The sequence below is a fragment of the Sorghum bicolor genome, chromosome 1, assembly GCF_000003195.3.
Source record: "Sorghum bicolor cultivar BTx623 chromosome 1, Sorghum_bicolor_NCBIv3, whole genome shotgun sequence".
Taxonomy (NCBI): Eukaryota; Viridiplantae; Streptophyta; class Magnoliopsida; order Poales; family Poaceae; genus Sorghum; species Sorghum bicolor.
This window is the reverse complement of record NC_012870.2, coordinates 72,791,142-72,845,709: the sequence shown is the minus strand read 5'-3', so window position 1 is coordinate 72,845,709 and position 54,568 is coordinate 72,791,142. Positions and strand designations below refer to the sequence as shown.

Sequence of the window (54,568 nt, the reverse complement as noted above, 5' to 3'; positions counted from 1 at the left end):
CAAGATCAACCAGACCACTAGGAGCCTCGATTTGGCAACCCAGAGTCGAGTCTACATAGCCACGAGCTAGAAGGGCCACCAACAACCCGAGAGTAGCCACCCGCTCATTCGTGTCATGACACTATCAGAAAAACAGGAGATGGTGATGAAGGCCACTATAAGACCACGTCGCGCTGGACAGTTGGTGAACCACTGCCATGCCCACAATGTCGTCACTACTAGCACCGTTGCACCACACCATGCTACGCCATGGCATAAGGAGCAAGATCATGACAACCAGGACGATGGCCATGCCTTGACGTGCGATGACACCAAGACAAGACCAGTTAAAAGGTCCTTGTTTGATTTTGGTAACTGAGTGATAACTTAGATGAACTAATAGTATTTACGTGAGATACATAGGAGATTACTCTACAAATGAATAAGTGGTGATGAAGAAGTTCATTGCATATGAGATATGACATAGAGTCATGTGACCAATATTGTGGAGAAGATCAAGATAGAGTTTGACTCGATGGACTGGTTGCATGTGTGAAGGACAAGTCGAAGGCTTTGAAGTAGAGAATCGTGTGTGATGGTGAAGCTTGAGCAAGACTTGGCGTCGATAGACCAAGGGTTTGTGCTTTTGAGATCAAGACAACGGCGGCAGGCAGGGCCGACGTACGCGCCGGGGCTGGAGCCGTACCCGCTGATCCGGCACCTGCCACAGTTCTTGGCTAACCGGCATCGCGTGCTCGACTGGATAACCGAGTTCCTCGAGCGCCAGACCACGTGCACATTCGAGCTGCGCCGGCCAGGCGGCGTGCGGGCTGTGATCACCGCGAACCCGGGCGAACGTGGAGCACTTCCTGCGCACAGCGCACCAGCTTCGAACGCTACCGCAAGGGGCCCCGGGTCTCGTCGCTGCTGCACGACTTCCTCGGCCGGGGTATCTTCAACGCCGACGGAGAGACCTGGCGCGCGCAGCGGAAGGTCGCCAGCCACGAGTTCAACACGCGCTCGCTCCGCGCCTTCGTGGCGCGCTGCGTGCACGCCGAGCTGCACGGTCGCCTCCTCCCGCTGCTGCGCCGCGCCGCGGCGTCCGGCGCCACCCTTGACCTCCAGGACGTGCTCGAGCGGTTCGCCTTCGACAATATCTGCCGCGTCGCCTTCGACCACGACCCGCTCCAGCTCCCGGACGAAGGCGACGCCGCGGTGGATAGCAGCTTCGCCGATGCGTTCCGTGACGCCGCGAACTTCAGCGCGGGCCGGTTCCGGTACGCGCTCCCCGAGTTCTGGAAGGCCAAGAAAGCGCTGAACGTGGGTTCTGAGAAGCGGCACCGGGAGTCCATCGCGATGGTGCACAACTGCGCCGATCGCATAATCCTGTCGCGCCGAGAGGAGATGCTGAGTGCCGGTTTTGAGAAGCACGACCTCCTGTCGCGGTTCATGGCGATTGGCGAGCCCGGACGAGACCTACTCTGACTCTGAGGTGCCTCTCCGCGACGTGGTGATCAGCTTGCTACTCGCGGGGCGGGGTACCACGTCGTCGGCGGCGCTCACCTAGTTCTTCTAGCTGCTGTCCTCGCGGCCGGACGTGCAGCGCCGCATCCGCGACGAGGTCGCTGCTGTGCGCGCCCGGCGGCGTGCACAGGGCGACGTCGATAGCGTCGCCGGGTTCGACCTGGACGTGCTCCGCGAGATGCACTACGTGCACACGGCCATCACGGAGTCGATGCGGCTGTACCCGCCGGTGCCGATTAACTCGCTGCGGGCGGAGACGGACGATGTCCTGCCCGACGGAACTGCCGTGCAGGCAGGGATGAAGTCGTGGCGTTCCAATTCCTATGCGATGGGGCGGATGAAGTCGGTCTGGGGCGACGACGCGAAGGAGTACCGGCCGGAGCGGTGGCTGAACACCGGCGACGGGACGTTCCGGCCGGACAACCCGTTCCGGTTCGTGGCGTTCCACTTCCACGCGGGGCCGAGGCTGTGCCTGGACAAGGAGATTGCGTACATCCAGATGAAGTCCATCGTGGCGTGCCTGCTGGAGGAGCTCGACGTCGCGGTGGACGGCGCGTACCGGCCCCGGCAGGTTGCGTCGCTAACGCTGCGGATGGCGGACGGGCTCCCCGTGACCGTGAAGCCGAGATGAGACTGACGAGCTCCTATTACAACTTCACAACTCCATCAGCTGATCAGCTGCTACACCACCAGGCAATGTTATGTTGACTGTTCGTTATTGTCCCGTGTTGCATTTTGGAATCTCCATCATGTAGGCCACGCTTCCATGAATCCAAGTAAAAGGTTTTTTTTTTCCTTTTTAAAGTGTTACCAGCTTATATTATTATTGCCTGCACACCTTTCTGTCTTGTTCTCATGTCTAAAGCTCATAACATCATATTTTTGTAGGATAAATTTCAAATCACAAAACATCATTTCTTTTAGACGGCGGGAGTAGTTGAGTCAGGGTATAGAGGTGACCCTTTGTAAGGCCTTGTTTAGTTCCAAAAAATTTTGTAAAATTTTTCAGATTTTCCGTCACATCGAATTTTTAGACGTATGCATGAAGTATTAAATATAGACGAAAATAAAAACTAATTGCACAATTTGGTCGGAATTGACGAGACGAATTTTTTGAGTCTAGTTAATCCATGATTGGACAATATTTGTCAAATACAAACGAAAGTGCTACAGTAGTTCTGATTTCCTAAAAATTTTTGGAACTGAACAAGGCCTAACTTGCTTTGTACACTCTCATGTTTGTGACGTCTTGGAGTCCAGTCTGTTCTTTGATTTGGTGTCTTTCAGTTAGACAGTTACTATGCATAAATACTTTTCTTAAGAGAACGTCCGTAGCCTTATTTTTTATTAGAATTTAATTATGCAATAGCTTTTCTGAACTTAATTAACCGCAACTGCTGATTTGCGATTACTAGCGATTTCAACTTCATGTTCCCAAGTTGGTCACGAGGAAAATGTGACGATGTACAAATGGATTAAGCTAGGTGTTTTTGTATTAGAATTTAAATATATATCATATTATATATTTACTGTGTAGATATGCTCATGTGGAGTCTAACAAAATTAGATTTTATATTTTATGATTTTTCTGTATGTTAATATGATTTTTCTAATATTTAGCCAAAATAAATAAAAAAGAAAAAGACAAAACCTTTATAGCAAAAACTTTGTACTAAAGCATACCATATTATATGTTCATGGTGTAGATCTACTTATGTGGAGTCCAACAAAATTGGATTTTCTATTTTATGTTTTTTTTGTGGTTTATTATAATTTTTCATAGATTTAGCCGAAATAATTTAAAAATAAAAAGACAAAACCGCCGTCACTATAGCAAAACCACTATTCACTGTAGCAAAATCGCCTTCGAAACAGCTCCAGGGAGGTAAAACGTATGGTTTAAAAAGTTAAGGAGGTAGTTTGCCCAATTTTAAAGTTAAAAAAAAAGCAGACTTTCGTAAACGTTGAAGAGGAAAAATAGGCTTTTTCTCTTTTACGGCAGCAGCTAATATAGCTATTAAATGGGCCTGATCCTTCAGAGGCATGCAAACCCATTCGGGACCCATCACGTGTGTTGGGTCGAGCTGGCGAAAGCTAGGACGAAGCCCAATACCAGGAGACCGAGACAAAGCTGCTGAATGGGTATACTGTCTGGTTGCTTCCAAGGAAAATAGCTGCTGTCTGGTTGCTGCTCGGTGCTGCACAATATATTGCTGCACGATCTGCTATTTCTTCGCCAGCGTCGCCCGGGATAAGACCTGGATTTGCTAGTCCCAGATGCGGAACCGGAAGACCCTCCGTTTCCTTTCAACCACTTTCATGTAGTAAAGGTAAAAGGCGCCACATTGGCAGCAGGTGTGCGTCTCATCGACAATTGGTAAGAAGAAGGGGCTGAAGATTAAAGAGCCACACGGCGTCGGCATCATATCATATTCCTTGGGTGACTCGGTGGTCACAACTCACAAGACAGAGACGGGATATCAGATTTAATTTGTTGGCCCCAGGATAAGTGTCGTGCTTCTACTTCAATCCCACAGTGTGACAGTGGTGCTGCGTCTGACAATGGAAAGGGTGGACAGCATGGAATTGGAATGGAACCACCGTACTTGTGATCGCGAACAAAACGACAATGATTCTTTTCATATAAAATCACGTAGTAATAGTATTACATTACATTATACATATCCAATAAACAGGAAAGAACAGCTAAAGGTAGCTAGGTACCCCTATGACGAAAGCAAAATCCATTTGCAGCCATTATTCAGACTTTCCAAGCAGTACACCGGAGACCGAAGTAAAAAATTTTAGGACACCCCACGACGGGGAACCGAAATCGCAAAACCAAACTGACATGACATCAGAGCGGATGCGTGCATTGCAGGCGTAGTAGCGTTGTGCAGAAGAGGAACAACCGTGGCTTTATCAGTTTCCGTTCCACAGGATGGTGGTCTCGGCGATCATGCCGGTGACGACGTAGGGGTCCATGTTGGATGCCGGCCTGCGGTCCTCGAAGTATCCCTTGCCCTCCCTCTCCGTGTCGCGGCCCACGCGGATGGACGCGCCGCGGTTCGCCACGCCCTGATGCAGAGACACCAGCATCAGAAACCATTCACATCGCATCTTAGGCCTTGTTTAGTCGGATTCACATCAATCCACATGTATTGAGGTGGATTGGATTGAAATTTGAACTAAATTCCACTTCAATCCACACCACAACACATACATTGAAGTGAATCCGACAACATCCGCACCAACATACATGGATTGAAGTGAATCCGACAACATCCAAACAAGGCCTTATTCGCATCAGAAACCATATATGTATGTATACCCACCCATTTGAAGGTGTTGATGTCGGCGGTCTCGTGTCGGCCCGTGAGGCGGCGCTCGTTGCCCTCGCCGTACGCGGCGATGTGCTCCGTGTGCCTCTTCCCCAGCTTCTCGATCGCCTTCTTGATCACCTCGTAGCCACCGGCCTCCCTCATCGACTTGGTGCTGTAGTTGGTGTGGGCACCGGCGCCGTTCCAGTCACCCTGCGTGCACACGAACAACAAGCAGCACCAATGCCATTCATTCAGTAATCGCTATGCATGCTCATGTGATGATCATGTCAGAATTAGAAGAAACTTCATCTACCTGGATTGGCTTCGGGTCCAAGGAGAGAACAATTCCGGCAATCTCAGTGATCCTCTGAAACCACTCAGTCAGCAAAAAAATCACTGTTAGCTGCAGCACTCTAGTAGTCTAGTTTGACACTGCACTATCGGAAGATACTGCGAAAAAAGGGACCTCGAGAATGTAGCGGGCAACCCATATTTCGTCACCGGCAGATATCCCAACGGACGGGCCAACTTGGAACTCCCACTGTTTGACACGGAATCCAGTTCAGAATTCAGCAGTTTTAGCACGCGTCGATTACTGTGCATGTGTAACTTGCGGGGTTGTAGTACTACCTGGCCAGGCATGACTTCGCCGTTGATGCCGCTGATGTTGATGCCGGCGTAGAGGCAGGCTTTGTAGTGGGCGTCGACCACATCGCGCCCAAAGGCCTTATCGGCACCGGCAGCGCAGTAGTATGGTCCCTGGAAAAAAGGAAGAAAATGCACCCAACAGTTGAGATACTTGCAAGGCATGCTTCTGCCCTCCTCTTTTGTATGAGATAATTGCTATTATAGGACTCCAAACATATGGCTTCGCTATTATAGGATTCCTAACATCACTTTTGCTAAAATAGGACTCCAAACATGAACAATTTGTTATACATGACATTATGTACTTTTAAAAGGATTTCTCATCTCGTCAAAAGCTCAAGATTGCCTCTTTTGTATACTAGTAAAGTTTCGCTGTGTCAACTGGTTCAAAGTGTTCTTTTTTTTGTAAAAAAAAAGGTAATGTTTTTTCCCCCAAAGCTTACAACACTTTTTTTTTGTTAACTTGCATGCAATAGATAAAAGTTGAAGGGTCATAGAAGTTTTCTTGCCTGGGGACCAGGGTATCCACCAACAGGCCAGCCAAGGGGCCAGTTCACATCCTTCTGAAGGAGAGTGTACTCCTGCTCAATACCGTACCTGTTTGAATTCAGACAGAGGTCCTGATGAGGAACCGGATAAGATACAAAGGTACTAGTAGATAAAAAGATGGAATTTTCCAAATATGGTGGTCCTTCAAAACTTTTATGTTGAACATTTTGTTCACATACTTTCTAAGTTCAATTATGTTGTATTTATATCAACCTTTTTTTTTTCTAAACTGCTGTGCTACAATAACAAACCATTTACTTCATTGGCTGTAATAACATCTTTTGTCTATTTTGGTTAGTACTGTAACATTTTCCTGTGTACCAGTACAACAAAATGCTGATATTTTCTAGGCTGAAAAAACACTGTCTGAAATTGAGCCAATATTCATACCATGGCACCTCAGCTGCAACGTCGGGGTGGCTGAAAACCTTGGCAGCATTGTACCTCTTGTTAGTAGGGATTGGCTCGCCTTGTGGCGTGTAGCAGTCACACATCACCTATACAGATAGAGTAGTCTGAATAAGAAGCATAACAAACCCACCAACATAGCTTGCTTGCCAAAAAAAAAAACTTCTACTCACATGGTTCAAATAATTTACTACTACCTTTACTCAAACAGTCTTTTTATTATCCTTCTTTTTTTAAAGAAATCCCAGAGTAAGTAGTAGAAAAACAAACATAGAAAAAAAAATCATATGATCCCAGAGCAAGGTTGGCCTTTTGGTCCCTCTTTTCCTTCCTCATCTTCTTTATTTTTTTTTAAAAAAAAAACTTTTTGACCGCTTTTATGAATTGTAAGAGAAATGTAAAACGAGAAGGTACGCAAAGGCTTACAAGGATGTTGTCGCCCTTCCTGAACGGGTCCTTGAAAATGGCTTGAGGGCTTCAGAGTGAAAAAAAAAGGCGCAACCACATAAGCTACAATGAACAAGGTGCCATGCAAGTTAAAAAGATGAACGAAGCAAGGAGATGAGGATCATACTAGAGGATGACTTCGCTGTCCTCTCCGGGAGCCTGCCCGGTGCTGGAGCCGTCGTAGTTCCATTTTGGCAGCTGGCTCGGATCGGTGATGGGGCCTTTCACCGTCTGCTCCAACAACAGCATGGTCAGAAATAAAGTATTTCATGCTAGGAAACGACATGGTTTAGAAAGAAACGACGTGAACAAGACTACACACCCTTGCTTTGCTCCTGAGGTCTATGCCGGATCCTCCAATCCTGCACAGAAGAGGCGACATCAGAAAGGGGCCAAACTTGCACAAAAGACTTTCGAGCTGGCATAGTAGAATTCAGAACATACTGCGCTGGTAACTACGAGTACACAGAAGAAAAACAAAAAGGTGCAGATGCTGCAAATTTCAGGTGACGACCGACGATCAGATGAAACTTGCAAGGATTGTGTTCTGAATGCAAAGGCGATTCTGAAATGAAAATCAGAGCAAGAGCAGAAGGATGCCACCAACCAGATGTACTCGGCAATGATCTTGTCGGTGCAATCACTCAGGTCGAGGTTAACGAGATCGGTGAGGCTGGCCATCAGTCACAGCACAGGCAGAAGGCAAGAACACAAGAGAGCTTAGTAGGCAAGAAGAAGTGTCTGTCTGAAGTATCACAATGGATGGTCAGAAGCCGGGAGGCGCAAGGGTTATTTATACAGCGAAGCTGGCTGCGATGGGGAAGACAGATGGACACGGAAGCAGGGCAGGGCGTGTATCATTTTCATTTAGAGATAAAATGTGATTTCTTTTCCAGTTCCCTTAATATAATCTATATATACCGGCAGTTTAAGAAGATAGTGTCCATCATTTATGTCTTGTGCAGTGCAGTTGTGCAAGGCATCGTCTCAACTTGGGAGATAGTTTCAGTTTTTTATTTCCTATCAGGGATCACAAATAGCACATCTGACCAGACCCACGTGACAATTTAGTTTGATCGAAACGGCTTCAGTGATTTTCAGAAATTTGGAATTCGCTCATTGAGAGCTGCGCCTGCCTCTACCTGTGTGGCCTGTGGACGGGGTAGCGTCTTTGCAGAAGGAATGTCCTCCTGCAACTGAAAGAATACAAAATCAAGGCGAAGTTTGCCAATGGCCAGCCAGCCAAGAACTTGTTCTGTGCTGGAATATATAAGAAGCTAAAACAGCAGGCACGTATGGCCACTTTTCGTCTTATCCTAAACCTGAATGGACGCCAATGGTGAAGGATGCCTTACTTCCTGCTTCGTCTGAACTGCTCCAATGAACGTGGAGTTGCTTTTCATTATTAACTTATCGGTTCTTATAAACCACTCAAACGAAAAGCGCACCCGGAAAAGGAACCATGCTTTTACTGCTGTTTCCTTGGCCAAAAGGATGGACTAGAGAAAACGGGTCTTTGTCACTGTTTTGTCTGGCTGTAGCAATTGAGGACGCGTATAATTTTTTTTTTTTTTAAGAAAAAGAGTAGTACTTAGTATTGCATCATAGGCAAGGCAAAAGCTAAAAAGAACGACGGTCTATTGTCGATTGATTATCTAGTTACTCAATGGATCATCACAGCTCTCGTTACTTGGCATTTGCATTGTCGATAAGCTTGCTTTGCTAAAAAGGACAAGAACCGTTGCATCCAAGAACAATGTGTGCGCTGTATTTTCACCGTTCCGCCGCATTCCTGAAACTCCAATGATGATTCGTGCCGACAAGTTAGAGAGGTCTTCGCTTCAAATCCTCAATCCAAAAACGAGTATACAATGCTGGTTTGTCGTTTGGTGACACAATGAAAGCTAGTTTTAGTGTAAACTAGTAGAGCTCCTGCTTAGAGATTCTTCAGCCCAGGACCAAAGCGTTATTGTGGGTTCGCCTCCACCGATGTTCTTTTGTTCCCCAACAGTCTGTCCAACTTATTCAGCCAAACGGACTCGCTGATTCAATATGATGGTAGTATCTGCTAACTGCCATGTTGAAACATTAAAAACAAGAAATCAAAGCCAATGACGGTATTGTTTGCACGTTGTAGCATCTTAAACGTCTTCCATTCACCGCATTGGTTGACTTTGCTTCTACATTATTTATTCCCTCCTAACGTCATATGATGTGTGACACATTTTGACAAATTAGTGTTTGCTCACATTTCAATCAGCCTTTGACATGCCTCCAATTATCGGATGCTGCGAATTGGTGGTATAGTTTTCGGATCTTCAGATCTAGGGGTTTTTTTAAAGAAAAAGGGTCTTGGTGTATATTCCTGTATCTTTTGAAAGGCCTATTTTATATTCTGAAGCAACATATTGTGCCAGCATCCTAAATGATTTCGAATTTTTTTTCAAAAATCTTCGACCAAGCCGCTTTTCTTTTTTGCTGTTCTGGATAACCCATTTGCTTTTTTTCGCGCCCGGGAGTTTGCCTGTATTTCATTAGAGGAAATGGATAACCCATTTGCAGACCACATAATCAGCATCAGCATCTTTAAATTTTAAGAATTGTAGGCTGCGACATCAGTATGCTCTGTCTGTATTTCTATCACTTGAAGTCCTATGTGATCTTTGGTGCATCAAGCAACAAGGCAACAATTTTGCCGTCTGTTCAGATGACCCAACCCTTGAGAGGCTGAAGAGAAGATCATCACCAGAAGATAATGTCCCTTTGGGCTCACAACAGTCATGAACACATGCCAAGGTGTGTGACACTGTTTCCCCAAGAGACCCAAGTCAGCTAGTTTATGTTTCTCTGTTTTGGCGTCTAAGAATTCAAGTTGCAGTTCGCCACCAATTTTCTTTGAGGAATCTTTGCATCTTCCTTGCATCGCTGGGTACAGCCGTCCATGGAATCTAAAGTCAACAATTCATTATGTCCGTTTACTGGGTGCAAAAGTTTTATTTTGAAGAAGAAAGGTCAAGCCAAAACTCTTTTCTGCCAATCAATTTCCATCAGTGCAATGTAAAATAAGCAACGTACAACTTTCAGTGTTTTCAACTGCTGTAAGGCCCTGTTTAGTTTCTCACCCAAAATTTTTTCATCCATCCCATCGAATCTTTGGACACATATATGGAACATTAAATGTACATAAAAAAATAAACTAATTATACAGTTTGGTTGAAAATCGCGAGACGAATCTTTTAAGCCTAGTTACTCCATGATTAGCCTTAAGTGCTACAGTAACCCACATGTGCTAATGACAGATTAATTATGCTTAATAGATTTGTCTTGCAGTTTCCTTACGAGCTATGTAATTTGTTTTTTTATTAGTTTCTAAAAACCCCTCCCGATATCCTTCCAACACATCCGATGTGACACCCAAAAAATTTTTACCAGCAATCTAAACAGGGCCTAATCCTAGATTATCTATCAATCGACTGCTGATGCAATCATCTCTCTCTCTCTCTCTAAAACTAAACAAATGTAGGAAATGTTTTGCCGTCTTCCATCCAACCTGGCCTACTATCTCGAGATGTAGAATATCACAAGTGGAATTGCTAATTTAGGGAAGGTTTGTTAATGATAAACCAAACTGATTACTACCATGTTCAAAATTACATTTTGCTACTTCTACTCAAAAACTGAGGTAGGGGTTGTATTATCTATGTATACATACAGTAAGCAGTAAGCTGGATCTAGTATATAGCAAGGGCCGCAAGCAAAACCAATGACGCCTGCTGCATCCTGTGGAACAATACCACTGCGATGGCAAACCATGATGAAGTCACGTGGACACACTGCCACCAGCCGGTCAGTCCCCTTGGTAATGGCAGCAAGCATCTTTGCATCTTCTAGCATACACAATCAGATTCGCTCGTCTGCAGAATTTTGAGGGGTGATTGTGGCGTCGAGATAGGAGTGGTGGTAGTGTGTGGGTACTGGGTAACCAAAGAAATGTCATCCTCGCTTTTACTTTCGTCGGACTTGGACGGCATCCAAGGAACCTGAGCAAGAATCATCAGATTTGGCAGTGCATGTTCGTTGGATACGATTGCGAGATAGAAATATGCCTTGTCGATGAATGAGCGTCGGTCATTGCAGATCATCTTGTTGAACTAATGGATAAATTGTCCTCAGAATATATACTCTGGATGCCTGGATCTATTCCATGAAAAGTGAGAACCGGCGGCACTAGTTGTCACCGCAGCAAGCTGCTCGGCCAGCCCAAGTTGCGGCTGGCAAGAAACAAATGTATGTTAGGTGAATTCCAGTGCTCACGTACCTGGCATGGCTCTTATTTGGCATAGGAAATGCCCAAAAGATGCATCCAACGACACAAGAGAAACATTTCAGTTAGCTTTATTTATTTTACTTCACGTGGATGACACTTTTTTTAATCAAGATCCAAACAGAAGTTCCAGTCGTTCTCAGCTTCCTGGCAACCCGAAATGTGAGATGGAGTGCTACGCTGGAATTAACCTAAAATAGATGCTCCTTTCTGTCTAAAAATCAAGTAAACCACGGTCATCTCAGTATCGAAATCATTCAGTTTACAGGGAAACAAGTGCATGCTACTTTCTGTCTAAAAAATGGAAACCGGAGCCAATGAATTAAATTTGACGCGACATGGCACACCAGACTACCATGATAGATGGTACGGTGGGATGGTACACCAGAGACCAGATTCGAAACGCAAATTTAAATGCACCAATTTCATCATGATAATATAAAAATGGGATAAAGATAAGGCATATATAGCATATAATAAATATATATCATAAGAGCCAACAACAGGAATTTACATTGCGACGCTAATTTATTGGAGATCGATAAGCAGAACAGTAGTAGCATATCTCCAAGTACTACTTTGCTCATTTGGCCTTCAATTGAAAAATTACAGAAACCAGATGAGCAGTGAAACGGCTAAGAAAAGAATGGCTAGAGGGCGGAAACGAGCTTTCTCCAACAAATAATTGCCATCTCTTGACAAAATCTAGGAACGAAACAAAAAAGATTACACTCTATGTACCCTATGCAACCTCCTTTGAAAAAATCAAGGAGACTAACCAAAGCCCCAACATATTTGTGATGATGCTTCCGGCAAATATATCATACATCGCAAGAACCAAATGCATCATAAAATGCCTTTGGATGTTCTTGAAGGGGGCCTGTTAATCTCTGATAGCGAAGAGGAATGTGCTTCTTCGTATCTTTGTATCTCCTGTATATTGAAAGATAGATATTAGTCTTCTGCTTAGGCGATAAGCATCTTTACATCAATGAAACATTGTTCAACAAAGCTCCTGTCATATTGTTGAAGAAAGCTAGCAGCGCTAGAACAAGAGGTCTGCTACCAAAGAATAAATGGACTTCTGGTGGTGACAGGTTACTTCTCTAGAGTTTTTCAGCCAGCAAATCTATTTTCCAGCTGAAAGCAGCTTTAGCCAAAACTTCCAACAGTAGATCAGAGCTTCAGAGGCGAAACCTTAAAAGAACACACTATTATGCAAAGCTACAGTATTCATAAAGGTGGCAAATTCAGGCAGACCCCACCTTAGAGCAGAAATGAAACTACATAAGATAGTCCAATTCATACTTGGGAGGTAAGATTAGGAAAACTAAATACTTTTGCACATATGTGGAACAGGAGCACACAACTGACAATTTCAACAACTGTTTCTTCTGTGGCAGCAACGACAACTCAAATCAGATATAATAGCATAATCAAATATGTGAGCAAAAGCAAAAAAACCTGAGATAATGTTAGAGCTGAAGCAGATTTGCGGGATTGCAGCTGATCCTTCAAATGGTTACGGTGCTGCAGCTGCATGTTCTCAAATTGCTGGAGAAGGAATGGGAAATTGATTGCACTATAGTTCTGTGTGTCTTGGTTTCTATTGCCATCTTCTGTCACTTGCAGAATCTGAGAGTATGGATTTGCTGAAGATGTGCGCTTAAGATTTTCACTGAATGGCACAGTCTTCAGTCGAGTCCTCAAGATCTTGAAGGCCGCACTTTGCTGCATAAACATATAAACCCCACGATGTGTAATCTCTCCCGACAGAATGTGGTTAGAAATTTGACCTCATAGGAGGAACACTGAGCTACAGTTCAACTCATTCTAACAAAAAAAGAAGATATATGAAAGACCACATTCCACATACAAATGGAATACAGCAGTAGAAAAGCACAAAAAGATGGAGATGAAGAAGCAAGTGCAATATGAGGACCATGGAGATAACTTTTTACTCCCTCTGGTCCATTTTATCTGGCGCACACGTATATCAAGATTCAAACTTTTAAAACTTTGACCATTAATTAGACTAATAATTATTAACTATTATAACACAAATTTTATATAATTAGATTTGTAAAGAATTATACTATCCAATGATTATAAGTTTATAAGCATAAATAATATAATATAAAGTAAATGAATGGTCAAAATGTAATCTAGAAGACCGTGTCATTCTAACCTGCGCCAGATAAAATGGACCGGAGGGAGTACATAGCAAAGCTACTGCAACAGTACAATTACAATAAGCCTCCTTATAGACCACCTTATAGAGGAGGCTCCTGACAATTATGGATATAAATAATCTAAGTAACAGCATGCCTAACTAATAGATAATAAAGTATCAAACAGCCCTTACAGCATCTCCAACAGTTTGCCATCTGGCTTTCCCATCCTTAATTTTTTGGCAAAATAAGAAAAAAAAACCTCTCCAATTGTTTGGCATCTTCCCTCCCCATCTTTCCCAACCTCGCAAAAATTCATCCCGAGCACACATATATGCACACGGCCTAGGAGCGCGTATCCGGAGTTTCCCGGCCCATCTAATAAGCAGGAAGAAAGACAGGGTTCCAAGTGAGAAAAACGCAAGAGAGAAAGATCTAGTGGAAGGGCTTAAACACGTACAGAAACAAATTCAAGGTTCCTGATACAAAACATGAGACCGAGTCGTAGGAAAAGGTGCCGAGGAAAAAACTTTTTAGCATAGAAATATAGAAAACTCTTGGAGATGACTTCTTTTTTTTCCTCCACATACTAATTTAGGAGTTGGCAAACACCATATTTTGGGGAACAAAATATGAAGATCTCTTGGAGATGCTCTTATACTAGAAAACCAACCATTTTTTTGGGAAACAGATATTCTTAGTGGAAGTAGGGATGAAACAGTGAAGACTAGTTGATTAATCCCAAGTTTCCAACCCAAAATGAAAATAATATCTTCGAAAGGCAAAATGAATTCATGAGATACATGTCTTAATTTAAGATTACAATATCTGATGCTTTGCTTATGAACTGGATGAAAACTATTCTAGAAACTGTGCAAGAAGCTAAATTGTTACAGGTGTGGAGCATGCAGCACGAGCTTTTTGTCTAGTGCATGTTACCCAAACATTCATTAGACGTTAACCAAAGAAAAGTGCAGAAACTGCAACAGATGAGACATTGAACATACCTGAGGCAACAGCATCAGGAGACCATAAAGAGTTTTCAGAAGCCACGTGTGTTTTCCAGGCTCGAGAAGCTGCAAGTTTTTAAGAGCATGTTATGGAATTCCCAAGCCAAAATGATTAGTAAGATGTAACAACTAAATCTCTGTACAAGTCATCACAGTTTTCATAACATGTTGCACCACATAAACCCCAACATGTTGGTTTTACAGCATCCAAATTGGATGTGGAATCATTAGGGAATAGCAAATAGTCTGAGAACATTGTATCAGAAGGACAGCGAGCATACAGTAAATGTACCCAAACTACATATGAACTGCTGAACAGCATGAAACAAAGATTGGTCCAGACTTATCATGCCACGGATCATGTGGAACTAGAAATCAAATTAAAATAGCCAATTAGAAATCCCCAAGATTCAGAATTCAAATGTGCCTGAGAAACAGAAAGGTAAATTTGCAGGAACAGATTATCAGAACAACTTACCTGTAAACGCAAGTAAGCAAATACTGGAGTCTCTAAGAGACGGATCAATTTATCTAACTGAACCAAAAATTTCACATTTATGTCTTCTTCTCCCAGTGACTGAATAACACAGCTTGCGTGACTGTATGCCTACACACATATAGAAAGAACATCCAAAGATCAGCCAATAGAATACTAGTAGGCAACACACATTCAAAATGAATCATCACCTGAGCAAGTAAACACAAACTTATCGTAGCCATCGGAGAGTGGCGCCACGAAGCATATAAAGACTGAAACAAATCCTTGCCACAGGAATCCACTAACGACTTCTTAAGAACAGAGCGGAGCTCACCAAGTTCAGTTGATGTGAGCAAAATCAAATTCAAAGCCTGCAGGTAGTTAAAAAATAATGCACAAATTTCACAATCACATTTTGGCAGTAGAAGAATGTTGTAGAGTTAGAGGACATACCTGAACCATGACAGATGCAAAATCAAGGTTAGCCTCACTCTCAAGAATAGTGGAGAACTCCCGATATACTTTTTCAGCACCCAAAAGAACACAGAGCCGGCGGACAATCAAAGCACCACGCCTGTAGAAGCACCTCAAACCATTATTTTCTAATATGTTCACCAAATACTGAATCATATATCCTAATAAAACCAAGAGATATATGATTAAAAAGCAGAGTCAACTTTAGATATCAAAATTTTACATACTTCTCCAGTAGAAAATGGTTGTTGTGGAAGGTGCGGATTAGGTAGGATACAAGATGATGGAAGTGGTGAGACTCTTCAGCTATACGTGCATGAACTTCCAATACTAATAGGACAACCTGCACAAGTAAAAATGCTGTGACAAACAACCGCCATGCTCACAGTTCATTAGCAAAATGTATCAATGGCGGCTAAACCTATACAGCTACTCGACAGCAGTAAGTAGTCTGCCGTGGTTGCGCCTACAGATACCACATTCAAGGTAAAAATAAATATCATCCAGTTTAGGTTTGCCAAAGAACTCCAGATTTTCAACCTTGGACAACATAGTGGATCTATCCTAGCCAACAGCACAACAATTGGAATAATATTCAAATCAGTGACTAAACAAATTTGGCTTGTGATATGGTTAAGATAACTGGCAGCTGCATACTCCTACTCCCCATTGAGGAGGATAAGTTGAGTGGAGACAAGCTACTCAGAGCCTGCCCTCCAAGACCGGTGGAGCCTGATGGTGGAAATGCCCTCCAGGCTCCAAGAAAACCTGGAGCTCTGTACAGCTGCCGAAGGGTTGTAGTATTTTTTTTCTTGACTGCCTCAACTCTAGTGCTCACAGCTTCCTTCATAGTCGTAGCCCATGGGCTGATGGGTCCCCTTCTAAAGAAATTAACAAATCACTAAACAGATAATGTCTCACCAGACCAAATCACATCTTAAGTTCTTAACTAACTTAAACACTTATATAGTATATCTAAGATTATTACTCCATGGGGTGTGGTGCTACATTGCCAGGCCCACACCATAGAAACTTGGGCCCTCCAAATAGATCCAAACCTTGCTTGAACTATGAAATGATGCTAAACTAGAACTCTATAACTCACCGCATACAAATAGCACAATATAATATCATCTAATCATAGCCCACAACATGATGTAGTTTCAAATTATAGAAACAAGCAGAGCAGTTTGGAAGGCTTTTCAAAAAAAACTCACCGCGTCCGAAGGATCAGAAAGTGCATTTAGGAGTGGATCAAAAATATCGTTCAGGTACGCCAAGAACTGTTCCAGAAAATATGTAAATAAACCAGGTCCAAAAGGACTTGTGTTGTCAAAATGAATTGCAACTGTCACATGTCCAACTCTAAGTTGACAAAATAAAAACATATAGCAATGTAAAAGATTAAAAACATGCAGGTACTTATTGAGGGTAGTTGTTGAGATTTATCAAAATGCAGTCCAAAAAACATTGGTCTTTTAGTACCTCAGAACGATATCGATCCAGCAAAGTGAAGAACCAATGCAATGCTTCAATTCGAGTGGCCTCATGTTCACTGTTCAATTCTCTGAAAAGAAAGGACAAAAGGTCAATGCCTTGTCACAAATGTCATGTTGATATAATTATCAAATTACCAGCACAGGCATTGATGCCTAACAGTTTGCAAATTACCAGCACAGGCAGAGCATAAACAACTCAAATTACCACACAGATAGATGCCTAACAGTTCTACATAATTTCATTTCCAAGGTACTTAGAGAACCTTTTTGCGATTGAAAGAATTGCTCCGATATCAAATCCCTCAGCTGGATCAGCTTTTATAGCACGGAGTTCCTCATTTGTTTCGCGTGCAACCTTGCAAACAAAGACGTCAGTAACTAAAGTAAATGCTAGTCCTCAACAGGCACACACCACACAGTTTACATTTGCAGTAATTATATGAATGAAAAGCATAAGACGGGAAAGTACCACTCGGATTTTCTCCTCCTCGTCAGATATGCACGGTAAGATAGCGCCCAATATATCTGCATAGTAAGGAACAAGTTGTTCCCCACCAAGCTTCACAAACTCGTTGATCTGCACTTTAAAGAATAAGCCATAAGCCAAGGCATTCTTACAAATACTAAAACAGCTTCTGCAGTCTAGATTCTAGGTTTTAAGATCACAGAAAAAACATGAAAGACAAATTACCCATGTGATAGACGTCAACCGAGTGAATTCATCAGTAGAGCCGGCTCTCCGAACGAGTATTTCAGCCATACGACCATAATCTACATTCTGTTCATTTAAGTTATGATAATCAGCATTGAAAGCATAAAAAACGAAGACAACCATTAAGAGTTTATACAAAAAAATAAAAGGATAACTGAAGGAATAGGCATCCCACAATGTCTTTTACGTCTAAGCTGTTAACAGACTGATAGCGATATAGAGCAGCCTTACTGGTGAGTTCTTTATCTCCTGCAGAAACTCAGAAAGTGCTGCATCAGCTTGCTGCCTTATCTCATGACTGGAATCACTCAGCATATTGAATAAACCTGCAGGGGTAGTGATAGAAAGGTTGTTGAGCAGTCAATAAAAGTATAAAAGTAATCCACTTGGAGACAAGGGAGGATTACCATCGAGAAAATCAGGAAGGAAACCAAGCATGTCAATATCAGGAACACTGTCTAACACTGTTATCCACCCCACCAGAAATTGTCTTACATAAGGATTCAACACATTCATGCGCTCTCTCAAGAGCGGTATGAATTCTTCTATGCTAAAGAGCAAAAGCAAGATATGGGGCCAATCAGAAATCATCACTGACATAAAAACAAGCAAGGCACTAATAAGGAAAAGGCCATACACAGCATACCTGAACTGATCACTCTCAGTTACGATATCCTGGTGGGTAAATAATTATCTTATCAGAGATAATTAAGAAGAGAAACAAGGGACAAGTTGTAGATATATGAGTACAGTCCAGGCGATTTTACCTTGACAAGCCTATCAAGAAGGTGAGCTGCACTTTGAACATTAGCATCGGAATCTGCAGAAAGCTTGCATAAAGCATCAAAAATTTTGTTGAAGTAGATGATGAAATCCCCTCTGACAACCTAAAGACAGAAATTCAATTAGTTTGAAGCAAACAGACAATAAATGTTCCATAACTGAACTAAATGCTTACCTTTGCTATGTTGTATAGTGCTTCACAAGCATAGTAACGCACTCTGCTATCTTGGTCCAGGAAGGAATTAAGCACAGGAGGCACAATTTGCTGGAAGCACAAGTGACAGAGTTTATTGTACAGTCGAATTGGCAAGACAGAGTAATAGCACAGAAAATATAATGTAGGCATTAAACATAATTCATGTTAACAGAGCTTCTCTGCTGAGTAGACATGTAAGTGGCACAAATAACAGTTTATTTGTATATATGTAACAGAAGCTTTGTATTAAACTAATGACTATAACTATATGATTTCAACATGAGACACAATGCCATCTAATAAATTTATCTCCATTCCCAAGATCTAACCATATCAATGAAAAATATTCTGTAGAACCCTGCAATCTCCCTCATTGATCTTTCTTCAATACAACTCCATAAAATCCTACGAGATTAATGTATGAATAACACCGTACAGAATCATTTTCCAATCATCAAATGCAATCTGTTAAAACTTAAAAGAGTGCCAGAAAAGAAGTGGCTGAAAGTGGGAGGCCATAACTACAACTCATAGAAGTTAATACCTCTGGTTCGCAAATAATTGACATTTTTGACAAAGTTTAAGTCAAACTTTTAAAGCTTTGACTACAAGAAACTTTTAATGCGTTTAGTTTTAGAAATTTGATGATCATATGCATAGATTTGTCTTGAAAAGCACTTTCATAAAAGAATGAATATGTTGGCTTTTCATTTATATTCTAATAAAAAACAATTGTCAAAGCTATGTTTTGGAGACCATGTCGTTCTCCAAAACTCCAAGTATTTGCAAACCGTGGGATAACTATTTCATGGTGAATCAGTAAGCATAATGTCCTTCAGCACTGAGGGAAAGGACTATACACAATTCATCAAATCATACTTGAGCTCTAACTCAATAAACACAAATGGAAATCTAAAGTACTTGAGACCAGAAGAAATGAAGTCATTTGAAATCATTGACTAATAGATAAGTTCAGCATGTAGTACACCAATAGAGCATTGCATGATCCAGTGGCGTGAAGCTCAATAAGGCAAGTTGCCGTTGGCAGATTCAGCCCCGTCATTGCCAACTTGCCATTTACAGATTATGCATGCAGGTTTTAAGGCAGATGGCCATATGATTTCCTTTAAGAGCCACAAGGATTCACCCCCATATGGGATGACACTGCATAAAGTTGAATATGAATACACCAAATAGAAGTTAAGAGCTAACGCTTGCACTAGCAAACCTCGAGATGCTGAGCTGCCTCACTGGTGAGTCCAACAGTAACTGCTGCAAGGCCAATCAACCCACCCTGCTAACATTAAAATGACACAAAACTCAACAAATCTGACCTCATAAGAACAGAGACATGAAATACGGGCAGTAAGCAAACCTTCCGATGGTTGGCTTGTGGCGAGTATGTGTAATCATGGGTGAGCAGCAAGATAACCGCTGATATCTTCTCATGCTCCCCAGCCGTTGCAAGCTGCTTCACAATTCCCTCAATCTGTACAAAGGCCACAGCAACCAAAAAAAAAATCCATCTCAAATCCCTGCCGATTGGTCTAAAACCAAAGCCCGCGAGGAATCGAATCCCTCACCTCGAGCGCGGCGTTCTTCCGCTTCTCGTAGAGCTTGTCGGATAGGTTCCGAAGCACGGCGCTCGGGATGACGGATAGTGCCTCTTGGGCCATCGCCGGAGAATCCACCCAGGAGATCCCCTGCCCCGCCGCCGCTACAGCCTCCCGATCGCCGGCGATCGCCGCATCGGCCGCACCCCCCGACCCACGACCCTCGCAGCCGCGACCCAACCCTAACCCGACAGGCCAAGGTCCAAGGCGATGGGCACCAGGAGCGGGGAGGCGAAACCCTAGAGACCTGAGCCCCAACCCGAGCTCGCTCGCAGCAAAAACTCGAGTCTAGGAATGGATTTGCAGGCGGAGGCGACGGTGGTGTGATCTGGAGGAAGGAGAGGGGATCCGGGCGCTGCTGCTATTTTTCTTTCTCCTCCGCAAGGGTAACGTTTACCGTTGTGGCGGCCATTAACGGCGCCTGTTTCCCGTGGGTGATGGACTGAATGGTCCAGGGCGGAGGCCAGCCTGGCAAGTGGGGCCGGGTTTCATGACCTGGACTGTGGCGTAGTAGCCCCGTAGGGGGGCTCGGCTCCGGTGCCGGGTGTGGACTGACTGTGTGTCAGCCGAGCAGCGCGGTGCGTGGACCAGGTGTATCCATGCGAGGGTCTCCGGTCGTGTCCGCTGTCCGTTGGTCCTCTCTCCGCGGAAAAAGGAGCTGCTCATGTCACGCGTGTTTGGCTCCAAGTGAAGACGGGACGCGACGATCCTGTTTTGCGTCGACCCTTTCTTTTCGCGAGGTGGAAGAACGGTACAAAGGCGTTGTGTACTTCACGAAAAAAGTCTTGTTTATTTCCTAAAACTTTTACAAAATTTTTCAAAATTTTTCGTCACATCAAATATTACGGCACATGCATGGAGTATTGAATATAAATAAAAAATTTAATTACACAGTTTGTATTTTGAGCCAAGTAGTATATGATTGGACAATATTTGTTAAATACGAACGAAAATGCTACAGTGTCCATTTGTAAAAAAAATTTGCAACTAAACAAGGCCAATTTTTTAGATGTAGTTAGTGTAATATTTTTATTTTATTTGATAATTAATGTCTAATTATAAACTAATTCATATCAAAAGTTATTTATTTTATCTAAATTTAATACTCAATATATACATTTAAAATTTTGATACGATGGGACGAAAAGAAAATCTTAGAACTAAACACCGCCAAAGTTGCCCATTCAATAGCAAGCACCGAGCTTACCAGAAAAAAGGGAAATCAAATGCACAAAGGAAGAAAAAAACATAAACAGCTAAGAAATGAGAGAAGCGGAATACAACAAGCTTAAAGGCGACCTCGACTCCCTAATCATACAAAAGCGTGCACAGTCTACACACAAGGCAATAGAACAGGTTCTACGACGATATGAAGAAGCAAGCTTGCGATAAATGAAGGCAACTTGCTCTTGGTGATGAAAAATTTTTGATGTCAGATCGGATATATCGAAAGGATGTTGGGAGAGGTTTTTAAAAACTAATAAAAAAATAAATTACATAGCTCGTCTGGAAAACTGCAAGATAAATCTATTAAGCATAATTAATCTGTCATTAGCACATACGAGTTACTGTAGCACTTAAGGCTAATCATGGGCTAACTAGGCTTAAAAGATTCGTCTCGAGATTTTCAACCAAACTGTGTAATTAGTTTATTTTTTTTATCTACATTTAATGTTCCATGCATGTGTCCAAAGATTCGATGGAATGGATGAAAATTTTTTAGATGGAAAACTAAACAGGGCCTAACTCCTGAACGTGCCTACGGTAGACCATCAACCTAAGATTGTGACAGTTACAAGGGCGCGAGAGGGGGCATGCGCGCGGAGACTAAAATTGTTATGGTTACCGCTAGGGTCTAGGGCAAGAACCCAAACAGTAAGATTATTGGGACTAACCACTAAGATAAACACAAGCAATCAAATAAGAGTTGTGCATGTTGCACATCTCCAGCATGGCTACAATGATATTGGGAAGCCAACTAGTCAGATCCTAAGTTAGCTTCACTTCTGAGTCTGGCTCGGTGGATATAAGACAATGCCTTGTTTAGTTCTTACAAATTTTCAAGATCTCCCATACATCAAATATTTGAATGTATATATGTAGCATTAAATATAGACAAAAATAACTAATTGTACATTTTATCTGTAATTTACGAGATGAATCTTTTGAGCCTCGTTAATTCATGGTTGAACAATAATTATTAAATACAAACAAAAGTGATATAATAACCGAACCATGTTACAAAAGTGCTACAATAATTAGGCCAACTATGTTCGGGAACATAAAAGATAAAAATAGCTCATTAATAATGCTCCATATAAACGATAACATTTCGATCATGGCTAGATGCGAGTTACTAAGGAAATTATGTTGTGCCTTATTTATGTTTCCATGCGTGCTTTGCTTGTGTAAGTAGATAACTATAAATAAATGTTAATTGCACATCTTGCTATTTTGTTATTTTTAGCCCATTTGATATATTTCAAGGTTGCTAAGCTCTCAGAACATTTGAAGTGAGTGTCTTTATCGACCACAAGTCCTAAATGGCACTTTTAGGGTCGTTCTTATGCATATTAGAGTTTGACCTTATTAGCTAGAAAAACATAAGTCTGAACCTTAAATTTATGATACGACATTAACAAATAAACAAACTTTGTTTTCTTTTCCCGTTGCAAGTAGAAAGAAGTGACTATAGCCAAAGGGTATCCTCAAGAGGATGAAGAATGCTTCGATGTCTTGTAGCCCTATCTAGGCCGTCGAGTATCAAGCATGAAGGTGGCAACGACAGTTGTCCCTATCATGCGCAACAAGGAGATGATGTCGAGGAGCTCTAGCGGTCTTGAAAGGTCCTAATATGGCTAGAGGGGGGTGAATAGCCTATTTAAAAATTCTACAAACTCACTAGAGCAAAAGGTTAGTAAATAACAAAGCGAAGCTTTTTGCTCTAGCTCTAAAGGGGTGTTTGCAAGCCACCTACCAAACAATTCTAGTTGCTAAGATCTCTATGCACACAAGAACTAAGTCTCTACAAGTTACACTAGAGAACTAAGCTACACAAGTCAAAGTAAGCAACTAAAGTAATTACACTAGTTTGCGGTAAGTAAAGATAAGATGAGATATTTATACCGCCGTGTAGGGGATGAACCAATCACCAATATAAACAATCAAGCACCGGGAGAATGCCAATCAAACACAATTGAGACACCGATTTTTCTCTCGAGGTTCACGTGCTTGCCGGCACGCTACGTCCCCGTTGTGTCGACCAACACTTGGTGGTTCGGTGGCTAAGAGGTGTAGCACGAACCTCGTCCTCACTAGGACACCACAAGAACCTACCCACAAGTGAGGTAGCTCAATGACACGAGCAATCCACTAGAGTTACCTTTCGGCTCTCCGCCGGGGAAGGTACAAGACCCCTCACAATCACCGGGAGATGGCCACGAACAATCACCAACTCGTGCCAAAGCTCCTCCGCTGCTCCAAGCCGTCTAGATGGCGGCAACCACCAAGAGTAACAAGAAAACCGCAGCTAGAACGATCCCCAAGTGCCACTAGATGCAATCACTCAAGCAAATGCACTTGGAATCACTCCCAATCTCACAAAGATGTTTAATCTATGAAGGAGATGAGTGGGAGGTGTTTGCTTAGGCTCACAAGGATGTTAAGTATGTTAGAATGCCAAGAGTGTGAGCCCTAAGCCGGCCAAACACGTATTTATAGCCCCTCAAGCAAATAGAGTCGTTGGCTCTTTCACTGGGCGAAATACGGGGTCACCGGACGCTCTTAAAGGGGCACCGGACGCTCAACACCAGCATCCGGTGCTCTAACATCAGCCGCGTGTCAGAGTCTAACGGTAACCTGCAGAGCACCGGACGCTGAGCAGGTTGGCACCGGACGCGTCCGGTGCACACCGGACTCATGCGCAGAGAGCTCCGCAAACTCGCAGGGTCACCGGACGCAAGCCACCGGACGCACCCTTAGCGTCCGGTGCACACCGGACCCATGCGCAGAGAGGGTCGCAAAACACCCGCACACCGGACACGCACCACCGGACGCTCAAGCCAGCGTCCGGTGCCTATCGTCCGGTGCCTTACCCTAGCTGGGCCAGGCAACCTGCACACCGGACGCTCGGACGCAGCGTCCGGTGCTCCAGAAGCCAGCGTCCGGTGAGTGTTTCTCGGCGAAAAACACTCCCGCGACTTCTCCAAATTTCCCACCGGCGCAATAGAAAATATGCACTTCATTTCCTCGAAAAGCGCCGAATCCCGCCGAGCTTGCTCGGCGGGAGGGAGAGAGGAACCCATCTTCTCTCTACCCTTCAAACTTCAACTCCCTTCTCAAAGTGTGCCAACACCACAACGTGTGAACCAACATGTGCACGTGTGTTAGCATTTTCACAATCATTTTCTTTGAAGGAGTTAAGTTAGCTCACTAGGTTCTAAATGCATGCACATGAACAATGACACCTAGTGGCACTTGATAACCGCTTAGCCAAAGAATTCCCCTCTTTATAGTACGGCTATCTATCCTAAATGTGATCACACCCTCTATGGTGTCTTGATCACCAAAACCAAAACCCTAAGCAATACATTTGCCTTGATCTCCAAAGGGTTTTGTTTTTCTCTTTCTTCTTTTCCAAGTTGAGCACTTGATCATCTTGTGGTCATCACCATCATCACCATGATTATCACTTGCTCCATCACTTGGCATGTACCAACCTCATCAAGTCTACACACACTTAGCATAGAGGTTAGTACTAGGGTTTCATCAATTATCCAAAACCAAACTAGGGCTTTCAGGCCTCTCTTGTGTAGGAGGCAAATGATAGGTAATGGACTAGCACATCTCCGACAATGACAACAAGAGATGGTAGTGGTGATTGGAAGGACATGTCTGGTCGCACAAATGTAGACAATAGTAGAAAATGAGATTATTTTATGTATGTGGATGCTGCTTTTGGGCTCACGACCCATGTTCATAAGAGTTAGGATATATTGTACATTTTTATGCACGCAACAATGACACGGAGTCCAACCTACAAGTTGTTTAAGTAATTGCACAACACGATGTACATTCTGCCACAATACACATACATGTGTGCTACTATATAAGAGGATAAGATCTTATGATATGTAGCCCCCGTACTTATGCAACTTTGTCGGTATTTGTGTTTGGTGGATCACGTGGTGCAAAATGCTAGTTAGGAAGGGAGCAAGGAATAGGAGAAGGGAAGAGAGGAGCCGACAAGCATGAGGACATTGCGTAATGTTGGTGGCACGATAGATCAAGATACCGAGGGAGATGAGGACAAGGAGGAGCTAATTGCAATTCACATGTACACCATGATGGATATTGATTGTACGTGTCATGTCAAATCTAAATGCCAAACAAATAGATATGAATATCAGGTGAACCACTTAAAGTTTAGGACCAAAATTTATACTTCCAAAGTTTATGACCAAAATCTACTCCCATAATCTATGAGTTAGGTGATATAGAGGTAGAAGTTAATTACAGCGCAGAACTCCTACTCCTCTGTTTCAAACTATAAAACATTTTGTCTTTTTCTAGATACAATATCTTTAGATGTACTCTCTCTATCTAGAAAATAATGCAATTGTCATTTTTCAACGAGTCAAACAATTTAAATTTTGACTGAAATTATATAAGAAATAAAACATTTTTATACAAACTAAAGTACAATCAGATCGTTATATAATATATTTTCATAATAGATTTATTTAAATATATAAATACTAATACTATTTACTATAAACTTGAACAAACTTAAGCTAATTTGACCGACATGAATCCCATAATTGTATTATTTTGAGAACTGAGGATACATAGTAAAAGTTATGTATTTAGAAAAAAAAGGAAAAGTCTACATCACACCTAAGGTTTTGAGAGGTGTCTACTTAATTCTCAAAGTATAAAACCAGGTATTGAACACATTAAACTTGGCAAAACCAATCAATTTACCTCTGAGGTATTTTTGCAAGGCGATTTTGCTTATGCGGCACTCCAGACTAGATGTGTTGGACATGCTGGGGCTTGGGCTTGCTCTTCAGGCACTGGGTGAAGCAGCGGCGACGACAGCTACGGCCCACTTACCTCCTGTGGCGGCACCGCCGGACAAGCTACCGTGTGCTACCACTGCATGTCGCTCTGCCCCGCTGTTGTCTGTACCGTCGCCATGTTGCACCCGTGTTGTGTCTAGCAGCCGCTGCTGCGCTACGTGCTACGCTACCCTGTTGTTGCATGTGTCCTGCTATGTTGTTGTCGTGCTGCGCCCTTGTTGTGTCTGCATCTCTCACTCACTCTCCATGCCTGCTCTATGTGTCCATCGCTTCTATGGAGAGCAACAGCTGTCGTTTGCCAAAATTTATAATTGCCACTGCACTATCCTCAAATTAGTCACAACCATAATTTCACCTTGACCTCTTTACATCTTAGGCCTAGCCTCAATGACTTTTGTCCAAGGTAAAGGTTATTGTGGGCCTTGTTGTATCACCATAACTATACACGAGCTAAAAATAGAGCTGTCTTTGCTTATCAAATTAGGCCACCTCAAAGCCTCCTAGTTCAATTCCTCGCACTAGTGGGTAGCTATGGAAGTTGCCTAGCTAACGAACCCTAAGTGAGAGCTAGCCGCGCCATGTCGTCAACGAGTTTTGAAAATTCGTCGCCCTCACTACTTCCACGGCCACCAGCATGCCATTATGTAAAGTTTTACCTTGAGTCATACAAATGTTTCTGCAATCTTGCTGTAACTTTTTAGTTGTGTCATGGTTAGTTTGCGAGGCCACTAGAGTTGATCTAGGGCTCGGCGGTCCTAGCAACCTAGCCACACCATCCTTGTGCACTCTCACCGGCGTCGTCCATGCGCCATACTCATGGCTCCTTGGCCACACCCTTCACCACCATGGGCTCATTGCCCGAGGGAGACTGAGTATAGGTGATGGTGCCAAAGCGTGAGGTAGAGCGCGAGTCGGATGACACCATTGCTCCACGCGTGGACAACTGCTTAAAACGACACACAAATGGCAGGTGCAACACATAGGGTTCACGAGCGGTGAGTGTGGCTAGGCAATGACGGACCTACGATATGGGGTAGCGTGCCGCCGCGTAAGGTAAGTGGACTGACACCACCCTGCTCCATCTGGTGCCTAACGAGTTGGCCCAAGCGCGAGCGTGTCCAACACATCCAGCCTTGACTACCACACAAGAAAAAATGTTTAGAAAACGACCCTAGGAGATAAGTTGACTGGTTTTGCAAACTTTAGTATGTTAAATGCATGGTTTATACTTTAGGGAGTTAAGTGGGCACTAAATCTCACAGGGTGATGTAGACTTTTAGAAGCAAAAATAAATATCTTACGGTCTATTTGGCATAGCTCAGCTTCATGAGTGAAGCTGTTTTTTGCAAAATAGCTTAATGAGCGGCTCTTTTGGTGAAGATAAGTTGTTTTAGAAAATTTGTATGGCAAAATAGCTTTACACAAATGGACTAAAACAACTTCACTAAGAACAATTACTATAATACCCTTAGCCTTTTCCCCTTATCTTCTTGTTCGCATTTTCTCACGATGCAACGTAGTCGCAAGTCCGCAACCTCGTGCCCGCGAGCCAATGCTCATCCCAGCGGCCCCTCTCCAGAGGTGGCACTATCCCACGGTGGCGCCCCCCACGACAGCGCCTCTCCCGATGGCGGTGGCCCCTCCCGACGCCCCTCGCCCCCACAGCGGTCCCATGCACTAGACGCTGGAGTCATAGCCCCATAAAGCTAACGACGACGGCAGAGCCCAACGATTTTGGCGAGCGCGCCCTAGCCCTGCTCCTGCTCCTCTGATGGCCCCGCTACCTGCGGGCCTGCGGTTGTGCCCGTGTCTTGCAGCGTGCGATATCAACGTCGCCTGTGCCTCCCCGATGACCATGACCCTGGGGGGCCGTGCCCCGGCTAACATGCCCTGACAATATGCGCCACATCGCTCCCCACGCGATGCTTCGAAGGGAGACATAGGGGCACACACAGTCGAGAGAGACAAAGGGGTACACACAGTGCTTTGGTCCACTGGGCTCACATGTGTGGGTGAAGGTGTCATAAGCTACCTTTTTTCATCTCTCCCATCCCATCTTGAGAAGAGGAGAAGAAAAACTACTTCACAGGTGAAACCGTTTTGAAAAAGGAGGCTTTTACATGTATACCATTGTAAAAGTCAGTAATTACTTAGAGGCCATTAAAAAAGTTAAGCTCTCATAGGTACCATTGCTCTAAACTCAGATTTGACTCTAACGGTATTAAACCGCGGTATGAAAAGTCAAAAATACCCTCATGTTTAAATATCCAATTATTTTTTGAGCATCTTAACGATCTCAAATGAAAAAATTCAAAACTAGAAAGTCATAGGTCTCGTCGAGATCTACAATATTGTAGTTTTGAGTTTTTTCATTTGAGGTCATTAAGATGTTCAAAAAAAATTAATAACATATTCAGTCTTAAGGGTATTTTTGACTTTTCACACTCATAGTTTGACACCGTTAGAGCCAAATCTGACGAAAATGACATAAAGGGCAAAAGAGTTTAGAGCAGTGGCATCTGTGAGAGCTTAACTTTTTAATGTCTTGTAGGTAATTATCAATTTTTATAATGTCATACATGTAAAAGTCTCTTAAAAAAAGTGTTTGGCAAAAAAAAGCTTTGCGTGGAAACAGACCCTTAATAGTAACCCAAATTGTAGGGCTTGTTTGGCACAGTTCAACTTCACTAGTAAAGCTGTTTTTTTTAAAAAAATAGCTTCATGAGTGACTTTCTAGATGAAGCTAAGCTGTTTTGGAAAAAGTGTTTGGCAAAATAGCTTCACCAACTACTTCATGCATAGTTGAGAGAGAGAAATGAGGGAGAAGGTACAATAAGCTACTTTTTTTCGGCTTCATCCAACTTATGTTTTCGTGAGAGGAGGGAAAAAACAGCTTCACCCATGAAGCTGTTTTGGAAATAAGTATTTGGAAAAAAAAACAGCTCACAACAGCACATGAAGCTGTTGTGAGCTGTACCAAACAGACCCGTAAATTCGGTGTAGGCCGGTTCAAATCCAAGGCCTTGTTTAGTTCCAAATTTTTTTGGAAAATTGACACTGTAACACTTTCATTTGTATTTGACAAATATTATCCAATCATGAACTAACTAGGCTTAAAAGATTCGTCTCGTCAATTTCGACCAAACTGTGCAATTAGTTTTTATTTTCGTCTATATTTAATACTTCATGCATACGTCTAAAGATTCGATGTGACGGGGAATGTGAAAAATTTTGCAAAATTTTGTGGGAACTAAGACTGTCTCCAATAGGAGACCTATTTGGGAACCCAAACCCAAAATGGGTCTCCAACACAATACCTATAGCCTCCAACAGAGTACCCATACACAAGACCCATTTTGGGTATCAGGAGAGGCATAACCCAAATTTGGGTATTCTCTCTCCTTGAGACCTATTTGCAGTGAGTGTTGTCTTTTAGGTCTTGTTATTGGAGAAGACTAAAAATAGGTATGTAACTTTTTACCTGTAGCGCTACCCAAAGGACATATGGGTATTGTATTTTGGCTAACGATTGTTGGAGATAGTATAAACAAGGCCCAACTCAGCCAAAAACGAATAAGATTTGAATCTTGTGATTTAACTCACATAAAAGGACTTCCTACTGGTCCAACCGTGCTTTACCCAAACGGAAAATTTCCCGGAATCCGCCCACGAAGAAAATCTGAATCAAAAATCAACCAAAGCTCCCAACCCCGCCGTCCCCCGCCTCCACTCGCACTCTAGGGTTTTTCCCCGCTCTCCCGTTCCCCACCACTCCCGCTTTGTGCCGCGACGCTCCGACCATGGCGTGGGGGGAGGACGAGGCCATTGGCCCCGACGTGGCCTCGGCGGGTCTTCACGTCTCGGAGCGGATCGGCCGCGACGCCGCCGCGCAGCCCGACCTGGAGGAGGCCCTTGAAGCCTCGCGCTACGCGTCCCACCCCTACTCCTCGCACCCCAAGGAGGTAAGCTCCCACGTGACCTGCCGTCTACTGCGTGTGTACTGCTAGCCGCGCACGCTTGAGTCGTTGATCTGTGCCAGCATCCCTTTTGGGCGAATGTTACCGTTGTATTTGAGGGTTACATCAACTGTCCTGGGGGATTCGTGTCATTGTTTTCCCAGTGGAATGGTGTGGTGAGGAATCGAAAAATGAAGATGGAGAGGAAAACATGGCGAGCAGAGGTTTTATCTGTTTATTTCAAGCCACAGAAATTCTGGTGAAGTTTTTTTTTTGGTTGCTGCAGACCTGCAGTAGAATTTTTGGCTCATGTATTGCGCCATAGTAACTAGTAGTTTTGGGGCAAATTTCGGGATTGAGACTACAGGACAGAAGTACTATGTGTAACACGGTAGCAATTTACAATCTTGTATTCTTGTGACATACACTGATACACATGATTGACTAGCAGGATGTGAATCCTGAATCTTACATTAGAAAATGGTGAAAGAGTTTTTGATCTTTTAGGTTATGGTGAAACTTGGAATTGGGGCAAACAGGTGGAAATTAGCATAAACCGAGCAATGCTAGTTTTGCAACAAAAAGCACTCAGGAAGGTTCGTAGTTTAAACTGCCAGGCTCAACCTTGGCTTGTATGAGATCAGCAATGATGATGTTGAGCTGAAGACATGGTTGAACTAAGTTGTCATTTTTCAACCTTATTGATTATTGAAGAGAAAGTACTGTAAAGTTAAACCAAAATAGCTTTGTGTTCAGCTTTTCGGATTGGTGATATCATTCATTCAAGGGACAGATTCTTATAGTATTGCTAATTGAATCGAGGAGGTAGGAACTGGATATTTTGTTTGCTTTGGTTGGTTGACCATGGGTTGTAGTGTTCAGTCTTCACACTTTTTAAAGTAGATAGTTGTTTTTGGTTTTGCTTTGCACTTTTTGTTTGTTGGATTTGTGAAATAGTTCGTGTTTTAAGTTTTAGTTCTTAGGCTTAGGATGAAACACTGCGAACACATTGGTACATGTTGGAACTCTTTCTTGAATGCTGGAATTTTTTCTTTAAAAAAGAAGTTTTAATGACATTGGACATGATGGTCATGTTGCATGGTCTCAGAAATGCATTGCTGGACCTACTCTTCTCTACCATATGTGTTTATTCTGAGTTATACTTGAAGTTAATAATAAAATTGTTCCACTAATATTTTGAAAATGCACTTTTATGTCATCTTAATACATATTTTGTCTTGCCAGTGGCCTTCTTTGGTGGAAGTTGCAGAAACTCGTCAACTTCCTCCTATGGTGATTGAAAGATATAACACAGTTGCCGGTGAAGGAACAGCTCTTTGCGGGATTTTTTCTGACATACATCGGGCCTGGGCAACAGTTGACAATTCATTTTTCGTCTGGCGTTTTGATAAATGGTAAACCACTAATATTTGTTTTCCTTTTCTTTTTTACATGTGTGATTGGCCTTAAACTGTTAAAAAGGAGTACCCTTTTCAACGAACTTGATTCTTACTTGGTACTCAGATCTATCTCGTTCTCAATTCGTTGTTTCTGTGGGCGTGTTAGTTAGTCACAGCGATGTTGTTTTGTAAAATTGTTTATACAAGCCCATTATTATATTCCCATCTATTGTCTATTTTCATATTTTGTTTTGAATCAAATGATTGTATGATGTATAATGTGTTACTTCTGAACTTTTGACCATGCTAAATTTTTTTGTCCAACTGTACAGTGTGAATATTTTGTGGTGCATGGAAGCAGGGGTTGCCTTAGCACCCAGTTATCTCTGTCAAGCTTATTATTATCATGAAGTGATTCCCCTTTTAACATGTAGCGCATTTGGTCGGCGTTACCGTCTAGTAGGTCCAAAGATAACATCTTATCTTAGATAAAAACAGCAGAGTTGGGTGTAATAGCAGTTTACAAGTGATTCCACTTTCTCGTGAGTGGTCTAATGATACCTTTTCCTCAATGGAGACATGCCATCCTTATTGCTTATATAATTGTTTTTTTTCCTATTTCCCAGGGATGGGCAGTGCCAAGAGCATAATGTTGATGATCAAGCAATTTGTGCTGTTGGCCTTGCTAGGGCAAAGCCTGGGATTTTCATTGAAGCCATTCAATACCTTTTAGTTTTAGCAACTCCTGTTGAGGTAAGGATGATTATGGTTTCCCTTGGAATTGCAACACACATGCATACATTGAATGACACTTGCTAATCCAATTGATATATGAAGACGAGCAAAGTCTACAGTAATATACATTGCCTGCAAAATTCAATTGTTAAGTTAAAACACACTAAGCATTTGACACATTTCGGATTACTCTTCACAACATCCATTTTCTGTTTCTTATACCTAGCACACCAGGACTAAAATTTACAGGATGCTGAATCAAATTGTATCCTGGAGCTATCTGTAGTTTTAGATTTTTGTAGTGATATGACTGGTCAAGTGTTCAACACTGCAAGGAAGAGTGGACCATCGGATCCTTTCAGGGCATGCTTAGTTTCCTTGCCTTGCTTGACCTGGCCTCAGTAGTGGCTGGGTAACGAGTCAAGATAATCAAATTCATTTCTTACCTGCTAATCTTGCTGGGTAAGGTCTTGGCTAATGCAAGCACCCACTTTGTCTACTATGACATTGAAGCTTTTCCTAATAGTTTTCCTTATGCTTCTCATGTAATGAGACCATCATTGAATTTTGAGAGCATCTCAATCAGGAGACCTCAACTCAGGGCCCCTACTTTTGATTTGAGGGCTCCCCTACTCTTGAGTTTTTCCCCCCAATAGGAGCCCTCAACTCCATTCCAGTAGACACTGGCATATGGGACCTACTCGTCATTCGGCCACACCCATTGTTGTTCCAATTGACTGAGCTGGTGGGGGTGGGGGAGGGGATTGACTGAGCTATGGGGGCAAAGAGGATGGGAGGAGCACCAGGGAGCTCCGAAGGCACCCTTGGGAGATGGGGCTGAGGAGAAGATTTGGGGGCCTCCATAAAATAGGGACTTGAGTAGGGACTCTGTTGTATTAATTTTCTTTGGCACCAAAAAGTAGAGTAGGGGCCCTGTTTAGGGTCCATGTTGGAGATGCTCTAAAATATTGGAAAAGTACAAGCACAGGATCTTTGTCAAATGCATGGGCCAGCCATCAGTTTCGTCTTATCCTGTTTAGGTTTTGTGTAGCATTTATGAAAAGTTAATTGTTAGGTTAACAGTATGAAATACAGAATATCTTATGTTCAATAGAAATATTTAGCAACGGTTATACTGATGTATTACAGCAGATGACCATGCTTTGATATTCTTTGGGACCAGCAGAATATTAGCTAGTTGGCTGCTACTTCGGCAAGGACAGTCAGTAAATGCTGGATGAACATAATGAAGTCATGTAGCAAGTTTATTTAGTGGAGTGTCATGGCTTCAGTGCTAAAATTGCTTGTATGTGTCTTAGAAAATCTTCATACTTGATTGAGACATACATACATCATAGGAACTTTATTCCTTATCATGAAGTCCTTTCCCAATTTGGCTCTTCAATTATGTGTACATTGACTTACATCTGTTGTGCCAGCTGATACTTGTTGGAGTTTGCTGTTCTGCAAGTGCTGATGGAACGGACCCATATGCTGAGCTTTCATTACAACCTTTACCCGAGTACATGATTGCCACTGATGGTGTCACAATGACATGCATCACATGTACAGACAAAGGCCAAATTTTTCTAGCTGGTCGCGATGGCCATATATATGAATTGCAGTATACAACTGGTTCAGGTTGGCGTAAACGCTGCCGTAAAGTTTGTCTTACTACTGGTATTGGCAGCCTTCTTTCTAGGTAACTACTGCTGTAAGACCAGAACTGTGATGCTTTGCTTATCTGTATATATGTGGCCATCTGCTTGTCCAACCATCATGATTTTCAGGTGGGTACTGCCAAATGCATTCAAATTCTCAACCGTTGATCCAATTGTTGATATGGTCATGGATGAGGAGAGGAACACTATCTATGCGCGTACCGAGGGCATGAAATTGCAATTATTTGATCTAGGAGCTAATGGTGATGGCCCTTTGACAAAAATTGCTGAAGAAAAGAACATTGTTGATCCACGGGATGCACCCTATGGTGGTCGGAGGCCTAATGCGCGAAGAGCTGCACAATCACCAAAACCATCAATTGTTTGCATCTCACCTCTATCTGCTATGGAATCAAAATGGCTCCATGCTGTTGCTGTTTTATCAGATGGGAAGAGATTATTCCTCACTACATCCGGTGGGAGTGGTTCTTCTGTTGGATTGAACAGTGGTCTGCAGAGGCCAACCTGTTTAAAAATTGTTGCTACTAGGCCGTCCCCACCTCTGGGGGTTGGTGGTGGGCTTACATTTGGTGCTGTTTCTGCGGCTGGCAGAGCTCATCCTGAGGATCTAGCTTTGAAAGTTGAGTCTGCTTTCTATTCTGCTGGTGCTCTTATAATGTCAGATTCATCTGCTACAGCCATGTCATCTCTTCTGGCTGTGCAGAAAGATTCAGCTGCGCAGCTATCCCTTCCCAGTACCTTCGGAACAGCTTCTAGAACCTCCCGAGCTCTACGAGAAACAGTCTCTGCTTTGCCTGTTGAGGGTCGAATGCTTTGTGCCTCTGATGTCTTACCACTTCCTGATGCTGCTTACACGATGCAGTCTTTGTATGCTGATGTGGAATGCTTCACAGGTTTCAGAAAACCCTCTGAGAAGGCATGTATAAAACTGTGGGCAAAAGGAGATCTTCCTACCCAGCACATCTTGCCTCGGAGGAGGGTTGTTGTATTCAATACTATGGGTTTGATGGAGGTAATTTTTAACAGGCCTGTTGATATTCTAAGGAAATTGTTTGATGGGAACACCCTGAGATCACAAATTGAAGAATTCTTTAATCGCTTTGGTGCTGGAGAGGCTGCAGCAATGTGCTTAATGCTAGCTGCGAAGCTACTTTATGCTGAAGATAGTCTGATAAGCAATGCTGTTTCTGAGAAAGCTGCTGAGGCATTTGAGGACCCTGGGCTTGTTGGGATGCCTCAAATTGATGGCACCACTGCTTTATCTAATACACGAACTCAAGCTGGAGGCTTTAGTATGGGCCAAGTTGTTCAAGAAGCAGAACCTTTGTTTTCTGGTGCATACGAAGGCCTTTGTTTGTGCTCGTCAAGACTACTTTATCCCATATGGGAGCTCCCTGTTATGGTGATTCGAGGACCGGCTGGTACTAATAAACGCGAGGATGGCGTAATTGTTTGCAGGCTTTCAGCTGGGGCCATGAAAATTCTTGAGAGTAAGATTCATTCTCTGGAAACATTTTTAAGATCTAGAAGGAACAAGAGAAGGGGCCTTTATGGTCATGTTGCTGGTCTTGGCGATTCTGGTTCCATACTCTACAAAACAGGGCCTATTATTGGTCCTGGAGGGCATATCAATGGCAGGAGCCCATACAACTCCCAAATTCGAGATATGAACCCTGCAGACAAATCTGCATCAAATAAAAAGCCAAGGCTACTTTATACATCAGCAGAACTAGCTGCTATGGAGGTAGGTGTTAGGAATTACTCAGCAGAATTAGAGCATATTTAATTCTTTTTTTTTTCACCTGAACACATTGGATTAACAGGTGAGGGCAATGGAGTGTCTTAGGCGGTTGCTTAGGAGATCTGGTGAAGCACTCTTTCTGCTTCAACTTATTTGCCAGCATAATGTTGCCCGTTTGGCTCAGACGCTGGGCAATGATTTACGCAAGAAATTAGTTCAGTTAACATTTCATCAATTGGTATGTTCGGAGGATGGTGATCAGCTTGCAATGCGTCTTATTTCTGCACTCATGGAGGTAATACAGTCACCCTCATGTTCCTTACTCTTCCAGTATGAAAGCAGGGAAATCACAAGTGCAACATACGCATTCAGAATTCTCAACTGTTCCATATTAGGTCAGTTATTTTATATGATTTTTGCAGTACTATATTGGCCCAGAGGGCAGAGGAACTGTTGAAGAAATCAGTACGAAGTTGAGGGAGGGTTGCCCTAGTTACTTCAACGAGTCAGACTACAAATATTACTTGGCAGTGGAGTGCCTTGAGAGAGCATCTATGACTAATAACCCCGATGAGAGAGATATTCTTGCTAGAGATGCTTTCAACCTCTTGACTAAAATTCCAGACTCTGCTGATTTGAGTGCCATATGCAAGAGATTCGAGAACCTAAGGTTAGTGACTTCCTCTGATAACAAATACTGTATCTGGTCAGTCAAACATGTTTAACTTTGATAATCAGTATCTGAACTTCTATATGGATTGAAAACAGGTAGACTTTACTAGATGGACTTATACTGTATCTGTTCATTATGAAGACTACTTTCAGAATCTATACCTCTTTTCACTCAAGAGAATATTTTTTTTACAGTAGAATAAATTACACTTAGGACAAAACTAGATGGACTTGTATTTGTGATAGGAGTGGAAGTACTGTATTGTTTTGCAACCTAAAATCTAACAATCTTGATAACTTTTTTATTTTACATCTGTCAGCTGATATATTTATATATTTTTTGTTTGGTGTGGGTTTAGATTTTACGAGGCTGTAGTCCGGTTGCCTCTGCAGAAAGCTCAAGCACTTGACTCCAATGCTGATGTTATCAATGGTCAAATTGATCCAAGGCATCATGATACCATAATGTTGCAGCGTCAACAATGCTATGAGATTGTTATGAATGCTCTGCGGACTCTCAAGGGTGTCGGGCATAGTCGAATGCAAAGTGCAGACAAGTCATCTGGTCTAGCAACTGCTGTTGATCCAGCTTCTCGAAGCAAGTACATCAAACAAATTATCCAACTTAGTGTCCAATGGCCAGACACAGTTTTCCATGAGCATCTATACAGAACACTAATTGAGCTCGGTCTAGAAAATGAGCTTTTGGAGTATGGTGGTTCTGATTTGGTTTCTTTTCTGCAGAGTGCTGGTCGTAAGCATCAGGAAGAGGTGTGCCATAATTCCTGTTTTCCCACCAAAGTTGGAACTATGGATACATGATTAGTACTTTCATAAAAAAGGAAACCTTATCTGGCCTGTCACTGTGTTGGTGATCTTATCCTATTTTGGTTTGCCCATTGACATACAATTAAATAATTTGGGCTGTTGGTTGATTTAATTCTGTTGTCCCAGACGAATCCTAAGCACCTGCCATTGATCATGGTGTGCGCTTGTTGAAAATTACCATCATTTCTTGTGTAGTTGGCCTGGATTTTATGTTTATACTCCTACTCCTTTATCATAACCTAGTAACCTTATATGCTTATTACCCGTACTAGATCCCATAGCCCATGCATCTTGACAATAGAGAAACAAAACTATTAGTATGCTTTCATGTGTTTTTTTTTCTTCACGTAAACAAAAGAGTTGCTGGATTTGATCAGGTTTTCCTATAGCATGCCTATCAAATACTCTGCTGATCTGAATTTTAATACCATGTACTGGTTGTAGCTGATAGGCGAGTTATTTTGCCACAAATATCTGAGAAGTGCTTCCTAGATACTGGCCATTTGATTACAGAAATACCTTTCATGTCACTAATCTTTCCAAGTCAGTATTGTTCATGCATCATCTTTAGTCTTTATCATGTTATCTGAGACTGAGATGTTATTCCTGACTATCTATTTTTACCTGTATAAGGTTCGGTCAATTTCTTCAGTTACATCTGGAGCTGCTAAGTTGCATGATTTAGGTGCACCTATCTCGACTAGTCAAACAAAGTATCTTGAGCTCCTAGCTAGGTACTATGTTCGCAAGGGGGAGCATATTGCTGCTGCCAGGATGTTGTTAATATTGGCAGAGCGACAGTGCTCCAATTCCGAAGAAGCTCCAACTCTTGACAAGAGGTCTCTGGATTTTGAACCCTTATTTTGTTTAATTTTATAAATTTCATAATTTATATTCATCATTTGTATGGACTAACAGTATAAATTTACTTTTGGAATCCAGGTATGAATATCTCAGAGATGCAGTGCTTCAGGCCAAAAGCGCAGGCATCTCTGCTGATTCGTCTAGAAATCCTATTGATAGTAGCACAGTGGATTTGCTTGAAGGCAAACTTGCCGTGCTACGCTTCCAAATGCAAATCAAACAAGAATTGGAGCTCATGGCTGCGCGGATTGAAAATATTCCAAGCAGTTCTGAATCACCTAGTGTTCCATTCCCTCGGGACAACATTCTTGCCGACGCAGAGACTGCTAAGGCTGCTAAGGATAAGGCAAATGAACTATCATTGAATCTCAAGAGTATCACTCAACTGTATAATGATTATGCTGTTCCATTTGGTCTCTGGGAGGTATGCTTTTTCTTTGTATCATAGAACTTACTTGGTCTTGCTTTTGTCAGTTTAATATGCTTTGCTGTGTCTCAATAATTTTTATATTCTCAAACTATGTATTAAGCTCTTCCATAAAACTCCTACTACTATGCATAATAGCAAAGCTTATGGACATGCAATATTTTAAAAATATTGTTGAAATAAGAGATATAATAGTCAGATGAAACTTGAAACAACAGGAATAATCAGCTGTGGCGATAACGCTACCTAGGAGGCAAGCAGGATACTGAGTTTGACAGAAAATCAATAGGGAGATTCTGTGAGTTGGGATTGGTGGTACTTGGGGACTGTTAGAAGTCAACTTCTCTCTCCGATAAACTTAATTTCGAAAGGATTTTTTTACCTGTGGGACCAATGCTTTTGAGGTGCGGCGCTCGACCCCCTTCACAATGCCGCGTTTGTGGCGGACGCCTAGGCGATGCCAAACACACATCGTATGGTGTTGTATGCTAGAATGTTATATACTAGTGCAGCACATACATATCTCGTTTGTGCAGGCACACCATGAGCAAAAGCAGAGCAGAGTGCAGAATAAATATTCAGAGCAAGGGAGGAGGCAGGGACAGGCATGCCGCATGCAGCATGAGCATACAATATTCAGATCAAAAGTAGAGCTGCAGAGAACGAGGCATACTATATTCAGAGCAAAAGCAGAGGAGGCAGGGGAGATACCAGGCGGAAGCGCAGAGACGAGAGTATGAGACATGTGAGCAGCTGTGGACGGGCGGATGGCCGATGGAGGTGGAGACTCGAGGTGGAAGAGCAGGTGCGAACTTCGAAGATTCGAGTCGGAGATGCAGGGCTGGCTCCGCGTCAGGGGCGGCTGGCCAGTGGACGAACAGAGGAGCAGCCAAGCGGACGCCTGCCGCTTGCCGCCTTCTCTCTTCCTGCCGCTTCTCTCCTCTCCCCTCACCTTCACTCGCGGCCGCGGTAAAGGCCTCGCGTGGTAAATTTCTCGCGCGCCGCGCGAAGGGCCTATCTACTTCCCGTGCCCCCCTCCCCCCCACAGTTCCCGCGCGGTCGATTTCCTGCAGACTCGTGGTCGATTTCCCGCAGGGCTGCAATCTTTTGGTGCCCTTACCCCGCGAACTAGCATGCGGCGTCCGTAGCAGGGCTGTAGGCGTCCGCCCGACGCCAATCTACTCCTAGGCGACACCTAACTCGATTAAGCGGATGCCATACCAGTGCATGTCGTGGCACCCCCGACACCCAGGCCCTCTACCATGCCTTGTCACCTAGCCAACGACTCAAACAATGTGTGGGACTTAGGCACCTAGTATGTATTCTTGTCCTTAATTATTATAGTATTCGGTGCATCAAACCCTGTTGTAACTATACACAGGTAGGACAGAAGGTTTCTAAATTAACTCTACACAATTAGAACCATAACTGGGGTCAGGATATGAATTCTCAACATAATCAATCTCCTGAATCTAAGTTTTAGACAGTATTGCCGTTGGTACTAGGAGTTCCCTGTATCTACCTAATCTTGCATCTATATTGGGTTATTAGCAAATGATTTCTCTTAAAAAGACTTGGAATTTTTTTTTGCTAGGTTTGCCTGGAAATGCTGAGCTTTGCTAATTACTCTGGAGACACTGATAGCAAAATTGTTCGAGAAATTTGGGCTAGACTCCTTGATCAGACACTTACAAAAGGTGGTGTTGCAGAAGCATGTTCTGTGGTGAAAAGAGTAGGCTCGAAACTTGATCCTGCAGATGGAGCTTGTTTACCTTTAGATATAATATGCCTTCATCTTGAGAAGGCTGCATTGGTAATGTGTATATTCTGTATTTTCCGTACGTGCATACTTGAGACTAACTGTGAGAGCATTCCACTGTGGTACTCATTATCCTGCTCTTATCTACAGGATAGATTAAGTTCAGGAGAAGAATTAGTTGGTGATGATGATGTTTCAAGAGCTCTTCTTGGTGCCTGTAAAGGTCTTCCTGAACCTGTACTTGCTGTATATGATCAACTGTTATCTAATGGTGCAATCATACCCTCACTAAATCTGAAGTTGCGCCTGCTGCGATCAGTTCTTGCAATCCTCCGTGAGTGGGGGATATCTGTCGTTGCACATAGGCTAGGCACCACAAGTGCTGGGGCTTCATTCTTTCTTGATGGAACATTCTCAATGAACCAAACAGGGACTGCAAATCAAGGTGCTCGAGATAAAATAATTAGTTTGGCGAACAGGTAAGTCTAAACGTTAATAACATTTACATTTATGATTCTCTTCTATCTGGACTACTACTGTTTCATACAAATGTGCTTTTATCAATTGTTTGAGTGAAGACAAAATAAAAATTGTTTGAACGCTGTTAAATCCTTAAAAAATTCATCGCATTGTTCCACTACTTGACTTACTTTTATTTTGCTATGTGAACCTTGCTACCACCTCACACATCTATTAGACCATTCTCTTACATTGTATTGCAATTTCAGGTACATGACTGAGGTGAGGCGATTAAACCTTCCACAGAACCAAACGGAGGATGTCTACCGCGGTTTCCGTGAACTTGAGGAGAAATTACTATCTCCTTATTAGGCAATTTTCAGTTGGTCCTCAAGATGGTAAAGGATGATCCTGCATCTGTTGTACCACAAACCAAGGAATAGAGTCGAGGGCTTCTGGATTCACCTTAGCATGATATCTATTGTTCCTTACACTTATCTGCAAGAACCCAAGGCTGCTTTAATCATTATTAATCAGAGGTTATCCATGACAGTGTGCAGCCTTCTTTTATTTGACTTCGAGCCAGTATGAATTACAGAGCTCCCGATGTGGAAAATTGTCTGTGTTCGTTACTTGCTAATCTAGTGGTAGATGCTGCTGATTCTGTTTTACCTGAATTCGGGAAACAACTAGAGAACTCAGGCCGGACTTTGAACCAGAACGAAATTTAGCTGTTGAATACAAGTTGGTTTTCATGTTGGAAATTGAAATTTATTATGTACCATGACATTGTACAGTTGGATAGTAGATTATCATAGTGTTGTAAGCTTTATAGCTTATGTGTTTGTTGTTATCAAGGTATCATTTCAGTAGCTGAAAAAGTAAACGTTAGATTGTCAGAAATGTGGAATTCTAGGTCCTTTTTGTTCCACCTGCTGGTTTTCGTTTTCCTCCTTTGCTTTTTCACGTTTTGCCGGCCCGTGCAGAAATGACAGGTTGATTATAGATTAATGCTCGTGGATAGGATATTATCGGTTGGGTTCTCTAAAAGTGTGATGCTGTCCAATATGGCATGGATGCAAATAACATCAAGGCTATTCCCGACATTGTTTTATAATGTGTTTCAAGCAGATGAAGTTGGCCGACAAGTATTTCCTCCGCACTACTTGAGTAGTTCCTCTGGTCTAAAGCTTGTTTTACTTGACTGCTACAAGAATCATCTCCCCGAGCTTACCGTCTCAACTACCAGTATAAGAATAATAATCTCCCCGAGCTTACCGTCGGTATTGAACACGTGACCAAGGAATTGAATCGGTGAACTATGCATGTTTATTGCAAGGAAAATTTAGCTGCGGAACGCTGCACTTTCGTTGTACAACACTAAATTCTTCGTTGGACACTGCACAGTGTACCTAGAGCAAATAACAATAGTACAGTGTCCTGCCACCAATTCCATGAATGTTGCAAAGGATACAGTATCCTGCCGCCAATCTATATCTCTTATATAGATAAATCCCACTAGCTAATTCTCTTGACATGCAAAGCATCCACATCATCATCCACTAGAGCATCCCACTAACTATTTTCCACTAGCTAATTCTCTTGACATGCAAAGCATCCACATCATCATCCACTAGAGCATCCCACTAACTATTTCTCTTGTCATGCAAAGCGTCCACATCAACATCCACTAAATCATCCCGCTAATACATTACCCCACCATGCAAAGTGTTCACATCATTATCCACTAATAAATCGAACTAACACATATCATTTATCCGGTATCTATGTTATTCACATTAGCAAACCACATCATTTTCTAACATATATTTAGTTGTCCATGCTAAAATACTAAAAATCATCCACTAACATATATTAGGATAATATAGTTTTATCGGTAATTCCCGCAGCAACGCGCGGGGCATTCTCCTAGTTGCGGATTGTGGTGACTGGTGAGCACTCTTTAGTCTTTACAAATGGTTCGTGAAATCTGCAAACTGATTTACGCAGAATCAGCCTACTGGCTCAGTTCAAAGGATCCTTTGCTCCCTTTACTGCAAAAGTCAATTTGAAAGGCACATGCAGAGCAGCAGAGGGAAAACATCGCTTCTTCACCAGGCCATTGATCCGGTCCATGATCCTAACGGCGGACATGTTGTCAGAAAGAAATTGGCTTTGCAATCCAGTTTGCCTTCAGTGCTCATTGTCCCTTTGTGCACGAAGTTCGGCTGCATGTGCGGAATTGGGCTGGGGAATGCTCGCTATGAAAAAAAAAAACAAATGACACCGTTCTAATGTGATACGCAAAATATTTACTTTGCTGATAAAACATGAGGAATGATGCTGGAAAAGTGTAAATGCAATTGAGCATACCTTAAAAGGCAGATTAAGAAAGGTCTTCCTGCAGAAAGTTGTTGCTGAAGCAGAAAAACATGTAGACAAAAATGAAGTACAATCTGCACATGTTGGAATCTCACAGATGACACAATGATTCTTTGGTCACTGTCATAATTGGGAGCACATCCAAGTGCCTGTTTGGATCAGCTAGGGCTAATTTCTCATTGGGGCTAAAAATTCGCCTAAATTGCTAACAGTTAGTTGTAGGCTTGGCTAACAAATTGGCCCACCTGTTAGCCCCCCTGTTTGGATATGCTAGGGCTAATTTTGGCTAATTCTTAGCAGCAGACAATTATGCCTTGGTATCCAAACAGGCCCTAAGGCAGATCTGATTTGCTTCCATCTTCGATGTGCATACCTTGACCCTTTGAAACTAACCATTTATCTACAAGTATCATGATATCTGAAGAGATTCTTCCATCTTTGGACAGCTCCTTAGTTGCTTTATTTATTAAGCCTACCATTTTGAAATGATTACTGTGCACCACGTCTTTTTGGAGAACGACTTTCAAAAGCTCACATCCTTTACTGGCCTGTCCCTGTGCTATCAGCGAATTTGTTAAATTTAATAGGGAAAAAATATCCAAGTCAAAACATTTTGTCTTCATCTCTTCATAGTAGTTCACTGCAGTCTCCGTTCGACCACACTTGCACAGTCCATTAATAAAAGCAGTATATGCTATCTCATTTGGCGAACAGCCTTTTTCGCTCATTTTGCACCACAGAATAATGGCTTCATCAGGTCTTCCAGCATTACAGAGTCCATCTAACAAACTTGTATATGTAACAACTGTTGGTGGCTTCTCTTCATCAATCATTTTATATACGCAACTGATTGCTTTGTCAATCTTTCCAGACTTGCACCAAATATCAATCATAAGATTGTAGGTAACTACAGAAGGAAACAGACCCTTACTCAACATTTCTTCCATGATTTCTTGCGCCTCATCAAACTTACCAGCTTTCCGGAATCCATTTATCAAGATATTATGTGCCACCACATCTGGAAGATAACATTTGGAAGAAATGTCACGGAAAAGCCCTAATGCATTTTCTGTCTCTCCAATTTTACACATGCCATTCATGGCAGCAGAGTACGTGACAATGTCAGGAAGAAAACCTAATTTTAACATTTCATCGAGAAATTGCAAGGCTTCTGTTATCCTGCCACTGAAACAAAGCTGTTGCACCATCTCTGTGCAGTTCTTAATCCATGGTTTGTGTGAGCTTGTCCGCATCTCCCTCAGCAGATCAGCGGCAGCACTGGTATCTTTTCTTCTACAAATACCATAAAACAATGAATTATATGTGAACTCGGAGGGTTTCAAATCAAGATCCTTCATTTGGTTGAATATCTCATATGCTTCATCTAGTCTATCTGAATTGCACAATTCAAGTATCAAATCATTAAACATCAAAAGCTTTCCCTTGCAACCAAGGCCAACCATGTCCTTTGTGAGAGCCAAAGCCAGATCCAGCTTCTTAACCTTACAAAGGCCGCACACGACAATGTTAAACGAATCAGAGTTTGGTTTAACATCTTCACTGATAACAACAATATGCACACCAACAGTATCATCGTCACTACCCCTCTGACCACCACGCACCATGGAGCTGAGCAACTGAGATGCTGCTTCTACCTCTCCATGGTTAGTAAGACCTTCAAGAATCACATTATATAATAGGACAGCACTCCCGGGTTTCAGATGCACTGCATTTTCATTGATGAATGGGCCAACAGTAGAGAAATCTCCTTGTCTACAGAATGCCTCAATCATCTTCTTGAGCAAGCGGACATCAGGTGTGACCCTGTCCCTCTTCATATCCTCGTACAATTTCACAGCCTTCCCCATCTCGTTTCCATCACACAGCCCCTCAATTAACACACTGTACATCGCCAAATCCACACTGAATCCATAACTGGCCATCTTATCAAACATATCCATGGCCACATCAACCCTCCCCTGCCTGGCAAACCCATGTACTAGAACGGTCAATGTCTTCTCGCTTGGTTGCATGCCAAGTGCCTCCATCCTCCCAATCAGCTCAACCGCATCCTCCACCTTTCCCCACTTGCTGAACGCCACAGCAAGCATCGTCAACACGTGCTCATCCACCCAGGCCCTCTCGCTCATTCTCTGTAACACGGCGCTCGCGTCTTCAGGACGCCCCGCGTTGCAATAGCAATTTAGGAGCGAGGTGAGCGTGTACCTGTCGACGCTCTCCTCACCGCAACTCGCCACCATCTCCTGCAACCGCGCCTCGGCGTCTTCCGCACGGCCGGCCTTGGCGAGCGCGTCGAGGAGGCAGTTGTACGTGTACGAGTTTGGGGCGCAGCTGAGCGTCGTCCTCGCTGCATCAAAGACGCGGGCAGCGGTGTCCGGGAGGCCAGCCGCGCCGAGGCGGCGGAGGAGGAACCCCAGCGCGCCGGGCGTCATGGCGCAGCGAGAGGCGAGAGCTTCGGTGGCGAGGCGGTCGAGGTGCGCGCGCTGGTGCGGTGGCAGGAGCGATGCCATGGCGTTGAGGGAATAGCAGGAGTGGCGGAAGCCCGGCTGCTCGGCGGCCCAGCGGAAGAAGTCGAGCGCGTGGCGCCAGGACGGCAGGCGGAGGATGACGGACTCTGCTGCAGGCGGCGTGAGGTACGCCGCGAGGCGGCGGAGGCGCGCCGCGTCACGGGTGGCGCGCGGGCGGGAGAATTCGTCGAGCAGGTGGTGCGCGAGGAAGCCTGGGGATGAGGGCGTGGGCGCGGCCGGCGGAGCGCCGGCGGTGGTGGTGGCGAAGGATTGGAGCAGGAATAGCGACGAGGGCGCGCGGCCGAGGCGGCCTAGAGACATGGGAATGGCCGGTGGCGAGCTTGGCGGGGCCTTGGGCGGAGTGGCGGCAGGAGAACTGTGGCTGTGGGACTGGGGCTGGTTTCGGATTTGTCTGTGGAACTGGGAAAAAAAAACTGGAATCCTAAACTAGCCTTAAACTAGCTTTGTTTAGATGCAAAAAGTTTTTAGATTTTGACACTATAGCATTTTCGTTTTTATTTGATAAATATTGTCTAATTATGGACTAACTAGACTTAAAAAATTCATCTTGTAATTTACAGGTAAACTGTGTAATTAGTTATTCTTTTTATCTATATTTAATACCTCATGCATGTGTCGCAAGATTCAATGTGACGAGAAATCTTTTAAAGTTTTGGGTTTTTGGGAAACAAAGCCTTTATGTTCCAGGTATCCCGGCATTTTCTTTTTGATTCATCAGTACATGGCTTTGACTTTGAGGTTTCTATAGAGAAGTGCCTTCCCCGCCGCCGCCATGTCCTCCGCCGCCGCCCGAGCCCTCACGTCGGTCTCCCGCGCAGCCTTCTCCTGGAAGCCGGTAAGTCAGCGACGCTCTAGTGTTTGAAAACATTTGTCTGAAACTCCGGCAACCTAAGCCCTCCTCGGCCAGACGGGGCGCCCGCAGCAAACGCTGGCGGCGGCAGTGAGCAGGTCGGGCGTGGGGCTCCACTCGGGAGCGCGCGTCACCGCCACGCTGTTCCCGACGCAAGCTGGCGAGGGTAGGTATTTCCTCGTGGAGGGTGAGGAGGAGGCGAAGGTGGCGGCAGAGGTGGGGAACGCCGAGCCACGGTCGCAGCTCTGCACGACGCTTCGGCGAGGCGAAGGCGCCCACACGCGGGTCCGGACGGTGGAGCACCTTCTCTCGGCGATGGAGGCGCTTGGCGTCGACAATTGCCGTATCGAGGTTAGCGGCGGTGACGAGGTGCGTGGATGTTTGCTCATTTCCCACCTTGTTTTAGTTCCCTACTTCCAATGTTAGTAATACCTTAGGTGGGAAGGTGTTGAGTTATCGTTGTCTTTTCGATTTATGTGAAAGTGCTTAAGCAATGCCAGATTCCTTTGCTTGATGGATCAGCGCAAGAGTGGGTAGAAGCAATACAAAGCGTTGGCTTGTGTGCGGCAGAGGATGCCAATGGGCTAAAGTTGGATAAACTGGCGCCTGAAATTCATGAGCCTGTTTACCTAGGGAAAGATGATTGCTTTATAGCTGCATTCCCTAGCTCGCAAATCCACATCACCTATGGCATTGATTTCCCAAAGGTATATTCATCTCTTCCTTTTGAAATCAGAAAAAGCTAGTTCACTATGGATATGAAACCGGATCATGTCTTATGGCCAAGTGATGCATTGTTTATAAAATTATCAACAACATTAGACTATTATATGGAATAGACAAAGAGGGTGAGTTCTTCAGTCAGACAGTCACTATAAATTTGAATGCAGATAAATGTCAACCCAAATTGAATTTTTTGGATCTGATTTTGTTCTATGTTCATGTTTGACATGATTTAGTTGGAGCCCATTGCATTCTTTTGATATCCATGTAGTGGCTGCCTTTTCAGTTTGCACGTGTTTTATGGCATAGGCCAAGGCAGGATTTGTCACATCACCAATATATATCATACTCTGTTGCTATTTTTTTACTCTCAAACATGCAAGAGAGCTGTGTATCATACTCTATTGCTCATACAAATAATGTGCACAGGAACATGAGAATTAAGGCTAAACATTTCTGTTTATAAGTTGTTTAGGCTTAGCTTTGTTCTTGTTAATGTTATGGCCATCAATTGTTCTTTATGGAAGAAGGAAGAAGTACTAGTATACTAGTATCTTTCTTTTTGTTAGTAAATTGTCCATGCATTGGTTCAGTCTGATACCTTGTGTTGTGCTTACTATATGACATCTAGTGTCATATTTTGTAACTTTAAACTGCTTTTGGACTACTATAATTTTGAAAAAGTTTCAGACTTGTATGTAACTTGAGCAAAGTGTGCATCTATTGCAGGTGCCAACGATTGGGTGTCAATGGGTTTCTACATTCCTGGATGAGAATATATACTCAAGCAAGATTGCACCTGCAAGAACTTTCTGTATATTTGAAGAGGTTTACTCGTACATCTAGCATATGTTTTTCATCACTTCTGTCTTCTTTCAGTAATATGCATTTGCATTCTCTCTCTCTCTCTCTCATAAGATTACATTACCTGCTACTATCCTGTATTTACAACTGTTTGGGTCCACATTTACATGTATATTTTACTTGAGAAAACCTCCTTATGTAGGAGTATCTCCAGGAGTTCGGTAAAACAACTCCCTATCTTAATCTTTTAACAAAAAGGGAAAAAAGTCTCCAACAGTTTGGTGAAAGAGCTCCATAAAATAAAAAAGTTGTCAAATATCGTTCTCAACTCATAGATTTTCAAAGTCGAGAGAACTCCCTATCTCTCCTCCATGGGAGCTTTTTACCTGTATGCCATTATAAAAGATTGACCAAACCACCATGCCATTAAAAAGTTGTTTCGCACCGCTGTGCCCAACTTCATCTTCGACTATACCCGTGTGCCATTCCGTCCCCATTCCGTTTGTTTTTTGACGTTTAAGATGTCTGGCACGTGGGTCCAGGGTAGGAAAATGTCATTTTTGCCCTTCTTCCCCTCTCGGGCTGGACGGCACCGAGCAGAGCGCGCTGAGCGACGACGTCGCGGCGCCGGCGGGGGTGCCGCTCCGCGACTGCTCCTGGCTCGCGATCGGCGTCATCTCCGTCCCGACGTCGCGCATCGACACGGACACGGCCACCGCCGGCACCTGCGAGTGGTCGAGCGACACCGGGCGGCGCTCGTCCAGCATCCAGTTGTACACGCGCACGGCGCCGCCGTGCGCAACGCAGCACCCGCCGTCGGGCGACGAGCGGATGGCCGTGCTGTCCCCGGGCGCGCGCCCGGGCACGGACGCGGCAAGGCGGAGGCGGTCGCTGTCGAACGCGCCCCACCGCGCGGTGCGCACGTGGACGAGCAGGCCATAGTAGAGCGCCTCGCGGTAGAGCAGCTTCTCCGGGAGGTGCGGGGGCACGTGGAGGCTGCACATGCGGAGCAGGTCCAGCGGCACCGCGAAGCAGGCCGGGTTGCGGTCGACGAAGTACTCGGCCACTCCGCCGCCCGGGGACGAGGAGGAGACGTTCCAGGAGGCGTCGAGTAGCGCGCCGAGCATGGAGTTCCGGCCGGCGTTGGCGAGCGTGGTGGTGGTCGTCTCGAACAGCTGCCCGCCCACGTTGAACTGCACGCGCCCGTGTTAGCATGGAGTCCCGGCCGGCGTTAGCGTGGTGGTTAATCATTGCATATGCAATTGGTTTTGAATTAGTTGACATCTGATCCTTCTAATCGGCATCATGCTAGCCTATACTACATCTGCTATGCCAATTAATATTTGTTGGAGTTTGATGTTTGATAACCCTTTTCCTCCGTTGCAACACAGGATTTAATAGAGCATTGTCATATTATTACCAATATTAATTTATTTATATAAAATAAATTATAAAATAGAAATCTATCAAAACATATATCTTTTCGTAGCTTATTTCTCCTGTGGCAATGCAGGGCATGTTTTGCTAGTATGAAACTTAAGAAGTATAATTTATTTCATGATGACTTTGGCATCCATAATTTAAGACAATGACGGCAATAATTTGATAATGTTTTGGTCAAAATAAAATAATTTGACAATGTGCCATTGGAGAGACTAGATTTGTCAGCATAAACATGAAAGAAGAGAATTCAATTCGACAAAGAGTAACCATTTGCCATGGAATAACAAGCTGCAAATGACAAGCTTTTCTAACAAGCTGCAAATATTCCAAAAGAAAATGCATGGCAGTGCCTACTACACCGGATCCTTTTCTATTTTTGGTAGTAAATCATTAAATTTTTGCCGGTATATGAAGGTGTCTTCTCGATGGGTCGGTCCAGGTCCATGGCAGTGCTGCCAGCAGCACCTTCCTCCTCATGTCGACCTGGATCATCCATGCGTTTTGGTCCCCGCGATGGCTCCTGCCGACCTTGAAGCAGACGACGTCAGGGTTGTCCAAGCTAACGACGGGGGACTGCAGGTGCACGTGTGGGAGACCCTCATATCCCGGCATCGCCCAGAGCTCCTCACAGTCAGAGGCAGCAGCAGCAAGGCACCTTCGTCAGTGGCATTGGGGACAAAAATTTGTTTGTTCTCAAGACCAAGTGGCCCAGGGGTATTGAAGTCTATTGCCAGGCCACTTAACTGCCGTTAGGCTTCAAAATGGACGGAATGGCACACGGGTATAGTCGAAGATGAAGTTGGGCACAGCGGTGCGAAACAACTTTTTAGTGGCTTGGTGGTTTGGTCAATCTTTCATAATGGCATACAGGTAAAAAGCTCCCTCCATGGACCTGTTTTCATGGTACTTCTTGTGCGAGAGTTCGTTTGTGCCATGAGATATATTGTTGGCTTGATCTATTTCGCCGGCGGCCATCGGTCCGACCGCCGCTGCCCTTCGGCTCCGAGGCCACTGGTACGTACCTGTCCTCCGCCCTTGCAGCCTTGTTTTCACAGTTGTGTGCCTGATGGTGGCATGGAGTAACAGTCAGATGCATGGCCAGGCGCCCAGGCCATTGCTGAGGCTGCTCTGTGGTTGCAACAGGTGCAGCTCTGCGGTTGCAACAGGTGATGGTCGCCGGTGCCCGGCAGAGGACTCACACGCGGAGGGACGAAAGCGCGGTGGTAGTGTGTATGGATTAGCTCCAAACCGATCCGAAAATAAATCAGACGTGGACCGTACTTTAGATTTTAGAAAGTTAAAATAGAAAACTGTTGGAGAAGGACAAAATATAAGGTTGCTATTTCTTTTATTAGCTTGCTAAATCGATTAGTTTAGCAACTAAATTATACCAAACTCCTGGAGATGCTCCAAGTTACTTACGTAGGCACGTAGCACATGGTTAATGCTAATTTACTTAGTCATGAACTGATGATTTCGGGATACATGGCTTTATATTCATTCTCATCTTCTAGGGTACTCTATAACAATTGCATTATTAGTCATGAATCATACATACATAGCGACTGACTTCTGCTTGCTGCATTTTTGAGTTCAACAGGTTGAAAAAATGCGTGCTGCTGGACTCATCAAAGGAGGGTCACTAGAAAATGCTATGGTTTGCAGGTGAAGAACAATATGCTGGAAAATGTTACTTGTTTATTTAATGTTGTGTAGAACTGCCTATTAGAGGTATCCTAGCTGGCCAATTTATTGAAGGTTTATATTCTTCTGGATCTGCTGTCATATTGTGGATACAAGGCAATCCACAGTTCAGACTTATTTCAATATCAGTAGTGCAACTACAGCATTAACCTTTAGTTGGTTTATTTCTTAAAGAGTATTATTTCTTAAATATCTTATAACCCAGATGAAATTTGTTATTAGAGTATAGTATTGATCTTTTGTATCGAATCATTAATAATTTATATGAACAGGTACTCTGAACTTTGGATAAGTTTATTTTAGTAGGAGCCTTTTTTCTGTACTTTCAAGAGAACTGTACGCGGTGAATGGCATCTTTTGCCTTGACTAGTTTAATATGAATACGTACTGCTGTTACATAAATCATCAAGTCAGCTAGTAGTTGACCATCCAGTGGAGTGCATTGTGCCACGTAGTTCAACCAGCAGGACCATTGGGACTGTTGCTTTCTCTATTCCTTCCTTTCAAAACTTTGTGCCTTGATGATGTTGCGGCTTATGGGCTGGAAATGAAACTGTTGCATTATTTGAATTCTGTATTTTCTCTCAACTATATCAGATAATTGTATACTGCTTGTTTGGTAATTTGGCAGCATATCTGGTGGTTGGCTGAATCCACCACTGCGGTTTGAGGATGAACCTTGCCGCCACAAGATTTTAGATCTTATTGGTGACTTCTCGCTGTTTGCACAGAATGGTAACCAGGGTTTTCCAATTGCTCATATAATTGCCTATAAGGTACCTTCTTTATTCAACTTACTACTGTCTTGTTATGTGTGTTATAAGTTAACAACTGCCTCATAAGTTCCTTTCCTTTACTTAAAAAATAAAATCATAGAATAGTCACCTCTTTAAATTCCAGGTTCATGCTCTTCTTCTCACTAGTTAGGGCAAGTACATAGCTACATGTTAGCGTCTCATACTCCGCCTCATGCAGTGCCACACATGATTTAATGATGTGTAGGAAAGAGAGAGGGGAGAGAGAAAGAGGTTGTTGTTTAGCAAAACAACCGCCTCATGAGCTAAAATTTAAGATTATGAGACAACTATTGTATTATTATTATATGAGTTGTTTTGATCATGCAACTCACAACTTTACATTTATTGTATGCATAAAAGAATTGCGAGTTACCACGAGACAGCTTAAAAGACAACCATTGTACATATTTATCTATTAAGTCATTTTAAAATTATGTGGCACTACATGAGACTGTCTACAAGAAAACACCAATGTACTTGCCTTTAGTCCTTGAAACTTCTGCATTTTTGTTTCATTATTTTTTTTATTTTCGATCCTACATGTTCACCGTTTTTGAAATTACTGATCAGTCAAACTGTTGGTTTTCGTTTACTGATACATATCTTCTTGATCATGCGATAACTAATAAAAAGCTTGATTTTCACCAGATCTTGGTAACATGTTGGTGGTCATTTTGTGTTGATTTCTCACACATAAAGTGATACATGTGACTCTGTTCATTTTATTTATTTTTTGTAAGTTGGTGTCTCATTTGAGGGGGTTTCATTTTGACCGTCTCGCCTTTTATAGTTTTGGCTGACTAGTTCCTTTATAAAGTTAATTTTCAATCCCATTTGCAGTGGTAGGTAAAAAGATCATGTAGTTCATGACAGTGAATACACCAGACACCGACTTCGTATACCGTTAATAGATTTTCAATCCCATTTGTAGTGGTAGGTAAAAAGATCATGTAGTTCATGACTGTGAAAACACCAGACAGTGACTTCATATACCGTTAATAGATCAGAGACATAGTAAAAGTTAGGCCATTATTATAGTTATCCAAAAGGGTACATCAATAACAAAGAGTACCGTTACTGTGATTTCAACTAAAGCCTTGGAAGTTACATTGACACTCATTATTCTGATGTGACCTTATGCTTATGCTGCAGCCCACCTGCTTTTTTGTTGTTGTTTTGTTTTGTTGGCGCATCACAAGTTAATGCTTTCAAGGAAGCAACATGTGGTTCTGAGATAATAGTGTTTGTCTGAGGCCATAGCATATTCTCTGCGCACCCTTTTTGTGCAAGAAGATCCTCTGTCTAAGAGAAACAGATTGTAAATTGATTTCCTTGTTTTTCCTTCTACTTTGCTGTCTTGTTTATGCTAATCGTTGGAGCTCTCTTGTGGCACCTGAACCTAACTTTTTTTTCCTTTTATGTGACAAAGGCTGGTCACGCGCTGCACACTGATTTTCTCAGCCATCTGTCTGGAAAGAACACTGTGGACCAAGAACAACTTGCTGGGCAATGTTCAAATATATGCGGCTCCTATTCATCGTATGTTCGGTAGTGGTTAGAAAGGCACATTTCAGGACAAGCACCCGGTGACCCTTTAGATTGGTAGGGTTCTATTGTGGACATTTCCCTTCAGATTCGTAGGCTGCACCAGCAAACTCTTTGCCTTTCAGAAAATTGATTTTGCCGACCCGTGTGGAGTTTGATAAAACTCTGTATGGAAGATCATTTTTTGTCCATCATACAGCACTTTTTAAGCTTGCAGATGCGGCCGGACCGTGTCTGTTCTTTTGGTAGCTGAACACAAGCTGGGGTTTGGACGCTCCGGCAAGCAGAATCTGCAGAGATCCCTGCTTCGGTCCGGTTGCAGAGCAGAAAAGCTGTCATGCCATATTGCCATCCAAGCAGTGGCTGTGGCTCGGGGGGTCGCCGGTCGCGACGTCGTGGTCGCCCCTTTTCCCCTGTGGATAACCACGAACAGCGTTGAGGTGGCACTGCGACGTGCGGGTGGACGACTGGACCCGGAAAAGCGACGTCCTCGCCTCGCGCGCGTGGGAAAAATTTGCCCATGCGTAACGTAAGGAAGGCCGGCCGCATGGCGGCTGATGGAGAAAAGGCGACCGAAAGTGCACGCGCCCGCGGCCCTCGGAAGCCGCCGCCCGTCCGCCGCGCGGCTTCCTCCTCCTCCTCCTCCTCCTCCTCCCGCCGGCCTGAGTGCTCCACTTGGCAGTTGGGCTACTACGGGCTCAGCTGCTTCGTCCCCATTGGGCGGGCGGATGACTCGACTAGATGTTGCTGGAGCCACGGGGGTCAGAGATGGTGGTCCTGAGCTGACAGCCTGACACCCATCGCCATCTGCGACTAGGCGTCGTGGGCTCGTGGTCCGGCCCTACGGCTCTGTTGCGATCTGCCAGTCGGAAGCCGCGGCCGGCTCGAGCTGACGGTTACTCCCGTCTTTTACGGGCACACACAGCATGAGTTAATCAGTTTCATCTCACGCGACAGCGACAGAAAACGAGCTGCGTTCTGTTCTGCGAGGGCCGAGTACACGCCACTCGCACTCAGCACACACGTGTCG

At 43.5% G+C, this 54,568-nt stretch overlaps 5 protein-coding genes and 1 pseudogene across 7 annotated transcripts; 3 read left to right on the top strand and 3 right to left on the bottom strand.

Moving 5' to 3' along the window:
• Positions 529-2,312, top strand: LOC8056869 (annotated as a pseudogene).
• Positions 4,110-7,654, bottom strand: LOC8056868 (glutamine synthetase root isozyme 1). The gene is made up of 11 exons (XM_002465579.2): positions 7,486-7,654; positions 7,201-7,240; positions 7,006-7,109; positions 6,858-6,906; positions 6,414-6,520; positions 5,984-6,071; positions 5,457-5,585; positions 5,293-5,367; positions 5,140-5,193; positions 4,839-5,036; positions 4,110-4,581 (listed from the first exon to the last, which is right to left on the bottom strand). Exons 1-11 carry the CDS (start codon positions 7,557-7,559, stop codon positions 4,426-4,428), a joined length of 1,074 nt encoding a protein of 357 aa, XP_002465624.1. The 5' UTR covers positions 7,560-7,654; the 3' UTR covers positions 4,110-4,425.
• LOC8085276 (protein VAC14 homolog) lies at positions 11,650-20,578 on the bottom strand. 3 transcript variants are annotated; one of them, XM_021465938.1, is made up of 20 exons: positions 20,109-20,575; positions 19,901-20,014; positions 19,754-19,822; positions 18,505-18,594; positions 18,314-18,433; positions 18,193-18,221; positions 17,954-18,096; positions 17,778-17,872; positions 17,526-17,612; positions 17,304-17,411; positions 17,098-17,189; positions 16,821-16,902; positions 16,553-16,618; positions 15,563-15,678; positions 15,315-15,435; positions 15,071-15,232; positions 14,862-14,990; positions 14,381-14,449; positions 12,667-12,933; positions 11,650-12,135 (listed from the first exon to the last, which is right to left on the bottom strand). In XM_021465938.1, the coding sequence occupies exons 1-20, from the start codon at positions 20,199-20,201 to the stop codon at positions 12,049-12,051; spliced, it is 2,139 nt and encodes a 712-aa protein (XP_021321613.1). In that variant the 5' UTR covers positions 20,202-20,575; the 3' UTR covers positions 11,650-12,048. The 3 variants fall into 3 exon arrangements, with proteins under 3 accessions (XP_021321613.1, XP_002465623.1, XP_021321620.1); XM_002465578.2 differs by having other exon boundaries at positions 19,754-19,819; positions 20,109-20,574; XM_021465945.1 differs by lacking the exons at positions 11,650-12,135; positions 12,667-12,933 and adding an exon at positions 13,449-13,751 and having other exon boundaries at positions 20,109-20,578.
• LOC8056867 (nuclear pore complex protein NUP155) lies at positions 29,868-41,670 on the top strand. Its single transcript, XM_002468202.2, has 13 exons — positions 29,868-30,180; positions 31,420-31,589; positions 32,201-32,327; positions 33,749-34,011; positions 34,100-35,735; positions 35,815-36,027; positions 36,155-36,402; positions 36,764-37,175; positions 37,866-38,071; positions 38,175-38,520; positions 40,118-40,336; positions 40,433-40,761; positions 41,011-41,670. The coding sequence occupies exons 1-13, from the start codon at positions 30,019-30,021 to the stop codon at positions 41,111-41,113; spliced, it is 4,434 nt and encodes a 1,477-aa protein (XP_002468247.1). The 5' UTR covers positions 29,868-30,018; the 3' UTR covers positions 41,114-41,670.
• LOC8085275 (putative pentatricopeptide repeat-containing protein At5g08310, mitochondrial) lies at positions 42,493-46,186 on the bottom strand. The gene is made up of 2 exons (XM_021458782.1): positions 43,115-46,186; positions 42,493-43,002 (listed from the first exon to the last, which is right to left on the bottom strand). Exon 1 carries the CDS (start codon positions 45,970-45,972, stop codon positions 43,456-43,458), a length of 2,517 nt encoding a protein of 838 aa, XP_021314457.1. The 5' UTR covers positions 45,973-46,186; the 3' UTR covers positions 42,493-43,002; positions 43,115-43,455.
• LOC8085274 (probable UDP-3-O-acyl-N-acetylglucosamine deacetylase 2) lies at positions 46,347-53,782 on the top strand. Its single transcript, XM_002468201.2, has 7 exons — positions 46,347-46,507; positions 46,580-46,891; positions 47,023-47,229; positions 47,975-48,073; positions 51,093-51,157; positions 51,828-51,972; positions 53,423-53,782. The coding sequence occupies exons 1-7, from the start codon at positions 46,445-46,447 to the stop codon at positions 53,543-53,545; spliced, it is 1,014 nt and encodes a 337-aa protein (XP_002468246.1). The 5' UTR covers positions 46,347-46,444; the 3' UTR covers positions 53,546-53,782.

Excerpts from the sequence above, each read along its gene's own strand:
- LOC8056868 (XM_002465579.2), bottom strand. The coding sequence starts at position 7,559 with ATGGCCAGCCTCACCGATCTCGTTAACCTCGACCTGAGTGATTGCACC. Across the intron at positions 5,368-5,456 it reads GCGAAGTCATGCCTGGCCAG|TGGGAGTTCCAAGTTGGCCC; the intron begins GTAGTACTACAA and ends CGTGTCAAACAG. Across the intron at positions 4,582-4,838 it reads ACATCAACACCTTCAAATGG|GGCGTGGCGAACCGCGGCGC; the intron begins GTGGGTATACAT and ends TCTCTGCATCAG.
- LOC8085276 (XM_021465938.1), bottom strand. The coding sequence starts at position 20,201 with ATGGCCCAAGAGGCACTATCCGTCATCCCGAGCGCCGTGCTTCGGAAC. Across the intron at positions 17,190-17,303 it reads AGGAGGAGAAAATCCGAGTG|GTTGCACGCGAAACAAATGA; the intron begins GTACTTTCCCGT and ends TTTGTTTGCAAG. Across the intron at positions 12,136-12,666 it reads CAGCTCTAACATTATCTCAG|GAGATACAAAGATACGAAGA; the intron begins GTTTTTTTGCTT and ends TTCAATATACAG.
- LOC8056867 (XM_002468202.2), top strand. The coding sequence starts at position 30,019 with ATGGCGTGGGGGGAGGACGAGGCCATTGGCCCCGACGTGGCCTCGGCG. Across the intron at positions 34,012-34,099 it reads ATTGGCAGCCTTCTTTCTAG|GTGGGTACTGCCAAATGCAT; the intron begins GTAACTACTGCT and ends CATGATTTTCAG. Across the intron at positions 37,176-37,865 it reads GTCGTAAGCATCAGGAAGAG|GTTCGGTCAATTTCTTCAGT; the intron begins GTGTGCCATAAT and ends TACCTGTATAAG.
- LOC8085275 (XM_021458782.1), bottom strand. The coding sequence starts at position 45,972 with ATGTCTCTAGGCCGCCTCGGCCGCGCGCCCTCGTCGCTATTCCTGCTC.
- LOC8085274 (XM_002468201.2), top strand. The coding sequence starts at position 46,445 with ATGTCCTCCGCCGCCGCCCGAGCCCTCACGTCGGTCTCCCGCGCAGCC. Across the intron at positions 48,074-51,092 it reads CTTTCTGTATATTTGAAGAG|GTTGAAAAAATGCGTGCTGC; the intron begins GTTTACTCGTAC and ends TGAGTTCAACAG. Across the intron at positions 51,973-53,422 it reads CTCATATAATTGCCTATAAG|GCTGGTCACGCGCTGCACAC; the intron begins GTACCTTCTTTA and ends TATGTGACAAAG.